The 71,145-nt window shown below is 36.3% G+C and overlaps 2 protein-coding genes across 2 annotated transcripts; one reads left to right on the forward strand and one right to left on the reverse strand.

Moving 5' to 3' along the window:
- The first annotated feature begins 17,062 nt into the window (after nucleotides 1-17,062).
- Nucleotides 17,063-19,176, forward strand: ddx28 (DEAD (Asp-Glu-Ala-Asp) box polypeptide 28). Its single transcript, XM_042760298.1, has one exon. It carries the CDS (start codon nucleotides 17,232-17,234, stop codon nucleotides 18,918-18,920), a length of 1,689 nt encoding a protein of 562 aa, XP_042616232.1. The 5' UTR covers nucleotides 17,063-17,231; the 3' UTR covers nucleotides 18,921-19,176.
- A 2,424-nt stretch (nucleotides 19,177-21,600) lies between these two features.
- LOC109096698 (galanin receptor type 1-like) lies at nucleotides 21,601-56,218 on the reverse strand. The gene is made up of 3 exons (XM_042760299.1): nucleotides 55,241-56,218; nucleotides 51,674-51,739; nucleotides 21,601-22,566 (listed from the first exon to the last, which is right to left on the reverse strand). Exons 1-3 carry the CDS (start codon nucleotides 55,898-55,900, stop codon nucleotides 22,249-22,251), a joined length of 1,044 nt encoding a protein of 347 aa, XP_042616233.1. The 5' UTR covers nucleotides 55,901-56,218; the 3' UTR covers nucleotides 21,601-22,248.
- Between the last annotated feature and the right edge of the window lie 14,927 nt (nucleotides 56,219-71,145).

Genomic DNA, 71,145 nt, shown 5'->3' on the forward strand with positions numbered 1-71,145 from the left:
GATTACATGTGGATTATTATTATGTTTTTATTAGCTTTTTGAACTCTTATTCTGACAGCACCCATTCACTGCAGAGGATTCACTGGTGAGCAAGTGATGTAATACTAAATGTCTCCAAATTTGATCTAATGAAGAAACATACTCATCTACAGCTTGGATGGACTGAGGGTAAGAAAAATGTAAGCAAATTTTCATTTTTGGGTGAATTATTCCTTTCCCCCAGTACTAGTTCTTACTTTTCAGCTGTACACAATATTTGCCAATAGGGGGGGTTAACATACCAAGAAAAATTAATTTTATCACCAGTCACTGTCATATGGTACAATAGAACAGAATGCCTTACTCTTCATAATATACAGATGACTCACAGGACTACTCAACTATCACTATGGTATAAAAGTGCTTAAATTGCCTTAGGTTCAATTTGCTGTCATGTCTCTCTCACACTGAGCACAATGGCCCACTTAAATGTGCCCCACAGTGATTTAATGAACAGCCGTTGCAGCTGTGACAGTCATTTCTGTGTCCAGATAGACTGAATGGAAGGACAGCAGTTTTAATGTAATGCTGAAACAATTAAACATCAATTAAAGACTATTTTGGCTGAATCACAGAGAACCAAAGATAATTTTATTAGGATAATTATTTAGGTAAGTATTCAATATATTATTTATTAGATTTATTAGGCAGATGTTGATGTTTTGCCCCTGGCCACTGTTTTTGATTGCTTGTTATTACTGAAATCATTTTTGACAGGAAATGAAAATACAATTAATCATTTATTATACAAATGAATGATTGTGACATAAGTAACGGGATGCGTTGATTTATTCATCATATCCAGTCTTAATAAATATAGGAAATGTACCAAAAAAATGAACATTTGTGAGATTTACCACAGTGAAGAACACAATGTAAGAAAAAATCTACTTCTGTAACCACTGAGAAACATCCCGTTTTGATTCTGTCAAATACTATATAATCTTAAGGAATATAATAATGCACTGCATGTTTGTTTGTTCTGTGTGTAAATGTGTGTTGACGAGCAACATGTACTGTAACTCAGTCATTAGTGTGTGTGTGTGTGTGTGTGTGTTGCACTGCATGGAGAGAATATCAATCAGATGGCTGATCGATACAACATTTGGGAGTGATGTCAGAGGATCAATACTAATCCTCCTCAACACACACACACACACACACACACACACACAGAGGCACACCAATGCTCTGCAGGCTCACTGTGTCACAGGCTTGCAGAGACACTCACTTTCAGTTTGCTTCATCTGACCCTGTCTTCACAAGCAGTGGTAAATGAGCCAGTTCTCCTTGTCACATATAATAACAGCAGGAGAATAGCTCTCACTAGAAGTTTATTTTATTTTATTATTATTATTTATATATTTTTTTCAGGCAAAAGAGAACAATACACAGGGCAGATAACATCAGCTAGGGGGGGAAACAGGCATTTGCTCATAGTGCATTATAAAGTTAACACTAAAACACGTCTTCATTTCTGTTTGTACCATTTTTAATATGAATATATCAAATATTTCAAGTATATATTTCAAGTATATTTTCTAAAAACAAATTCTAAAAATTGCCGGAAAATATATTTTTTTGGCTTTTCTTTTCTTCTTTTTTGCATATCTGAAATGCATAAGTTAAATCTTTGCCATATGGTGAAATATCGACAAGATTAAATATTTAATATAATAATAATATAATATAACTTAAGTACGGCCTCTTATGTATGTCAATACATTTATTAGAAATTTCAGTCCAAACTTCACTGCATTTTTAAAGCTAAATCTGTTCTCCAAATATATGTGCTCTGCCAGAAAGTGTGTTTTTGTAAATCTAAGCAGTGCCGCCCTCAGGGAGATCTGTAAACACCTCAGTGTCTTCTGAGACAGCAGGAGAAACGCTGTTTTGTCAAGGTGGTCATTAATTGTAAAAACTCTTAACATTTTGTGTATTTATGAAAATTCATGATAAGCTGCTTATGGAGTCAGTTTTTAAACATTTTTCTGTGGCTTTTCAGTGCACCTTGATACAGTAAATCCTGAAGGAAAATATTATTCATGCTTTTTCTTTTAAACCTAGAGATTTGACATCTTAAGTAGCTTAAACATTATCTAGCCCCGTCAATTACTACAATAAACTGCATATATCTGTGAATTCCCAGTCAGTCTCCTGTTAGTCTCCACCAGGCATTCACTCACTAATAATTCTGTACATGATGTACAATTTGATTTGTTCAAACCCTTTCCTGTAAAAATCATTCAGTGACAGAAAAATAGCTCCAATCCTGTGACCAACGCAGGTTCTATTGAACCATTTAAGAGCCAAGACAAGAAAAACAGATTTATTATGAGACTTCAACGCTTTACTAAGGCTATTAGGAAGAGAGAGAGGAAGAACACAGATAATGTCATGGTAACCAATGTATATCTAAAAGTCCTCCCCTAGTTTATTTCATAAAGACAAAGAATCAGGAGGAAATTAAGAGAGCAGGAGCGACAAAGTGCAGAGAGAGAGAGTCTGAGAATGCAGATATTGAGTCGGAGGAACAGACAATGCAGTTATGATGTGTTTTAAAATCTTTTTTCTTTAGTTATTCTGCTAGATTAGTCTGAAGAACATATTTTCTCCACAAAGAACCTTTTATGAAATGGAAAGGAAGAAAAAGAAAAAGTAAAGAAAGCAAACTCTTCCCAAGTAAATTAAGTAATAAATATCAAGTAAATGTAAATTCTAGTTAAAATACTCTAGAATATTTACTAATCTTACTAAAGATATAATAATAAGATTACTTTATTAATTTAATTAACAGTGTTATTTTGTGTTCTGCAAATATCTTAAATGCTGTTATTCTCAACATGGATTTAATCTGCTGTTTTAAGCTATATGGCAGGGGTCGGCAACCTTTAAGGCATGACGTGCCATTTGTAATTTTCCTTGTTAACCTCTGTGCCAACACCCAATCCCCCCCCCCCCCCCACCACCACACACCTTAATAAGTGCCACGTGACTTATTAATCGATACTGAATCGCTACATTATATTTCTCAGCAAGGAGGGGGTAATTTTTTATTTATTTATTTATTTATTTTTACATTTTTTAAAAAGTATAAAAAGTTTTTCAGTAACTAAACTGAGCTTCATTGTTTGTAGAGAGAGACAGACGCAGACAATTTACACATCTCTCTCGCTCTCAAAATGGCCAGGTTTGAGAAAAAAAATTGCATCACTGGATATAGCTATCGGTAATTTAAAATTTCTATCGTAAACGTATCGTTAAAAGTTGACTAATATCAAATGATTTGCAGTTTTATCTTACCTCGCTCCAGTGGCGTAGCCAGAATTGTATTTTTGGGCGGGCCTGGGCAAAAGTGAGCGGACAAGCCACCTTTTTCTTCTTTAGACACCTCACAACAAACAACTTTTAACACCAACTGAAAACACTGACTGAGCTCAAATGACATTCATAATCGGTCTGACAGTATGAATGAACCGGTTTCAAGTTGATGAAGACTGATGCACGGGCTTTCTTCCTTGTCAGTGCGAGTTTTTTAAAAAAAAATTTTTTTATGAAATTATGGATTTCTGCTTTTTTTTTTGTTTTTTTTGACAGGATTTTGCAAATTACAGTCCAAATGAATGGGTGAACTTCAACAGACACGCGAGAATTTACATGCGCGACATGCCCTAAACAGCCTGGATAACAATTGGCAAACACTGCTGTCCATCAAACTCATCAAGAATTATGCAAAAACACTTTTATTTATTTTAGTTATTTGAGATGTTATAGTTCTCTAATTGTGTTAAAATAGATGAAACAATAATTATTTAACAAATATATTTGTATAATAAACTGGGGGGCCTTTCATCAGAGTGGGCGGAGCTGTGTCCGTCAGGCCCTCCGCTGCCTACGCCCCTGCCTCGCTCTCGCACTGACGCTTCGCGCTCCCATGTTCGCGCTCCGCTTCTGTCAACAGTAAACCCCTCCTACTTTGATTTGATTGGCCATCTCAGTCATTTTGACATTGACGAGCGCTGTTAGACCGCTGAAGTGCCTAGTATGTGCAGCGGTCACGCGCGCATCCGTAGACTAGTGCAAGTTATTTCTCACACTTTAATAGTATTTATAGCTCGTAACAGGCTGTGTGACTATGAGAAGTTATTACCTCAAAATGTACGTCAGTATGCAGTGTTCCCTATTGCTCGCGTGCCACTGCGACTTAAAAAATAACATGCAATCGGTTTCCGCATTTTCCATAAATAAAGTGTACATGTTTTTAGTAGTTCAACCAGCATGGAATGCACTAAACATAAGTTTGAAATTCTCAACTGTATAATTTTGTAAAAAAAAAAAAAAACATCTAAAACTTAAAGAATGTCACAATAATAAGACTATCCTTTTAAAACATCTGTGTTCTCATAAGACCTCTTGATTAAACGGAGCTTAGCTGTCATAACTAGGGCTGGGTATCATTCAAAAAATTTAGATATCAATACCGATACCTTAACTTCAATACCAGTTCCTGAACATACCAATTTTATGAAATACATTTTAACAAGATTACATTACCTAAAAAAAAAAAAAAAAAAAAAAAAAAAAAAAACTTACATTACCTCAGTGGTTTTCAGACCTCTCCATGAAGTACCCCCAGCACTGCACATTTTGCATGTCTCCCTATATCTGACACACACACTTCAGGTCTTGCAGTCTCCACTAATGAGCTGATGAGTTAAATCAGGTGTGATAGATGAGGGAGACATACAAAATGGGGGTACTCCAGGACAGTTTTGAGAACCACTGCATTACCTCATAAAACAATTTTTTTTTTTCAGTTTGTTGAGGTTTTTACAGACTCAAATGCTCTGTCCACACGAATGCGGTTATTTTTAAAAACGCAGCTGTTTGGCCATTTGTCCACACGCAAACGCAGCACCCAGGTCACTGAAACTGAACATTTTTGAAAATGCCAGCCAGGACCTATTTTCTGACTGGCCAACATGGCTTTATGGTTAGATTATATCGCCGCCTGTTGTTTTGGCATGCTTTTGACTGTGCACCATAGCATGTGTTTGCATTTTCATGTAGACAGAGATTTTTTTTAAAACGGAAGAAGGAAAAACTCTGTTTATAAAAATACCTGTGTAAGACTCTGTAAGACTTTCTCCTGAGCGACTGCACAAAGGAACAAAATGTAACCAACACAATAAATCAGTGCAAATTGTTTTAATAAAGTAAAAATCTTTTTCAGTGCAAAATGAACAGTTTTAAGTCAGTATGTGAGGCTCAGTGCTGCATAAGGTCTTTAAATCACTCAGCAGTTCTTTTTCAAAAGAATGAGCATGTCCACTTTTTCAGGAGACAGACAAGCCCCCTCTTCACTGATAATGTCCACAGAAGTCAGACTAATGTCTCTAGGCTACTTTAACACTATTGTGTTTTTGAAATGCATAGCTTAGACAGAATCAACATTTCTGTCCATTTTCCACTGATTTACACAATCTGATGAGCATTAGCTGTTTCTAGCGCTGTCTGACAGTGTTTTCTCTTACGCAATCGCTGTTCTGACTCAGAGGAACCTCATTTGCTGCTCATATGTCAATCATATTACAAGTTCATAACCCGTTTCCAGAAAAACATTTACAGGGATGAAACATGAAGCTTATAAACGTGATTATTATATGTAGATTAATTGACGGTCAACTGTGTTATCAACATGTTCTATTGAACTCGCGTCACATGTTACTTTATATTTATAAATCTGTAGAGAAAGAATATAAAAACAAAAGTCAATCAAGGTCATGTACTAACTATTCCAAGGTCAGCAGTTTGCACAAGGCACAAAAATGGCCGAAATGTCAACTATGTTACCTGTCAACTGTGTTACCCATCACAGTTGTAACACAGTTGACAAGGATTGGTTGACAATGTTGGCAATTCAGTGTCAATTTATGCTCACACTGAGTGTTGTTGATAAAAAAAAATTAATAAATATTCACAAACTATTGTCATTACACAGAAATTACATAGGAATTGCCTAAAACCATGGAAAACAATGGATAAAACTAACTGATCTAATCACGGCCACACTTTCTATGAACTCTGTATCCACAACATTATATACATATTATATTCACATTTGTCAAGGGCTAAAAAGCATTCAGAATTCCTCATGACTGACATAAACCTATATAATATTATGGATTTGGCATGTATCTATTTCTGCTTAGTCATGATTGATAAAGGGTTATGATGTTATTGTATAAGTTCTTACAACTTAAAGTGTCATGATGCATTATAAAACTTAATAATAATATAATATATATCTATTAACGTTATAATATATATTATTGTAATGTGTGTCTGTTTAAAAATGCTTTATGGATACCAAGTTCATTCTTACCTGTCGACTGTGTTACTTTGTCAACTGTGTTATGTGCAGTTTTTATGTTATAAATATTTTAAATGTGAACTAATCTGTCAGAAAAAAAGATGGGGATATCTCTAGAGATGGATGACTTTGGTAAGGATGGTGAATAACACTAAATTCAGCATACTGTGGATTTATGTTAAAGAAAAGTATCATCCTTCATGATAGCATCCCACAGTACTCCCATTATAAAGACCCAAATTCATATTTTCAAATCAGTTAAAAATATAACCTTAAAAACTCTGGTGAATAGACTCAAAAACTTTCAAACAAATGTATAACTTCATTCATGTTTCATTTGACACAACATTTGTCCGTAACACAGTTGACAAAATAATGAATCAAATGTTATTTTCATTAACATATTTTAAAAGTCATTAGGGCTTAAGCTTGCCAAACAATTGATTTAGCACATTAAGGGCATATATTATTCAACCACCTAATTTATTTATTTACAGTGGGTACGGAAAGTATTCAGACCCCCTTAAATTTTTCACTCTTTGTTATATTGCAGCCATTTGCTAAAATCATTTAAGTTCTTTTTTTCCTCATTAATGTACACACAGCACCCCATATTGACAGAAAAACACAGAATTGTTGACATTTTTGCAGATTTATTAAAAAATAAAAACTGAAATATCACATGGTCCTAAGTATTCAGACCCTTGACACTCATATATTTAACTCAGGTGCTGTCCATTTCTTCTGATCATCCTTGAGATGGTTCTACACCTTCATTTGAGTCCAGTTGTGTTTGATTATACTGATTGGACTTGATTAGGAAAGCCCAACCCAGTCTCACGGCAGTTCGTGATTTGGTCACGTAATTTAATCTATTTATTCGTGGCAGGCACACGTTTATTTCGTTATTTTCGTGAATTGCAGCACGTTTTTTTTTTTTAAACTAATGCATTTCAAATTGGAGGCATCTTTCGTGCATCAGCACGATATTTTCTGATTAAAATGGCTGCAATATAACAAAGAGTGAAAATTTAAGGGGGTCTGAATACTTTCCGTACCCACTGTAAGTTGACATGAAATGTACCCTTAAATATAGAATGACTCTTAAGACTCTCACCAGAGTTGTACACTCACTCCCCCACCTACAATTCCTGCCGGACCTGAGACTCTCTAACCATTAGACTACAACTACCCCTAGTAGAACAGTAAAGAAGATTTGAACTGAAACTGTTGTCCTTGCTGATTAATAAAATGCAAGTCAGTGGCTTTATTTTTGAGAAAAAAAAAAAAAAAAAATATCAAGGAACACAAAATGAATACCTGCTGTTCCTGATGATATAAATGAAATGATCGGTCTGTGCAAGAAAATTAAATGAATGCAGAAAATGACACTTAAAAGAATTTATCTTGACTTTATCAAAGTAGATCCTCTCTAAAAAAAAAAAAAATTAAGTAATGACAGTTAAGTCACAAACATAGCACTTGTAACAAACACAACTAAATGACCAGTATGACCACAAAAAAAAAATAAAAAAAATAATAATAATAATAATTAAATGAATGAGTTACAGTAAATGGAAACATCAGGTATTAGGTATTATTTTATAACAGTTTTTAAGACTGTTAAAGTCTACTAATTAACTAATAATTAAATAAGTTTTAATGTTGTTTATACTCTGCTTGAGGAGGTGGGGGTGAGGGGTTCTGCTATAGATTCATCTGAAAAACACCTCAGAATGTACATCATTTCATACTGCCTGCAAATTACCGTAATTGTCATAAAAAGTACCCATACTATTTTCGTTGCAACTGTCTTGACTGTATTTCAATATCAATTTCAATTTCAATTTTATTTGTGTAGCGCATTTACATCAGCCACCAGGCTGACCAAAGTGCTTTACAGAAGAGAAAGAATTTTACCACATACACAGAAAACAGACCAGACAAAAATTTAAAACCACCCATTTAAAAATTTAACATCACAGTAGTCAATACACTAAGGAAAACAAATAGGTTTTTAACAAGGACTTAAAAATAGACAAGGAAGGGGCCATTCTTATCTATAAAAGCAGGGTATTCCAGAGTTGTGGCCCTGCCACCGCAAATGCATGCTCCCCTCTACGCTTTAGCCTAATGCGAGGGACCACCAACAAAGCCTGGTCACAGGATCGTGGCTTCTAGATGGAGTATAAAGATGAAGAAGTTCAGATAGATTGACAGGAGCTTTGTTATGTAGGGATTTATATACAAAGAGGAGAATTTATTCTATTCTCTGACAGATTGGCAACCAGTGTACGGATCTAAGAATTGGAGTGATGTGTTCATGTTTACGACACTTTAAAAGAAGTCTGGCTTCAGCTTTTTGGACAAGCTGAAGTCGTGCAATTTGGGATTAGATAATTTAACCTCCTCTAAAGATTGCAGAAGAGAAGTGATCGCAGTGGAGTTGTTTTTCTTGATAGATTTGAGTGTCATCTCTGAGAAATGAAAAGACACACCATGTTTTCGTAGAATAGAGCCCAGAGGTAGCATGTAAAGAGAAAATAGAGAGGGAGCTAAAATAGAGCCTTGTGGAAAGCCACAGGTCAGAGGAGCAGGGGAAGAGGAAAAATTACTTTCTGTCAGATAAGTATGACTGTAGTTTAGCACTCAGTTGTGTTTGAAAAGGATCATATGATGCTGCTAAAAAGAACATACTGTAATTTTGTGTATTTGGTGTAATGCAATGTGTTTATGCAGTTAAAGGTTCAAAAAACACATTATTTTCCATATAATGTACATTATTGTTTCTCCTCTATGCCCCGCCTTTCTGAAACGTGTACATTTTTACAAAGCTCATTGTTCTAAAAAAGCGAGGTGTGCTCTGATTGGCCAGCTATCCAGTGCGTTGTGATTGGGTGAATGCCTCAAGCTTGTGACGGAAATGTTATGCCTCTTAACATACTGTGATGCCATCTCCCAGGCCAGCAGCACGAGGCTCAGTCTAGCTGCTCTGCTCGTGCATGTCCCATCATTGGTTCTCTTGTAGCAGTTCAGTCAATGTACTGTTAGGAGTAACTGAATAACTCGGGATATTGGTTTAATCATTGGCAAATTATTTCAATATAAAAAAACGTACTTACAGGCTGTGAGTCAGACGCGCCAGACTGTCCTTGCAAAGTTTGAACTGCCAAACTTTATAGAAACAGCCGTTGTGCCACAGACGCATTGCAGGCTACTGGTTCAGGAAACAGTCCTCACCCTCCATAAAATGTGCAGCACACATCTTAATATTTGGGTTGAACTTTTCTGGAACAGTGTTGAAATACAACTTAACCACTGATTTCTAGCCGTGTCCTCTTTTGGAAGGCCAAACAAACCAATTTCACTTTCACAATGAAACATACAGCAACTCCACAAAGGTGGGGGCAATAAATATAAAATTTCTCTAGCAATTTTTGAAGGGGATACAAATAATGCAGCTCCTTGTAAGGACAAGTATACACAGCCTTACTAATATTAGTGCAGCAGGGAGACTGCCAAATTAGACAACTTCAAGCTTTTGTGGTTGCACCGAGACAGTGGTCATGTCCATTGTAGACATTACCATCCGTCAAGCAGGAAAACATTATTATTGCTAACATAGCGAACTCATTGGAAAAATACATTGGCATCATCTGTATAAAGAGAAATTCATCACTTCATCCAATGTTTAAGTGAATAAAATAGCCTTGATAGTCGAGTTCCACTGTTGATTTGTTCTCACTCACCAGACTGATGATCCCACTGATTAACATTTTAATTAGCAAAACTAAAGGTGTTTCAATGAAGAATTTAAATGCCATTGTCATTTCAATCATGTAGGAGATTAAAAGAGAGTGTTGTGACATTTATGAAGGATACAAAATGTACTTTTCAGCAGAGGAGATTTTTGTGCTCTTGTGTCTGCATATGTCAAGGTGAAGATTGATGTTTTTACAGAATTTCAAAGAACTGAAAGATCAAAACAGACAGACAAGACTTTTTCTGGATGAGTGTTAAATTGCATTTACTGTCATCATGGTTGAGCAAAGCTAATATCTGCAGGACCTTTGCTTTAGCCAGTACAAGGTCAGCCGCTCACTTTATTCATCCCTAACAGACTGAGGCTAATTTAGATTACTAATTCTAATATAATATTTCAATATACACGTCAAACAGGCTTAGAAACATTGCTCTGATACATGTAATCCTTTTACAGCCTAATCTGAAGACTATGCATAGAATATTTCTGCAAATGTTTCTCTCAAAGAAAAGGTTAACTTAATTTGAATCCATAGACAAACTATTCCAATCAGAAACCCCCTTTGATCATAATAAACCATTCATCTTTTAGGAATTACATGAATAAATAATTGAATATGGACTATAATGTCATTGATCTAAGCTTACATAAGATGATAAAAAAAAAATTGCATCATTATGAATTATAATATAACGATTTTCTCTGTCGTTCTCTATTGTGTCCTGAAACTTGGAATGACAATGAATAGTACAAAACACTATTTTTATGGGAAATAGAAATTAGAAAGACCTCTTTTACTGATATATAAATGCACTGACAAAAATTTCAGGGTAAAGTGCTGTTTTATGAAGTGCATTAACAACTGGGCCAGGCATCAGTTGAGTTCATCATGTGGAGAAAGCACACAAGTGGAAGCAACACCGGAAATAATACTCATTATATTCAGTTACTTGGGTTCTGTCACATGTAGCTTAAAGTACGTTGCCCTGGAGACAGAATGTCATGAATCCACCCACAACTAATTTTACAAAGCAATCACAAAAATCTGGCAAGCATGCAGTGCAATCACAAACAATAAAGGGCATTAGCCTTTCAGTGAGAAAAAAAAGATATATTCAGGCAGCTATCAGAGGCATGCCAGTCAGATTTTGATAAAAACCAAAATACAGACCTTGAAATCTCAACTAAATGTGATGTAGAAAAGTGAATGACTTACAGGGATGCACATCTGAGTCCAGTTTAAATCATGACTCAGAACCATCACCCCTTGCTTTCCCCCTTTTTACTTCCTACTTTTTTACTTCCACTGTGATAACCCTCCAGCATAAGGGCCTGATGAAATTTTATTGTCATATCTCCAGATAGTGCCATCCAAAGTTTTGAGTTCTATGGTGATGATTCTCCTCCAGCCCTCTTAGCTACAACTACTTCAAGTGTGCCAGAATAAAGAGCAATGATCTGTAAATGAAGAGTTGATGGCACTGCAGAAGAATCCATCATACTGTCTGGTACAAGCTATAAACGCATTAAAAAGTCTGTGTAACATTTAAACACATCTTTTGCAAAAATTGCAGTAAATATACTTGAATCTATTTGAATTATTAAAAAATAATTACTTATTTTTTCCCAGATATTTATATATTAGTAATTAAACATATTAAAAGAGTTATTTATTAAATGTTATTTGTATCTATTTATTTTTGTATTTATTTAGTTAGTTATTTTGTTAAATTCTAATTTAACAAGCTTTTGTTAAAAACTGTCTAAACAGAAATCAATAAACTATACTGATGTAAATGTTCTACTCTTCAGGATCCATACAAGACATACAAAAAATATTCCAATCAAAACCCTATCAGCTATTTTTCCACTTCCTAATTCCCTATTAAAGTCCTTTATCAATTCTTCGTCATTATGACAAATCACCAAAGCCTTTTACTCAGCCTTCTGATACAAGACATGGCAATACAGCAGCAACCAATGCTCTCCAGACAACAATGCAAATCCCTTTGATATATACGTCCCTGTATCTAAGCTCTGGGCTGAACAAGCTACATTATATCTGACATCAGTGCATTTGGCTGCAGCATAAAATGAAGGCTAGAAAGGGGTCAGGGATCTTATAATGAGAGCCACAACCAGAGCTAGTTTATGCTGAACATAAACTCTTTTCTGAGAGAGAGAATGGTTGTTGTGAGAGGTGCTAGAGGATTGTTAGTGTGAGGGGGCAGCATAAGCTGTGGTTCTTATTGAGCACACAATTTATCCTGTGTAACAGGCATTGTGTTGATGTAGCAGACATCATTACTGTGAGGCAGTCATTAAAGCTCAGTGTCTCATGGGGATGCTGTGTTTAAGCTGTAATTGCTATGAGCCTCAACACAAACAAACCTTTTCAGAGGCATTAGTATTAATCTGAGCAGTTTTTGCGGCTGTTTTATTGCTGTTCAACAATAAAAAAGACTTATGGCAAGGAGAAAAACACCTTTAAACAAATCAGACCGAGGGGCTTCAGTACACAGTGTAATTGATATTAGAGACTGACTCAGCATAATGGCAAGATGTTTGTCTACGGAAAACAAATGTGTTCATATAGGCTTAAGATAACAATACCTCTGTGAACAACATCATTTTGTCATTTAAATCACACATCATAATTGTTTTCTCTTTCATGCACCCCTCTAAAACCAATAATGTGTGCAATGTCCTCCGAAACACATTTTGTTCAGTGTAGTTTCCTTGATCTGATATCCAATGCCATTCTTTCTGCAACTACCCATAAATATATCATTATTTAGAAACTTAGAGAAATCCAAATACTGAGTCTCTGTTTAGTTGGATACAAGAATGGATTTTCATTTTATGCAGAAAATATAATTAATGCTGGTGGAGGTGGCACCGCTCTCGGAGACTGTGACCGTGTAATTAGCTTGAGTGTTGATAAAAACCCACAAGGGAAAGCAGATGGAAAGCAGAACGAGACAGAGGAGAGAAAAGTGGAAGTTCTCAGGACAAACCACAGTCAGGACTTAAGGACTCAGGAGACACATCTGATTTTAATCAGTGGCTGATTGAAAAACAAGACACTTGAATGAAAAGCAGCACAATGTTTGTAATTTCATGAAGAATACTGTGTTATTCAAAAAATACTCTGCCTAAAGATAATCTAAAATCATGTTAACCTGGGATAAAATTAATTTCAAAATGGGCACTTTTACCTGCATTGAAATACAACATGAAAATTCAGTTTAGCTGTGAGAATTCTGTAACAGAACAGGCCGTTTTGAATCATTTTTAGTTTTAACATCATATTTTCACTCAGGTTACCCGCATACAGCTATAACAGCCTGCCATCTGCAGGAAGATGGCCCTGAAATGCAATAAATATTCAATATGATATTTCAGACCTGACAAAATAACACTGCCATTACTGAGACAGATTGCTCAGGAATACAAAGAAGAATCTGATGTCTGGACCACAAATATAAGAAAATATACAGGAAATTTAGCTAACATTAGTTGTAAAAAATTACACCAAGCTGACATTTAAAGTTTGGGTATTGCATTTGTTTTTTTCCCATTGTTCTGATGTATTTTTAAAGAGACTGAGGCAGATGGAGCGTGTATTGAAATAACTGCATTGTAATAAGATTTCTGTGCTCTTTTTGCTTCTGGCTTTCAATTACTACTAAACACTGAAGTGAAACACCAGTTTATTGCAAAACTCGTGGCTGAAAGAAGCTGTTTTGTTTGTGCAGATACAATGCAAAGAAAAAAGGTGACACTGCTCTAACGATTATGTTTTTGACAGTGACAAATGCCAATGAACATTCTGAAATGAATGAATAAACCAACAAACAAACAGCTACATCTATTTAACTTCAAACTTCAATTCAAACTGAATTTTGAATAATGTGATCATTTGAGATTGCCATTTAATCTAGACCTTAACCTAAAAAATTCAACTAATTTCATTTAAAATACACTTTAACATATTTAACAACCAATGATCCAATGATAGGATTTACTAAGCAGCACAGTCAATAACTTGCTCTTTCAAAGTGCTTCTCTGACCTTCAGTAAACACTTAATAGGGATTCTTCTAACAAAAACAAAAAAGGCTACATAGCTATTGATTAAAATGACTCTCTATATCTCTCTCTCACACACACACACACACACACACACACACACACACACACACCACACACACACACAGAGAGAGAGAGAGAGAGAGAGAGAGAGAGAGAGAGAGAGAGAGACTTGTGAACACACTTGGCTTTCTAATACTCACACCAGGAGATGTTTATCTCCCTTTGCAGACACAGCTGAACATCTGTGATTATCTGAATGCATAGGCCAGTGGCAGCACACCTCTGTGGTTTCAGGCTGGAGCGGAGATAAATGAAAGTGATGGGCACAAAAGTAATCTTCAGGTAAACTGTTGATTACATTTTCTTTGAAATGAATATGCACCCTCCGAAAAAAAGGTATAAAGCTGTCACTGGGGCATGTTCTCTTTCAAATGGTATATACATACCATTTAGGTACAATTATGCAGGCTTTAGGTAATAATATGTACACTATCTTTCAATACCTATCACATCTTTCAGGGTTAATTAATTAAGGTAAGATGTACCTATTGTACACCAGTGACAGATTTTTTTTTGTGTATATTGCACAGGTAAACATTTCTACCTTTAACTATCAGTTGTGTCTGTGTTTGTGTTAGTCATAACGTCTCAGTCACTGGGAACACGGGTCTCAAACATGGATGTGTTTTAAAAAAGATAAATCAAAATTTTCATGTTATAATTGCTATTCAGAACCCTATATAAAATTTTATCAGATTATTAAATGAATCTGAAGTCTGAGAATAAAAAACAATAGTTTTGCACTGCTGCACCTGTATTTGAATCTTTCACAGCAACTCGTTCATGCCAACATAAAACCACTTTTATGTAGAGTGAGGTCTGAATCATTCAGGCTCATGAGCACATTCAAACAGCAAAATATCTTCCTTTGAAATGAAGAATGGAAACCTGTGACACAAGGCAGATATAGGCAGTTATACGTAGGTGTAGCTCCTTAAAAGAATCAGTGTGACTCCAGTGGTTTAACATCAGTTTTATTAAGCTACGTGAGTGCTCTTTTAAAAAAAAAACACTATAGACTTACTGTATTTATAAAACACAAATAGCATTCATTTGAATTTATCTAGATGGAAAAATAGCATTCCAGTAGTTTTGGAGGAAGTTGAATCTGCACAGTCTTTCCTTCTCTGTGAAACAGCTATGCACTGAACTTTACTGTTTGCAACTGGACACAACTGATTTACATATCCTGCGATTTTTCATCAGCTGAATGTTATGTTGACTCAAGTACTGCTGTACTGTGTTGCAAAGTCGAAGGTATTGACTCAACTTCACTGACATTTAGCGACAATGATAACAGAAATGCATATTGTGCCTTCATCATTTATTTTAAAAGTGAACCTTCCATGATGTCAAATGGCTTGTTTCTTAATAAAGAACTAGTTTGTTAAAACAACTGTTTGCATTTTGTCTTTATTTTTAACTTTATAGAATGAGCAGAATGTGATCCCAGACTAAAGTTGAATTTAACCTTATGGATTGTTTTGATGTAATCTGTTGTTTTCAGTGTAACTCTGCAAATTGTCAAATTATTTCCTGACAGTTACTATCAACTCTCCTAATTTAATCTGGGTGAAGTACAGTAGTGTCAACTCCTTACACTGGTTAAAATACATCTTAACATTGTTAAATTGTCACTCTTTACTCTGGTGTTGAAGAAAAATTTACTCCCTGTGGTGTGGTGTGAGTTGTTTTACAGTGTAAATATAACTCTGTGCTAGTGTTAAATCAGTAACACTTTTAAAAATATTGGGACAGTATGTTCACTCACACAGAGTTGATTTGAACTAAAAGAGCTGAATTAACACTGATGAATTTGTTGTGTAAAAGCATAATAATCTCTGCCATATAAAGACATATTTTAAAACCCTCACTATTCAATATTGGATAATTAAAAGATTCTGACATTTCAACACAATCAATAAATGCCCTAGAATAAAGAATTTAGTTAAACTCTCAAAAAAACTTCAATGCATTCACTATTTCTTAATCTTTCTAAATCCCAGTTCTAGATTGTACCAATTTAGATGATGTTTGAAATGTTGTAGCAACATCCTGTGTTATTGCTGCCATAAGCTGAATCTGTTAAATTAATAAATGTCATATATAGATGAAATATAAGAGTAGTATGCTATTCCTTACATTTATGCCATGGTGCTTTATTTATTTATTTTATTAATATTTGAAGTATAACAAGATATTACAAATTTACAGAACAAGTTGGCATACAACTTACACTCAGGGACATCAGTTTTTAAGAGGGGCTTAAAATTACACAGAATACAAAATAATAATAATAATAATAATTATTATTATTATAATTCTTTAAACCATCCATATTAATAAATATAGATTAATCATAGGGTTGAGAATAAATCATTATAATAAATTATATATATATATATATATATATATATATATATATATATATATATATATATACACACACACACACACACACACACACACACACAGATATATATATATATATTATATATATATATATATATATATATATATATATATATATATATATATATATATATATTTAAAATCTAACACGATTCCAACCTTTTTTTGACAAAGTTTAATACTAAAATACAGAACTAATACAGAAGACACTAGAATATTTACAAGCAAAAATAGAAAAAAAAATGCTCTGTATTATCTGGAGATGAGTTACAAATTTTACATAATATCATACCATGGGGCTTTAATTTTGGCGTGACGGGCTTTTAAACGTCATCATTATGCGCCCTGAGGAGCTGAAAGCATGGGTGCGTGAGCTCAGTGTTTTATCGCATGTGTCACTTGAAAACATTATTCTCAAATAAGTTTGCTTATTAAACACGACATCCGATATTCACTTTCGTGTGTACTGAGGAAGTGCATCGTATGTACAATGCAGTCAGTGAGGATCGGACGCTGTGCCTTTCTCACATCCAAACTCTCGCAGATAATGCGCAGTTCGTGTAGTTCGCAGTTCGGCTGGGGACAGATCGCGTGCCTTAGCGCGGGTGTACGCAGAATGACAACCGCTAGCTCACAGCCTGTGGTGATCCGCATCCCGAGGCGCATGCAAGAACATATAGAGAACATCAAACAGATGCAAAGCAAGAAGTTTGACAAGCTGCCAACAGTCAAGCCTGGAAGACTGTTGATCAAGAGCAAGAACCCGCAGCTAAACCAGTCTGTCGGCTATACACTTGGGAAATTTGAACAACCTGTTCTGACGTCCAAGGGATGGAAGAGTAACAAAGCGTTAGGGGATTACTTCTCCATAAACAGCATCCAAAGTGCTCCTCCATCTGTCCTCAAGCAGAAGCACGTGGGTGATGACAGTGCCTCCGCCCCCCAAAAGACATTTAATTGTTTTAATATTTGTCCAGAACTGGTCGAGACTTTACACAGTCAGAATATAATTCACCCCACCACAGTGCAGATGCAAACCATTCCCAAAATACTCAAAGGACGCAATATTCTCTGTGCTGCAGAGACAGGAAGCGGAAAAACACTCGCTTACCTCCTTCCCATCATCCACAGGCTGCAGGAGGAGCCCTTCACAGACTCAGAGAGAAACATTCGTGCTGTGGTCATCGTGCCATCACGGGAACTTGCAGAACAAGTGACATCTGTAGCTCGATCAGTCAGCAAACCGTTTGGACTCGTGGTCAAAGTCGCAGGAGGTGGGAGAGGTGTGGGAAACATCAAAGCGGCGTTCACTCACGGTCAGCCGGATGTTTTAGTGGCCACTCCCGGCGCCCTGCTGAAGGCCCTCTGGAAGCGCTTCATTAACTTGAACGAACTAAACTTCCTAGTCATCGATGAAGCCGACACTATGTTTGATGAAAGCTTTGCAGGCATGCTTGAGAATATTCTTTCGCATACGGAGGTGGCCTCCAGGCTCTCTGAGACGGTTGGGCTCGTCCGTAAAGCTCAGCTGGTCGTGGTGGGAGCCACATTTCCGGGTGGCGTAGGAGAGGTGCTCAGTAAGGTGACTGACCTGGCCAGCATGGTGACCGTTAAAAGCCGGATGTTACATCATCTCATGCCGCATGTAAAGCAGACGTTTCTCAGGGTCAAAGGTGCAGACAAGATTCTAGAGCTTCATCAGGCCCTGAAGAAGGCTGAAATGGAGCATAAAGGCGTTTTGGTGTTCTGTAACTCGGCTTCCACTGTGAACTGGCTGGGCTACTCACTGGAGGAAATGGGTGTTCGTCATATGAGGCTCCAGGGAGAGATGCCTGCGACTATGAGGGAAGGAATTTTCAGGAACTTTCAAAGAGGGAATGTTGATGTTCTGATATGCACTGACATAGCTTCAAGAGGTTTGGACACACAGAGAGTTGGACTTATCGTCAATTATGACTTCCCTGAGACCCACACAGATTACATCCACCGGGCAGGGCGCGTGGGGAGAGCCGGTGGCTCCGAGGGAGGGGAGGTGCTGAGCTTCGTTACTCACCTGTGGGATGTGGAACTTGTGCAGAGAATAGAGACAGCAGCCAGGAGGAGAACATCTTTACCAGGGATGGAATCAGAAATTCAGAAACCCAGCAATAAAACAGAAAGAGAGATGAAAGAAAAGTGACTAAATTAAGATCTACACTTTATCCTTACAAAACAATGACATGTTTATTGTATATTTGTTGTATTAAAACTTTAAAATAAACATTTAAAGAACAGTTTGTTCTAAAGCTTATGTTCAAATTTAGTTCACCCAAAAACAGTGTGTTTGTTTGTTGAATTTCTCTCTCAGCTAAAATAATTTACTCATAAAACTGTGGCATTCAATGCCAATGTGAATACCAATGTGATGTAATAAAAGAATAATATACACATGTGAATTACATATGCCAAATACGTATATATTTTTTTCTGAAATAATTTTTATTCTTCATATTACTTGCATGACTGGGTATTTAAAAATGTTATTGAATAAGTCTGAATGAAAAGTAATCGTAAAGTAAGATCTGGGGTTTTGAACATTCCGACACGAGCACGTGATTGGACAGAAAGTTATGCTCTGTTTTTCGTTAATCAAATATTAATTTGTGACAAATTACTCGATATGCGCTTTGCTGCTTACTCGATATGCGCTTTGAAGCTTTAGTGTCATATGTAACATCACTAACTTGTATTAGACATCTTATTAACTTAAAGGGCTAGTCCATCCAAAAAAGAAAATTGTGTTATCATTTAGGCTGTGTCTGAAATCACATACTCTGTGAGTTGATTCTTTGTTTGAACAAGTAGTTCATTATAAATGTCCTGAATATTATGAATGTAATCAGAACTTGCATTTGTCATGTTGTTATTGTCATGTGACCTATAGCATCAGGCGCAACGCTTCACTGCCATTCACAACTCCTCTCCCAGGGCCTCATGGGATATTAAAGTGCCCATCAGATGCTCACTTCAGACTCTTGCAGGAGGTAGCAAGCCATCTGGGTACCTTTCAGCCGTTTTATAAATAACATGATTTCGGACATACTCTATTTCATTTAGTATGTGATTTCTGACACAGCTTTGCTCACACTCATGACGTTCTAAACCTGTCTGATTTTCTGCCTTCTGCTGAACACATATTCTTAATTATTATTATGATTATTGCCTATATAATGAAAATCAGTCAGGTTCAGTGTTATTTCGGACACAGTTGTTTTGTTTGAAGTCTGCAGAAGAAAGAAAGTCATACAGGTTTGGAATTAAATGTTGCTTGGTGTATTTGTTGTATACACAAAGCTCTAACATTTAAGAACATTTTGGCCTGAAGCTTCTGTTTACATTTCTGTGTTCGACAGCTTAAACACAAATGCAGCTGACTGAATGTTGTTTTGTTAATTTGAAAATGTTTGCCACGAACCACTCACCGTTATGTGCGGGCTTATAGGCCATGCCATTTTGCAAGGTATTTGACACTGAACAATAAATCTTACAACAAACAGCCTAATTTAAAGAAGATGTAAGTGCTGCTAAGACTTGGTTGATGTGATGTTGGTTTATGTGTGCTGTTATTTCATGTGCTGGCAATGGCTATCTTTTGCTAAATGGGGATGAATGTTATAGAGAGGGCTTAAAGTGAGGCTGTATGCTTCACTACCAACTGTTTATTATTACCGCACAACAGGAGGGTTGCCATGACATAAATTTGAACTTTGCAGTGGTGTTATTGAGAAGAGGGTCATTCAAAACATTGATTAGAAAAGACATAAACAGGGAGCTGTGAGCTGATGGGCACATTTTAAAGAAAAAGAGACCTGGTCCCCTATTAAGTATGCTTGGATATTTTCTACAAGTCCATTTTGTGAGTTCTAGGCTTTATCTAATACATGAAGGACTTACCGTGGCCTCGAATTATTGACTTTGTAGAGTACAACACATTTTTAGCTTTGAAATGCAACAAAGACGTGATACTTTCAAGTGATTTATTACCTTCTAATCTAATTGTGATTTGAACAAAAAGCACTAGAGAAAAGTCACGTTTCTCCAAACTGACATTGCTTGAACAGGTTAACTTAGTTATGAAGGATTTGTCTGAGCATGATTTAGCATCACCAGATTCTGGATATTTTCCAAGATGTTCTACTCACCTGCCTGTTCTCCCAGTCTAGAACTGGAAAATAAATCTCATATCATGGTGCACTGCCAGACCTATAGTGCCGACACTATGTATTTTTTCTAGATATATTTAAATACACACATCATAGACTTAAAAAGAAGAAGAAAAAAAGTTAACATTGTGCAATTTGACTCAAGTCATTTCAAAGTTATGTGTGATCTGAGCATAAATTGTGTCATTTTTCAGGGTCACTTACAGCACTGTGTTGTTAATATTTGTATTACTATTATATCACATTATTGTGAGAGCTGCATTTTACTGGAGATGTATTTCACAAGGATTAAAGGCATGAGTGAATATCTTTGTGATGGTAGCATCTTCACCTGACAGGAAACTGACTCAGAAAATATCCCATACAGCCCGTTTCTCGTCACTTCAAAGGGAAGTTCCTAAGCTTTGAGACTCTCTTGGCTCGTTCTCAATTCTAAAAAGAATCTGTGTTTATAAGAGCTTCTGTCCTGGTATCTCACAGAGAGGCGTGAGTAATAGACTGGTGAGAGATGGACACACACACAGAGTTTCCATTGGTCTTTTGTTTAGGACTATCTCTGGTATGTCAAACAGTTAACCATAAGCAGTAGGATAAAGACAGCGACATCCTTTCTAAACAATAACCCACTCTTACTTACTCTTTAAGGGACCAGAAAACTTAAACATACATTTAATTTTTAATTGAATTAGACATTTTTATTATTTGAATTCTTAAAATGGTTAACCTTCATTAAGATTTTCTTTTTTTATAATGGATATATAACCATAAAACTGGACATAATACATGTAAACCAATGTCACTGAGTATATAATTACAGCATACAAGTAAGTATTGAAGTTTATGGCATGTTTAAACTGAGACTTAAAGTGTTTGTTTGAATATTACATAAACACTATGCAAAAAGGTGTTCAGACAGCACAGTTCCTTCACAAACACAGTCATGCTCTTTTAACATGATTCTCTGAAACATTAAAAATATAATTATAGTAATTATACAATTAAATCAATCTCTACATAGGTTTTAATTATATTCAATAACATTAAATACATTAAACAGTGAACAAAAAATGCAATAACATTTCAATGACAAACACTACTTACACTTAAATAGTTATAGGCAAATGCCTTTAATAAACATGGATAAAGATATATATGGTTTTTACTTCTCAAGGTAACTTAATTTTTACTGTCCTTGTTAGTCAAACCTTCTTCGTCTAACCCATGACGCCACGCCATGAAGCAGAAACAACAAAACAAAACAAAAGACAAGTTTTAAACTACTGATATCTCTAAAAAAGTTTTAATTCACAGGTTAGTGGTGGAATGTGTCGTGGAGAAGTTCTCCGTGCGAATACGCACCACCTTCTCCACAGGCGGAGGGGAGTAAAAAAAACGGCACGTGAAGACCTGCTTGCAGGCTTTTCTGAAGTTTTCGGAGAGGAAGGCATAAAGAATGGGGTTGACACAGGAGTTTGCATAGGCCAGGCAGTGAGCGATGATGCGAAACACAAAAGAAGCATGATTCAGTGGGAACTTGCCAAATTCTACCCACATAGCGATAATGTGGTGGGGCATCCAGCAGATGAGGAACGCAGTGACAACCAGCAACACCGTCTGAGCGGTCTAGAAAACACAGGAAGAGAGAGAAGACAAAGGGTGGTTAATCATACCTCAGATGACCTGATTTTATTACTTCATTTTTCTCAGGTATACAGAAACAATGAACTTTCCTTAAATAATTAACAGAGTGTTTAAATGTGTTAGCACTTGTGAAAGTTATTCTGTAAAAAGTGCTGGTCTCTATTAACCACTTCTCAAGCACCCCCCCCCCATTTCGGCATGGGGACATACTGTAAACAACATACCCAGAAAGGAAAAGGTTGCTGCTCATGAATCTTCCTGACTAGATACATAATCGACATATACTGTATTTACAAAGTTGACACTTGAAAGTTTACTGTCCAAGACTCAGAATTACTCAGACTGTTATGAATATGGAGATATATAAGCTCAAACATAAAAACTAAAATAAAAAAAATATTAAGAACACATTTTTAAATATATAAAAAAGTATGTGAATGTGGTAAATGGTTTTAGAAACACAGTGAAGCTGAAGCCACAAATGTGCTCATGCTTCATTTCAAATCTGATGTCGTTATATAAAAAACTATGCATTTTATGAAACATTTTCAAGACCATGTCATGTGTGTTTTTATAGAAGGCTAATAAAATAATATATTGCCCCTTGTAAGCTCCTCTGTATACTATTGTCTGATTTCTGGCAGAGCAAACTGCCCCATTCACTTGACAAACTTTTCTCACCTCTGCCAGGTATGAGATGTTATCCTTGTTATTCTTTTATCATTATTCTTTTGTTTTTGTTCAGCCATTATTAGCCTTTATTCTGGCATTACATGGCTTCAATCCACATCGCTTTGAATCCAATATATATTTGCCCACCTATTATAAAATGTCTTTCTAAATAAAAAAACAAAACATTTTCTAGCGACCTTATGTGAATTCTTTTGACAAAATACATAAAATGAAATACAATGCACCTGTTCAGCATTAGAGCTAACATTAGCATCAAGCTACATATTACAATTTGTGACAAATTACTATCAATTTTATATCAGACTGTTTACTCAAAACTCACTTTAAACCACCACTGAGTGTTTGCAATAACCTCTGTCTGTGATCTCATTTAGATTTTGGTCATTCAATGTTGAAATATGCTATTCATTGCCTTTTATAAGCAGCTAATCGCTGCACCTGCTTAGCATTTCTCATGTAAACATTTTTTATTGTTATGAAAATACCCCAAATCACATGAAAAATCACATACAAATCATATAATTTGAAATATGAAGTAAAAGTGTAAATATATCTATCAGGGCTGTCCTTAGCTGACGTGGGGGGAGGTAGGGAGTGCAATAAATGCATTAATGTTCATTAATGTTCAATAATTTAATGTACACATTTTTAGAAATTAGTCTGATTCAAAGGGGAATCAGAAGGCTGAATCCTGACCAGACGAGAGGAGGAGCTGGGGATAGAGGAGAGTAATTAGCTATTGAGCCAACACAAAGTTGCTGATAAACTGAAGGAGTTATATACATGGAATTCTGTAATAGGCGTCGTATCCCTATTGGTAGATGTGAGAGTCAGCTGATGTGAGCTTGACTGACGTGACCTGACAGAACTAATGCTACACTCGATTTCTAACCCAATGACCCAATGGGTATGTTGCCAATACCTGATAAGCTTAAGCAACAACACGTTCTTAATATAGCGTTCCAGATAGCCTTAAGACAAACATGTTCCCAGTACACCATAGCCCTAAGAACAAGCATGTTCTCAATAATAAGAAGATAGCTTTGGAACAAGCGTATTCCCAGTACACCATAGCCTTAAGAACAAGCATGCCCCCAATATAACCATAGCCTTAAAGCCTTAAGAACAAGCATGTTCCCAGAATAACTTTTGAATCTGATTCTGCTCGCGTCGTGATCGTTATTTCTGGTCTATCATTGCAAAGCTGACCGAATCTGCTGTTTACTGCTATAAAAATAAAGGCGACCAGACTTGATAGATTAAAGCACAGCATGTTGCAGCAACAAGCATTGTTGCCAATTACAACAGATAATAACGCACATTGCCAATATGATCGCATAAGCCTAGCATGAGCATTTTACTGAAAATAAATAAATAAACCTAAACCACATGGATAGCCTTAGCAACAAGCATGTTGCCAATAAACTGAAAGCATTAAATGGAACTTAGCTTAGCTTTGTGAAGACATTTAGAGATGAATGGAGAGTGAAACATATCCAGCTGTGACGTGGATGCTTGATCATGCGGGGAGTGCGCATCCAATCTTAACTTGTTCTTGAGTCAGTCACATTAGTATAACTTATGGAGTCCATGTCAATAATGCAGCAATGCGAGAAGCAATGCTAACTCAGTCAAATCACGCAGATGCAGTGAACTCACATGTTCGAGTTATCAAACTTGAATGAACCTGAGGTGAAGTCCATGGGGTGAATGAATTTCTCTCACTAAATTCCTGATTGTACGATTCCTTGTGCAGTAAGATGATGGGGTTTTGCCTGCCGAATTTCCCATTTAATTAGCTAATAGCTATTGAGCCAACATGAAGCTGCTGATAAACTGAAGGAGTTATATATGGAATGCTGTGATAGGCATCATATCCCTGTTGTTAGATATGGATCAGCTGAGGGTCAGCTGATGCGAGCTTGACTGATGTGTCCTGCCAGAATTGTCCTGCCAAACACGCTTGATTTCTGTCTATAAACACGCAGCACATTCATAGGGCACAGGGCGTGCCTCTCTAACAAAGAATCAGAGGCTGTTTTGGGGGTGCAGAATGCCTGTATCACCTGGGCTCTGAACGGCATTGAGAGCACTTCAGGTGTGAGGAAAACACGGGAACTAGGCCCGCACGGCATGCTACAGAAGGGCAGCACTGCATCAGAGGTAAATTGGCACCTGACATCACCTATATAGCAGCTGAGCCCGCCAATCAGCATGAATGAATGCTCGAATGCCATTGGCTATTGCGGAGCAATAGATTGATTTAATCAGGCTTCAACATCTCAAAGGAAAAGGGTTTCCCCATACGTAATGTCGATAGACCGACTCAATAAGACAAATGCAGTGCAATATGCAATATTATATTCAAAATATCATACATTACAGATTTATTATTTTGCACTCCTGACAAAAATTAAGAAATGACTGTCACTGCAACTGAGTTTTATCAAAACAGTGGCCAAATATCGAAGCTGGAGTCTTTAATCTTTCTGATGATACATAGTTTGTCCAGGTCAAGTAAGAGTGTGATGCTTTAATGTGCTGTGAATGTGAAACACAGTCTGAGGCCGCCGGCAATCTTTGTGTGTTAAGAGGTTAATAGATGACAAAATTTGAAACTCAACAGAGCATATGATTCTGAACGGTAATAAAGCCTTTGGCATTACGGTAACTGGGATGAGGGTCACTGTAAGTAGGCTGGGAATAAAAGGCTGGACAGGTCATTATAGAAGGCCACAGCATAAGAATGGAGACTGCTCAGATGACAGATGGGTTTGGTCTCGTTTGCACTGAATTGTTGTCCATAACGGTGTTGAAAAAGTGGAGACCAAAGTGGGAAAAGTAGAAAATTTTCTTCTTCATTTCTCAACCTTTCTCAACATGATACAAAGCAGATGACACCAAGTGATCCTTTCTGTGGGCTTGATAATGCATAGCTCATCCTGTCACAGATGAAGCGACGCATCCTTTGAGTGGGTAGATGAAGACCCCCACCAGAAGATGAATGATGAGAGGATAATGAACTCAAATATGACACTAAAATTAGCAGTAATGTGTAGAGGTACGAAATACATCTCCTAATGGATGTTATGTAGTCGCTCTGTTTAAAATCAATAAAATAAAGGGTGCCTGGCAATATGAATAATTCTGACTGCTGAGCTCACTGTTTTCAGAGAGGATGGAAAAAGGATGCCAATTTCCTGAAGATTACATTCACTTCCACAACTTTGTGCAGCAGGTTGTTTTCACCACACAGGGAAAGTAGACATTACCTTGCCCCAATATTTGAACTCATTAGCAGTGGGCACCGGCCAAGTAGACAGCATCTGCCTAGCAGACGTCACAGCCCACACATCGTGATTTGCTTAAGGTTAAGTACTGCTTGTAACAGAATACTTCTGAGTAATCAACATTAGAAGAGTTAGGATAGCTGCATTCAAATATAGACTATATATATATAATACAATTTTTTTGGCAGATTAGAGTTAACCCTGTCCCTAACCCTTAGTGTTAGAACATCAAAATAAAACAAGTACATACACAGTATAATGGTTTAAAAAGACCTGGATACTTGAAACTGAGTGTGGGCGAGTGATGGAGAGAGAGAGACCCCACTATGATTAGTCACAGGATGAGAGTCTAGCAGAGTGCAAGAAATTTTCTGGTAGATTGGCGCCTTTCTCCCTTGGCCCTAGAGATGCACTTCAGCCCTTAATATCCTTTAGAGCTTGAAAACATGGTAGAATGATTTAATATCACAAAAGTTTAACACTACTTATAGTTTCTTGGCTCTACCATGTGAAAGCTGTGACCATTGTTTGATACCTATATATATTTGAGATTGCTTGATTGTTATTGTGCAATGTTAAACACAAATCAACAAAGTCCGGATGAACTACTGGTAATGATGTAGAGTGACTGGCATATTTAACTGGTGAGATAAAGAGATAAACATAAACATTTCCAAGCAAGAACCACAGAACAAATAATGATGTTTGGAAGCCATGTTCCTTCTCTACATCTTTCCCTATATATTTACTAAGAACCTCAGGAACAGGTAGGTGATAAGACAAATGTATAACTGTTTGGTGGAGCAAAACAGGTACACCATGGCTGCTTCTCACATAAACAACAAAAAAGCTACTTCCCTCTTGGCTTCAATATACTGAAGACAGGCATGGTTTTCTTCGAAAACACAGCTGGAGATATAACAGGACGGGATTGGATTCAAGTAAATAAACAAGTGAGAAACCAACTGTTTAATTTCTCCTTTGATGGTCATTTCATCTTCCTTTAATGTCTCCCTTCAGTCCTCATCATTCACAGTCCGTTTAATCTGAGGTGTGCACCACTGAGTCATTCAAAATACTGTATGTCAGTGTGGTCCACTGTTGTTTTCCAGCCCAATGACTTTCAACGATTGGTCAATTATCTTCTTTAGTGTTGCTCAGAAGAGAAAGTCATACAGGTTTGGAGTGACATAAAGGTAAGTAAATAATGACAGATTTTTCTTTTTGGAGTGAACTATGCCTTTATGAAAGCAGATATAGTCAATTTCATGTTAACAATGTTTATCAGCAAGCGACACATAATTAATTCCTATATTACGTGAAAATCAAAATTATTTGAGTTTCTACAGGGTGTCTCTTTTTCTGATTCAAGAACGACAACATGCTTCTTAAAAATAAATAAATAAATTACAAAGCAGTCAGTACTTTAACATTATAGGGAAACTGATGCACAGCCACTTAAACCTGCAACCACTGTTTTTCAGAAATCAAAACATTCTCATCGACAGGCATAACAGCCATAATGATGCCAACTGATGAAATAGAAGCTGGAGGCACTAGGGTCATCGCAATTAAACATCTTCAAAATTATAACAAACGTTTCATTTTTCTGACTGTGAAATTCAGCAGAAGGACGGGCTCCATGGGAAAGCCTCCAAATCATATCTGTGTCCACACATCAAACAATAAGCAAAATCTATACACACACTGAGAGGCATTTTTCTTCCTTGCATTTGATGACTGTCCACTGTTTCACAAACACACAAAAAAACCCTGATATTATGAGTGAATGTGTAAATTTATGATGGTGTGAATGGACTGCAAAAAATAATGGGGGGCTAATAGCGGCTCTCAGACTGATTCAAACATGATTACTGTTATTTTCCCTCTCCCACCATCCACAGAACCAACAGTCTGAACCCTGGGCGAAGGAAAACAAGTTATTTATACAGCACAGTTTGTGAAGGTAACAGTTTGCAGCCTGTTACTATGGACTGAAAGGGTTTGTCAGTGGTCAGACACCCGTTGCGGCATCTACTTTCTGCAATTATCTTTCCATTCCCTTCTCCTTGTTCTCACCTTTGGTCTTCTTTTTTCCTCTCACTAGTCTGTTTTACTTTCTCACAAATAATTCTCTATCTCTTCCCATTTACTCAAATAATCACTTTTCTGTCTTCTTTATTTCCATCACATTTTAGTGTTAACCTTGTATGCTACACAGAGACGATAAGAAGATAAGTCTATCTGCATAAGCTGCATCAGGATTGTAATCCACTGCTTACATGAAAATGAGAAAAAACTTTGTCCTTCTAACTGGAGAATTAAGCTTTTGTCAATAATAAAGTGAAATGGAAATTGCTGGAGTGAACAATATCGAACTGCTAACAACTTACAAATAAGTAGAAGATGACTTTCAGATGTATTGTCGGGGCACTGTCTAAACTGATGACAAATAGACTGAAAATGGGAAATCATTAAGAGAAGATTTATGTTCCCAGGTTAGTTTTGGCTGTGAAAAGTATGTTTAATCATAATCTGTCAAGGCTTGATCATGATCTAGTTAATAAACTAGCGCATTAGATCGTAGTTAGAATCAATGAAAACTGTCTTTTGATAGATTAAAAATTCATTAGCTATAGAGGTTTGTAGTATGATGTAAGATGCTCCTTTATGTTTAGCTAATTAAGCAAATTTTTAAAGAAAATATGTATTTAAGGAATTTAATAGAGGTACTTTTTTCTCTTACTCAAGTGAATTTATGATGACAAAATGAATCCTTGGCCTCAAATACTGCTTTTCTTCAGCTGCTGCCTTTGCAAAAATAGAGAGAGAGAGAGAAAAAAAAGACATGGCTCCTCATACACACCCAATAACAACAAACCAACCCCAGAGACACAGACATTCCTTTTTGAAGGAAAGACGTTAAAAGGAAAGACTAAACATAAAAAATGTTTTCCTTTGATTCTGAGACTGGAGTATTGGATTTATTACATTATTGAAATTATGAAATCATTAGGATGAAGTCAAAGATTTATTGTACCCATTACACATATTTAAAAATATATTTTTCTTGTGTAAAAAGAAGAGGCAAAATATTTCATACAAAAATATAATTTAATTATTATTTTATGTTAAAATAACAACTATTACTATGTTACTTCTATCTGAATAATAATAATAATTATTATTATTTTTTTTACCAGTACTTTTACTTGAGTAAAGTTTTAAGTAAAGTGATTCAAATTTTAGAACTGTCTGTCCTACTCAATACCAACTTCTGACTGGCAAATTGAGATTTAATGCTAGAACTAAAAGAAACAGATACAGAACAACAGTTAAAGCATTCAGGTACAAGTTCTTATGTTAGTGCTATGACCTTGATACAATTAGATCCTTTCAGCTCTGTGCAGAATGAGGAAGAAAGATAGCAGAGGTGGAAAGAGTACGAAAATATTCTACTCAAGTAAAAGTACCATTACATTAATGAAATTTTACTTAAGCACAAGTAAAAGAACCAGTCTAAAAATCTTCTCAAGTAAAAGTAAAAAGTATCTCATTTAAAATTTACTCAGAGTAAAAATTACATTTTAACAGTGGGAGGGAGGCAAAAAATGGATAGGCCAAGAGCGATAATTAAACACATCTGATCCAGCTAATCTAATCATTATTTAATAACTACATGATATGTGTGCTGGAGCAGGGTTAGAACTAAACTCTGCAGGGCTACGGCCCTCCAGGAAATTGAGTTTGACACCCCTGGGATAGGCCTATTAATCTCAAACTAGTTGTTTTTAATTAAAGGAATCAGTTATTTAGAATAAAAAATTAAATCGTATCAACAAAATTAAAATTTTCAATGCAGAGGAAACACTGAAGCTTCATCGGAAGTGAGATTTCGATATATATTTACATACTGTTTAATGCAGGACATGAATGCATTTAACCTGCAGTTACAAATGCAGAAATGTTTTGATATATAAGACATAAAATGTTAAATACTCATTTGAAATAAAAATATTAATAATAATAATAATAATAAAATCAGAAGATACTTCAAATGTGAAATTAAAACAGCCAGTAGGTGTCAGAAAGTCACTGTTAATAAGTGAGTCATTGTGATTGAACGGATTCATTCAGGAACGAAACACCGTCATTGCGGAGAGATGCCATACTGTGCTATGGTGGTTGTGTTCGGAATTATTTTTGTTGTCAAAATAGAGCAAAAACAGGCAATATGGTGTCTAAAATGCAAGTCTCTTAATTAACTTCTTGTTGTAAAAAAAATATGTATGTAATCATAATGATTTTTTAAGGAAAAAAAGTCACTCTTTGTGTGATATTGATTTACTATATGAAATGCTATAAATATATGCATTTTCTGCCCCGTATCTTCAATTTTGTGATCATTCTAAATGCATTTCAACAGACTGAATCACAGTGAAAGAACGCACTCTAAATGCGCTCGTGCACTAGTCTGATCTACTAGACTTCAGGGCACTCTGTATGAGTGTTTTGTTTGGTTTTTCTGACAAAATACTGATAATGTCAAATCGCACATCGTTAAAAAACAATTATGACAGACGATATATATATATAATTATCGCAGACGATATATATGACACACCCTGCACCGCTGTCTTTTTGGCTAATTTGTGCAAAACCTTTTGCTAAACTGTCAAAGATTAATTTTAACCACCAATACAACGATCCAAGTATTTTCCTTACCTCTACATGCTTGCAAAGGGTTGATGTCAAGATTTCATAAGCTGCTAGTTTGGTCTTTCTAGGCAAGCACAGATTACACTGCTTAATAGAGCTTAAATATGGCCAGGGCTTCACTTCATTTCCTTCGAGTTCAACTTCAGCAGAATACTACGGGGTTTTGTTTTCAGCGGTGTCTGCACCATAACGCCTGTTTTGTTCGTCTGCATCTTTATTAGTTTCCAGGGAGCGATTTTTATTTATTTTTTTACTCAGTAATTGATCTGTTTTGAAATGTAGCGAAGTACAATACTTCAAACAAAATATACTTAAGTAAAAGTAAAATTACAGATTTTAAAAACTGCTTTAAAAAGTAGAAGTACACAAAAAAGCTTCACAACTACAGTAACGTTAGTTAATTTAATTTATAATTTTAGATTTTTGAAAGTTATTTGTAGTGTTGTTGTAACAGTGTGCATTCTTGTGTTTAAAAAAGCTAGATGGAGCAGAACAGAACAAATCGTAGGTGTCTTTAAAAGCAGAACTTTTTTAACATCAGAGTCTTGTCACATGTATTAATCTTTAATCTTGCTTCAAAAATAATTACAACAACAATACCAATCACAGTTTCTGTGACTTCTTTCTACCGGCTGTTGTTTACCTATTATTTTTAGTCACCTTCATTCCAGACCATTAATCATTAAATGCTCCGTTAACACCTCAGGTATCATGAAGGTCACAGGCTCGGCGGTGCATTAATTTAACAGAGCTGTGAGCTCACTAAGAACCAGCTCACTCACAGATCCTTTCAGATTCATTTTCGAGTTAGTTTTGAATTAGATGTGTCTGAAGACAGATTTTTGCAGACAGATAGGTGAGTATTATCAGCCAATCGCAGCAGCATGTGCAGCGATCAACAGCAAACTTTAGGACACTGCCTCCCTCTGAACTTATACCCATTGGTAGCTTGTGTTGCAAGCATGAATCAGTGCATGGTGGTCATTAAATATGCAAATGATTAAGCTCACTGCTGACAAAAGTTTTTAAAAGTAAAACTTTAAGTTAGTGTTTTGATACGCTGTTTATCCTCTAGAGGCACCGCACATCTCTGGCTGCCCACTGCTCCAGGTGTGTGTTCACGGTGTGTGTGTGTTCACTGCTGTGTGTGTGCACTTTGGATGGGTTAAATGCAGAGCACGAATTCTGAGTATGGGTCATCATACTTGGCTGTATGTCACGTCACTTTCTTTTTTTCTTTCACTTTCTCTATTTCAATTACAAGTCAGCCATAGTTAGTTTTGGCAGCAAGATCAATGCATTGATCTCAAAGGAAATGGAAACCTTGCTGTGGTGTGCAACACACTTGTAATGGGTATCCCTTTGATGTGGCTACTAGCTCAGACTCTTGTCTACTGAGGAGCAACTGTCCCTTATGTCTGCTTTACATTATACACACACTAACACATCTTTCACTTTCTTATTCTTAAAGAGAGCATATGATGCTATTTTCAAAGCTCATTATTTTGTGTATATTTTGTGTTTGGTAGTGTTTGTTTGCTTTAATGTTCAAAAAATGCATTATTTTTCACATACTGTTCACTATTGCAAATCCAGTCTTTCTAAAACGTGTCGACTTCTACAAAGCCCCTCCTTCGAGAAACACAGTGTGCTCTGATTGGCCAGCTGACCCAGTGCGTTGTGATTGGCCGAACATCTCAAGCATGTGTCGGAAATGCAACACACCTTACCATAATCGTGAGCTTTAGCTTCTAATGCAATTATAAGAACAGTTATGTATTCAGTTTCACTATATCACAACCAGCGTGTCCTGCTTCAGCTCTACTTGAGCGTCCAATGTGAAGCAGAACATGTAGTGAATCATGTTTGTCTTATTTTGCCACCAGTTATAAGCAGAAAACAGAGTATACTACATTCCCTTACCAAAAAGTGGTATACTTCAAGTTCATTTTATTAAGTATACTCAAGTAAAGTTCAAGCATCCTAGTGTTCAAGTCGTGGCCTAGTGGTTAGAGAGTTTTACTCCTAACCCTAAGGTTGTGGGTTTGAGTCTCGGGCCAGCAATACCATGACTGAGGTGCCCTTGAGCAAGGCACTGAACCCCCAACTGCTCCCCGGGCACCGCAGCATAAATGGCTGCCTACTGCTCCGGGGGTGTGTTCACGGTGTGTGTGTTCACTGCTGTGTGTGTGGGTTAAATGCAGAGGACGAATTCTGAGTATGGGTCACCATACTTGGCTGTATGTCACGTCACTTTCTTTTTCGTAAGGGTTTGTAAACATAAACCCTTCTCTGTCTGCACTTGTGCTCATAAGAATGACAAGCAATATGTGTTACTCTACACTTCACCAAACTCTGCATTTGAACAGTTAATAGCAAATTATAAAACTTACTTATGGGCTCTGATTCAGAAGTGCCAGATTGTCCTAGCAGAATTGCGCCTTTTTTTTTAGAAACAGCCTTTCTGCACAGCCAGCCTGGTACTCTCTCAAGTTCAGAAAACTTTCCTCTGTAAAATTTGTTGCACACACTCGAACATTTGGGTTGTACTGTTCTGGAACAGTGTTGTAAACAAATGTTAACCACTGACTCCTAATTGTATCTTTTGCTTTTGCATAGAAACACAAAGCATCTCTACAGCATGACAGCAATAACACTACTGTGACTCCTGAAACCACGCCTTCTAACTTTGCATATCCATTTGGGTGGTATTATGCAAATATTTCCACATAGTGACGTAGATATGTGAGGGAGAATTCAATCGAGGCATTTTTGGCTGGTCTGGATCAGCTTTCTTTTTTACATAGAAACATTCCTTTTGTGGGAGGTTTTGAGCTTTGTAACTTTGCAGAACTTATACATGCACAAACAGCTACAAAACACACTAAAGTAAAACGAAAACATGTAAACGCATCATATGAACCCTTTAATCTTTTGTCACAGTCAAAACAATTATATCTATAGCTTTACAAAGTAGTTTATCTCTTGGTATGACTGTGTGATATTAATGATGTGAACAGTGTGTACAACAATGACAGTATTCAACTGATAAGCAATGTATGAAACTAAGAATTGTGAACACAAAGCACAGTGGAAGCTGAACTAACTCATTATAAAGATTCTATTTTACAAGTCTACAATCAATACAGTGTTTATTTAATCATTTTCCTGCCCAACAAAATGCAGTCGAGAAGAGCCACTGACAGTAGCGTGAACCAGGAACAGTGTCTTGAATTGAATTCTAGCGAATTCCAGCTGAAACGTAAGCGAAACCATATTAGTGTCCCTACAATGTAAAGCAGCCCTTATCATGCTTTACTTCAGGGATGGTCCTCACACAGTAATGTGTTTCATTAGAGTTATGCCAAACAATATTATTGAGCACAGAGGGAAAAAGTTCAAATTTTGACTTGAAAAGACTTGCAAAATTCCTGCAGAATGATTTAATGATTTAACTATATAACGTGTCCAGGCCCTTACACAATAAACCATAATAATTTATGAGATCATATTTTCATAATCCTTTACAGGAGATAAAGATAAACATATTTGGAGTCCTATCTATGACGGAAGGGATCAAGCATGAGACTTGACTTTAGATCTAAATTCTTCCCTTGGAGAACTTAATAAAGATCACACAATGTCCAATACTTAAAGAGAGAGAACAGAAATAGAGTAAGAGGACTGAGGTAAACGTCTATTTATATACTTGTATGTTATGTTTTGTTTACCATATAGTAAGTCCCAGGGTCCTGAATACTCCATATACTATCTAAGCATTTATAAATGAACAGTTCAGAGTCTTGGTTCAATACAAGTTAACCTCTATCAACAGCATTTGCGACAGGCTGTAAATGACCACAGATTTTGATTTTGACTGGTCACGCAGTTTGTTAAAAACAAACAAAAATCACATTTAAAGTAATGCACTTACAATGGTAGCAAAGGGCAATGCATTCCAGAGGGTTGAAAAGCAGACACATGAAGCTGATATTTCTGTTAAAGCACTTATATTGATTCTGCTGTACAAACATGTGTCGTTTGAACTGTAAAATTGCTAAATCAAGCTTTTAACTCTGGGACTATTTATATGGACATGGCAAAATTGAAGGATTAGATTGCACAAACAAACAACGTTAGTAAATGATTTTTATCATGATCTGTGAAATAAAATATTTATTGTAAATTAAAGACATTTTTAGTTTTAACAAAGTGAAGGACAAGACAAAATGATTTTCTGTGGCCAAAGCTAATTTATTTGCTGGATTACAAATGATCTGATAATGGACAATACACATTTTTTTTCACCGAATTTGAAACATTACTGAAATGTCTTCATTTAATTAATTACCTGTATCAAACCTATATCAGTCTACCACTAAACATGACTGCAACACATACAGTAGCCTCTTGTGCCCTTATTATCCTTGCCGTCACATTCCTTTTATTTTTACATTCTATCGACAAGTTTAAAGCTGAACGGATGGCAGCACAAGACAAAGAAATGTTTGGCACCAACTACACAGGTGAATGAAAAGAGAAAAGTGGCATGGGTTGACACGATCAAAGGAGAGGTCTTAATCTTACTTGATCAACTCATCAGTCTGAAAACGGGATTGATGAAAATGTATTGACCTATCCTATAACATTATTTCTTAAAAACACGAGATGCAGCACAATAGTAACTGCAGAGCCCCAACGCTGATGAATGGGAAACAAGTCAGGATCTCAAGCATGAGAAGCTGAAAAAGCTGTGACATGGTGCAATGGTCAAAGGCATATTCATGCACGATTTACCAGTAAAGTCTGTATGTACTGTATGAAAGGTGCTATGCTTTACATCATTCAGATTAATTGTCACACAGACCGACTATAAAGGAGCCCTGTGGAAAATAGCAACTAAACAGAAAAATAGCATTAATAAGTCGAAAAAGTTTTTCCACTTTTATAAATCAGACAGTGAAAATGTGCTGTCTTTTGTCTGAAACATTTAGTTTAACATTATATAAGCAGGATTGTAATCAAAGCGGAACATGAAGGATATGCTGATTTTTAATCCTTCAAGTATTAGGAATATTTTTATTAGTCAACCAGGTTCCCATAATCAGCTTTAGACAGTGAAACATTCAATCAAGAATAGACAAAAACCTCTAATGACAGTAAGCATTTTAGATAGAAGCTGTACTGTATGTAGCTGTAGCTGTAAACCAGTCACCTGAAGTGACAGAGGAAAAAGAGCAGGGCCTGGATTAGATACAAGTGAACATGACTATTGAGCATCTGTTCTGCTTTGAGAGCTTCAGAGTGGTTTGCCCATCAGAGATTTTGTTATCTTTAACAGAGGAGCGGATGTGTTTATATTAAAGCTTTTTTCCCCCCTGAATTACTCTCGCTGTAACATGTAAACATGTACACTCTCTCTCTTTCTCAATAGCTCTGCAGTATTTAAACTTTAGCTGTTCTTTCTCAGTCTCTCACCCACCTTTATCACTTTCACTGAGCCAGGACCAGTAATCATATACTAAGCTTTATTCACAATGTGCATTGTAGTCTAATATAGTTTAGATTTATTTTAGACTGGGTGATCTATGATACCATTCTACTGTTTATTAGATATTGTAACTCTGTTAACATCATTATATTTTGCAACTTTTATTCTGACAGGGACGAGAGATGCTTGTTAATTTATCAGCTCTTGTGTCACAGACTGTTTATGAGGGTAGAATAATGACCAGAGCCATCACCTGGGTGGGAGGCAGCAGCAACATTGTTCCAGGCATATACTGTAAAAGAGGCCCCACTTCACAGAAAAGTCATCTTTTTGGATGCTTTAGCATGTTGTTTAGCTTTTAAAACAACAATTTGTCTTTGCCAGTGACCACAGGAGACAATTTGTTTTAAAAACAGAGATTTTATCACGTAAAGTACATATGTTTAATTTATGGAAGACATAAGGCGTTTTTTCCAAATTGTCCAGACTTGGAAAACGAGATTCTGACTCCTTCAGTGTTCCTAAGGTAATATTCATCCTTTAACAAATTCTCCCAGTTTTATCTGTAATGCCAATAGAATATCCATCCACCTGTCCATCCTTACTCTCATGGGTTGTTTTCATTAAAGCAAAACAATGTTGTTAAAACTACTAGAATGAAACACAAAAATCAACATCAGATAATCTTCTTTCAAACAGCAAATATGACCTCAGCTTTCCTGGCATTGAAGAAAAGTGAATGAAGAAAAGTATTCACTCCATCTACAGTAAAAACACTGTCAAAAGAAACACTTGGCCAAATACCTGGAACCAGACTTTTAAATATTACTTGATTCTATACAGATAATGGAATAAAGCAATCATAATGCACAATATCCTTCATAATGACATTTTCTCCTAACTCTTTTTTTTACATGCATGACATTTGGCTCTGTCACCCAAATCATAATTAAAATCTTACTTTCCAGCACTTTATCACAGGTAGGCAAAGAAATTTCTAATTTTAATAGAACGTTTGACGGACACCTGACATAGGTTTATTATTCTGACGTGCTGGTGGCCAGATTAAAATAATCTATTCTTTTTGTGATTAAAATAAAAGAATTACATTGAATAGTTGTGCAACTTTTATCAGAAAATAAAGAAAACATTCAGTGAAGAGATTGTTCCAAGTTATAGCACCATTTACAAGAGCATATGTGAATCTTGTGGCTCTTTCTTTTTTCTCTCTCTCTGTGAAAGATTTTCCAGTGCAGTCAGATTGTACTAGCTGCTGTGATTATGCCCACCAAAATCACAGAGAGTTCACCACACGAGACAAGAGATAGCCCAGTATGCAGAGCTTACAAGACAACAGAATGGAAGAATATAACAATGGGCCAAGAATCTCTAAAAATTGCTTTCAAAATGTGCTTGCTATGGGGAAATCCCAAGTCAATCCATGCCTTTCTGTTTGCAAACCTTCAATAAATCCTCACTCAGGCCAATTCTATCCAGCCTTACAGGGTCCAAACAAAATCTGTGCAGAATTTTATATTGACTATTACTCATAACAGACAGCATCCCCTTGTCCATTTCACAATCACTGCTGCATGATGAAACTGAGGCCAATACTAATTATGATGCTTGACAGAGATACAGCAGGCAGACACAGCATAACAAAATAACTTATAAAAATACACAGCATAGATCTATAGCATAGATAATTGATTATTCTCATAATATCAAATTTGTATTTAATCTAAAACTAACATTTAGGACATTACCAGAAGTCTTTTTTTATCCTTATACACAAAATACACGCCCAATGGTATGAATTCCACTAATCCAGTATAGCCTACTGCTTTTTTAGCCAACAGAAAGTTTAAAATTATGCCAAAGATATGCTTAGTGCTGCTGTTGTGAAATTCCCATAAGTTTTTGGATTCTGCACCCAGTCTTTACTGGATGGAGACATAATGGGACTTTAAGTATTGACCTGCTCTCCGGCCATTGTGAAAGAACTTCATTTGAACCAAACTGCCAGGTTAGAACCCTGTCTATTGTTAGCCAAAAAGAGACCCTTGTCATTTGCGCACCGGTGCTGGGAAATGTTTGCCATTTCAAAAGTTAAATTGCACAGTCTCACACAAAGGGTTCAAGGCAAATGGTGGAAAGGGAGAGGGAGGGCATCAATGCATAATATGTTGATATAAGACTGAGATCTCATCTTGCTACAGAGCATCACTCCACCAAACCCTTGTATATTTTCTGTATGCAAATTAATTTCCCATTCCACAGCAGCACAGTGAGACAGGGCACTAGGTCCAATGCAACAATCCAGAATATAATAATTCACAGGAGACTTTGATAAAAAGATATCTATACAGGAATATGATTTATTATAGTGTGAATAGAAGTAAGGTTGAAGGGACTATGCCAGCATTCTTATTATGGTTTTATATTCACATGTTACTAAAATTGTCAAAATATAACCATATGCAGGGCTTTAGACAAAAAATCAATTAAGGAGCCATTAGGTCCTATGAGAAACAAAATCAGGCGCCAAATATTTTTTTTAAGTGCCACAGAATAAACATGTTTTCCTCTAAAACTTTGATGCATATCATCTCAGTTTATTACATCAACATAACAAAAGATGTGACCGCAAATCAATCAGGAAAAAGGCATTAAATGCAAAAAATAATAACATGTTTTAAATCATAACATGTAAATTTATATAAATCTCAGCAAAAATATCACTCGAAAATTAATATTTTCGGTCGCAATTTGTATAGTTTTAGGCAAAGTTTTGAGTCGTGATTTGGTTTTTTTTGTGTTAATTTTTTTGTATATTCTGTGTGCCTTCAGTTAATTGTTAATAACCATATTATTTTATTTGTCCAGGGTTCTTGAGACAACACCCTAAAAACAGTTACAAATGGCAATCACATAGGAGGGAAAGGATCCTGATTTCCATTACAAAGCTGTACATGGTGCAGTGAATACCTATGAATTAATTAAAAATACCTTAGACAAGCTCCTTATCAATTAATGATGGCATTTTTCTGCACATATATTAGTCTCAGTTATTAACTGTGGAAACTTAGCTTTACAGTTATGAAAAAGAAAAGGAATGCGAAAAAGTATGTGAACCCTAACCCCAACCTTTAACTGGAATTCTACCTAACCTAATCTTAAAATATAACCACAAAACTAGACAAACACAGCTGGCATAAACAAACAAACATTTAATAAACATGTTCATGTTAATAGTGAACGTATGGTGTAGACATTCACAGTACAATGGAAAATGGAAAAAGAATGGGAACCTTGGATTCCATAACTGGTTGTGCTTTTTTCAGAAACATGACACCACCAAACATTTTCTACAATCAGACCTGCACAACAGTCAGAGATAATTTTGGACCATCTTTCAAAACAAAATAGTTTCACTTCAGCAATATTCTTGGGACATCTGGTGTAAATCACTCTCAGAGTCAAAATTAGGAGTGGGCCACTCTACAAGGTGTATTTTCTTTTGTTGAAGATATTCTGTTATAGATACTACTGGTACTTACTGCAGCTTTAGGATATTGTTCTGTTAAATCACCCAACTCCTGTTGAACTTTAACTGGTAAACAGATGGGTGCACATTCTCTTGAAAAATGTCCTGATAAACCTAGGAATTCATTTTTCCACTGATGATACAGCAAGCTGTCCAGACCGAGGCACACACTGTGTTGTGCATGTGTGTGTGTGTTTCCCTAAACAACTCAACTTGGTTTCATCTGTCGACAGGATATTTTTCCACTACCGCTGTGGAACAACCAGGCATGGTTTTGCAAACTTCGAATGTGCAAAAAGTTTTTTTTTTTTGGAAACCAATGCCTCCATGGTGTCCCATAAACACCATTACTGAGTATTCTAATCTGCAGTCTTAAAGTCAACTTTGTAGGGGTCCAGACAAAATTTTGCCCCAGTGCCATTCACTTTGTGGACAAAAAAACAAAAAAAAAAAACAGACATTTTTAAAAATATTCCACAGAAGAAAGTAAACTGAGTGTATGATCCCTTTAATCTTAGATATTGTGAGATCTCTTTTATTTGAGGGATGGTTTGTATAAGGCAATGCCTCTTGTGAATAGCACACTCAATCTTTTATAGAGCAAGGCAGCTCTGACCAACACCTCCAAATGATTGCACTCCAGACTACTTGACTCTTGACTTCAGTTTTTGATGAAATTATTAATCTAGGGCAGGGGTGTCCAAATCTCTAAACTCTGCAGGTTGTTGGCCCCGCAGGAGCAAGATTGGACATTTACTCACTTTTTTCACACCAATTTTTTACACAGTGTGCTTAATGGAAAAAAAAAAAAAATTGTCGGATATTTAAGCAGACTGGATTTGTCTATTGTTGTTACCATTGACACTTAGTGGAATATCAGATAAACTCTTTAAACCAATATATGCAGAAATTTGAAATGTAATATAATAATAAGTCCACAATTTCCAGCGCTTTGTTGAATCTATGCCATGAAAAATTAAGGCCGTTCTGAAGGCATAATGGGGTCCAACCTGGTATTAGCAAGGTGTACCTAAGAAAGTGGCCAGTGAAGGTATATACACTGTATATCATAAATGTAAACATTGTAATTATATTTACATTCCTATGGTAATCCCCATTCACTCCTATCACTGTCCACATTTTCATTAGCTTTGGAATAGATACTAACATTCGCTGGAGGTAAGATTTTTGAATAAAATGTTTACCACTTCAATGAGAGGTATTCTAAATTAACTACACTGCATCTACACTAGAAACTACACTAGAATATTGTGATGGTAATGGAAAGGTTGATTAAACAACAATGCATACTGTATGCTTTAAAATGAGGTATATAGTACAAGAAGAAAGCAGAGATCTCTAATATGAACTGAGGAGAGTCAAGACAGTCAAAATGCTGCAAACAGTAGGCCAGCAGCCTGGGGAAATGTGTGTTAAAGTCTCATATATTTCCACTAGGACGGAACCCTACACTGTTTTTCATGTTGAGCTACTGCTTCAGTCTAGCTAGAGCTAGAGCTAAAGAAAACAGGCTAGTGCAGAAACACAGATTTTCAACGTTTTTCAAGATGATAAAGTGTGACAAGTACAGTTATATGAAAGTTGACATACTGTAGGAGCAGTTCAAAACACCCTCAGGTCAAAAGTTCAGCTGAGACAGACAGATCGGTGTTTCCCATACAAAGATTTATTTGTGGCAGCCCGCCACAATATCAATATTGACCACCACAGATAGATTTTGTTTTTCCCCGCTAATTTTTTATTTTACTATTTAAAATGAGTAAAATCTTACATCAGTATAGAGCTGAAATCGATGCATTGACTGGCTAAGCACGTTGCTCTCACATGACAGCTAACAAATTACAACACAGGGGTGTTTCTCAATATGCGTTCCTCTGTGTATTTTTTCACAGTATCTATAGTACCAGCTGTGCTTTCTCTCTCTCTTCTCTCTGACAGCAAGTTCACTTCATGCACCCCGCAGTGTAATGAGAACATTTATAAACATGTTGTCCAACAAAATACACCCTAATCCTAACTCACTTCATAATGTCAGTCGAGTGTTTGAAATAACTTCCCTTTGTGATCTGATGTGGCTTATCATAAGAAATAAATAGACTTTATTCTTCTATTGCCACGGTCGTGTGTTTATTGTCTTCATGTTCGGTCAGTTACAGCGTTTCTATCTTCTTTTTACTGAGCTTTATATGTCCATTTAAGGGATTTCCTGGAATACTCTATTACATCTGTGAGGCATATTTGGAGGTTCTGTGTGAGGGCCCCCTCCGGCTTTTAGTATGAATGAAACAGGCATTTAGACGAGTGTACTCTAATACTCACACCACCCTATTTTAGGTAAAAATAGGAAAAATAATACTTCTATCTAAAGAAATTTTAAGTAAACATACGCAAATCCATACATATTTCTCCAGTGTTTTACCTTGTTTTCATTAATGGAAAAATATACCTCATTATCATGTTCTAGCCTTGTTATATTTATCTTTAAATGAAAATGTCAAATTTTAAGCCCTTAAAGTTGTGCCAGTTTTTCCCTGTGGTATCAAAAAGCAATATTTTTAATATTAATTTCCCCAGGGGAAGTGCCACCACACATAGAGTGTAAGTCTGTGGGAAACACTGCAGGTGTATGGCAGGAGCAGGTTAGCAGGAGCCACAGGAGCTATAGTCAATAGGAATGTCAATTTCTCCTATCCAAAAAATTCCGGATAAACAATTCCTGGTTAAATCTGACTCTACATGTCACCTGGATATAATAGAGAAGCAGACATAAGCAAGATAAGTTGGCACAATTTCCATTTCATGCTTATTTTAATATAGAACTCAACTGATGTGTGGTCACAGGTATGCTCATCCAGTCAGATCTGAAAGCCAGTATTGCATTTTATAATATAGAAGTTAACAGACTGAATAGAAAGGTTGTGAAAGTCATTATGGAGAGATAATAATTTATCCTTTGCTCTGACGTTCTTAAAGATTTCATTCTCTTTGCAGTTTTTAGAATAAGTATCCACATCATGTCCCACATAAATCCACATAGCCTAATTATTTAGCTAACAGTATGTATTTGACATTTTTGTCTAGCTTGTACAAATTTTAATGTATAAAACCCAGCGTTAGGTGGGCTATGACTGCACTCTATGTCTTACACAATTTTGGTGGGCTAAATTAAAATGATTTTTACTGACAATTACAGTTAATACTAGCCATTATGTGGTGTGCCATTAGGACAATGCGAATAGAGATTTAATTATACTTACATATTCTTTAATTTAACAGAGACTACATCTAATTAGTCCTGACAAGCACCATCTTTTCTATGTGCACATGAAGAAATCATCATGGTCTTATTCCTGACAGTGTTAAAGGACAGAGTTAGTATGCAACATAACGTAACTATAATTTGAAAAAGAAACTGCACATTAATGTCTGAAATGGGCAAGCAAAGTAACATAACTTTGTGTTTTGCTCACACTTTTTCACCAACCCACAAAATTTCCAAACCTACAGATGTAGCACAAAATGCTCCAAAAATAGTGTACTTATAACGAAATGTCAGTCAAGTGTATATTGTACTGTATGCATCCTCACATCTAAGATGAAACTGTCAACTTCCAAACCACTCTCTTTTGAGAAGATTACCCTTATCAAAATGCGGGCACACGCCCTGATGTTCGCTAGTCCTCTGAAATTGGGATTGAGAAAAGAAACCCTGCTGAGTCCTCAGTGTGCTATTGCTGTCAGATGTGACCAGCCCCAAGTTGAATGTGAAGAGCTCTTTTGTTCCCACTCTGTTAGAGAGTCTTATAATATTCTCTACAACTCATGTTGGAATAAGCCAGCTGCCCTCTTACCTACTCAAAACAGCTTGATTGCAGTAGAGGATGTCACACCTGATTGCTTTTGCTGAAATTTTGCAAATGTGGTTTGAGGGCTCACACTTTACCTAGCATTTCTCATATCAATTGCCCCATTTTTTTTTTTTAATGATTAACACAATCAGTCGACAATGCATGATGCTTGTGACTCTGTTTCAGCAGGTGAACGTCGTCAGCAACACTAAGTCAAATCCCTACTGAGGCCACGAACACTAGCATGCAGTTCGCCCTTGTTGTTGTTGTTGTTGCTGTTACATGATGTAGCAGTGTCTGACTAGGGTCGAGATGTGGGGTGATGACATCATCGTTTCACAACGAGTTAACAGCCCTATCAGCTCCCTTCCCAACCTCTGGGAACAATGAATAGTTTGGGGTTTGTCAATGACAACTGGTGACACAGGTTCTCATGGGCTCAGGAGTGATCAATGAAATTCTCACCACCAATTAACCCTTGAGAACCAACAAGCACTATTTCCAACAAATTGTTTTCAATTAATTTAGTTTTCTCTCTTACATGTCTCTCTTTCTTCAGATGCAAAAGCACATACATTAGCAAAAACAGAGACTGTTTCCCATGGTGACCATTTACATTCACTGGGTCATAGAAACAGTCGCGCACCAGCCCTTGTTTTTCAAATGATGTAAATTAGGTGATACTATATTAATGGAAAATCTCTAGCTTTAACTGGGGTTGTTTTCTAGATATACTTGGATATTCTCCCTTTCTGACTGTAATGACCATGTGACCAGCTGAAAAGCTTGTAATTACCATTAGCGCTTGAATACTACTCAAGTTCAATTTAGCGATTGTGCCAAAGTAGGACAAGCAGTGGAAAAAAATATTTTATTAGTAACAGAATAGCAAAGACAAAATAATTTAATAGAAATAACAACTGCAACAGACTTTGCATATGTGCATGAGAATATGTGTCACATATAAATATCTAAACCACTGAGCCATTATTTGGAACCTCAATAAAACGTAAGAGGAAACACAAGAAAAAAACTGCTTTCAGTGAAAGATATAGAAGAAGTATACAATATAAACAATGCTCATTTGGTGAAAGAAACACATTATATTTTAAAGGATCATTATTGCTGCTTGCCCACTTCAGACATTAATGTGCAATTTATTTTTCAAATTATAATTGGTTTGCAAGGATTAATTTTAAATCTAGATTACATCAGGGTTTATCTAATAATTCTGTTGCACCAAACCTTAAACCTTATTCAAAAATAAGCAGGTTTACATTTAATCCATCACTTTGATCCTGGATTTAAGTTATATTAAAAAGGGCACCTATCATGCAAAATCCACTTTTACAAGGTGTTTGGACAGAAATGTGTGTTGGAATTGTGTGTACATAGTTCATTCGTATTATTGTTTCTTCTGCTGTAGTCTCTCCTTGTTCTGGGTCTGAGTCCGGTTCGTACATTTACGGCTGAAAACCGGTCCTCAAACTTTTGCTTCTCTTCTGTTTATTGCCATACGCAAAGCAGAGACGTATAGGCTCCGCCCCCTTCTGGAGTCGTTAGGGATGTTGCAGCTCATTCTCATGTAAGGGAACACACCCCTGAAACAGCACTTTTTGACCTGCCCCAAATATTTAACATTTCAACATGTTATAATAAACGATCTATAAGGTATTTTGAGCTGAAACTTCACAGGCACATTCAGGAATGCCATAAGATTAATATTACATCTTGTAAAAAGGGGCATAATAGGGGCCTTTTAAGATTAACTTTACTCCTGTTGCACCATAACTTTAAATTCAGATTTAAATCTTGATTATGGATTAACTGTTGTACGTCTCTTAAACAGCGTTGATTTGTTTCTGAATTAATCCGTGTTTTGAACAAATCGTGTGAACCAATGAATCAGTGGCCCATTCATTAGCCAGCAGTTGCTGATCACGTATGTTGCAGGTAACTGACTGTTCGCACCAACAGGAGGGGGAGGGGATCATGTTAGTCTCTATGCTGCACTCAACCTGAGGGATTCCGACACTTTCCATGTTTGACGAGACATAGAAAAAGCTCATACATAAGGAAGGAAAGGTATAAGAGAAAATTTTAGTGGTTTTGAAACAGTGACATTTTCAAATTGTGGTATACCTTGAAACCAGTAATGGGAGCATGCATACTGCAGAGCATGCTGGTAACTACAGAAATGTACAGTCCAGTCTGATTTGTCAGTGTAAACTGAACAACACTGTAAAATCGTATAAGTTGAATTTACTTAAAAAAACTTGAAGAAACTGGTTGCCCTAAAAAATTTGAGCAATGTGAACTTAAATATAATATAACTTGAAGTTATTACACCTAGTATATTTAAGTTCAATGCACTAATTTCGACAAGTTAAACCTATATCAGTTGTTTTATTTTTTCAATTTGTTAAACTAGAAAATTAAAAAAGCAAACAAATAAAGCAACATTCATACAATTTTCAGTTTTATTTCAATTTAATTCCAAATGTTAAATTGAAAACAACAAAACATTATTTTTTTCAAGTCCTGAAACCATTTCCCCATAAAACACAATTAAAAAACACTACTTTAATAAAATTAACTTATTGTTAAAGGAACACTCCACTATTTTTGAAAATAGGCTCATTTTCCAACTCCCCTAGAGTTAAACAGTTGAGTTTTACCGTTTTCGAATCCATTCAGCCAGTCTCCGGGTCTGGCGGTTGCATTTTTAACTTAGCTTAGCATAGATCATTGGATCTGATACATCGTGTACTAAAACCGATGGAAAATGAAAAGTTGCGATTTTCTAGGCCCATATGGTTAGGTACTATACTTTCAGTTCCTAGCCATATGGGCCAAGAAAATCACAACTTTTCATTTTCCATCGGTTTTAGTGCACAATGTAACTATAGAAGAGTCAAGTTTTAAAAAGGGAAAATATCGAAACTCTTCGGTCATTTTTGAACGAGATGCTAACGGTCTAATCTGATTCAATGATCTATGCTAAGCTAAGCTAAAAGTGCTACCGCCAGACCCGGAGATCGGCTGAATGGATTCAAAAACGGTAAAACTCAACTGTTTAACTCTAAGGGAGTTGGAAAATGAGCCTATTTTCAAAAATAGGGGAGTGTTCCTTTAAGCAGTCTATCTCAGAATCACAGCAAACTGCATAAAAACGAAATGGTTTGTTTACACTCTGAGTTCACAATATTGGTAGTATTGAATTTTGGGTGCCAGCTCACCTTTTCTGAGGTTGAGCATTACCTGCTGAATAAAAAATAAAGTGGTTTTCATACACTTAGCGTAGTCCAGGTGCAGGGCAAAAATTAGTCCTAAAAAAAAAGAAAGAAAATTTTGAACAGTTCCTCCATTACTAAACTTTCTTCCAAGACAATTCCCACAATGTGGACTTTTTTTTTATCAATGCTGAGGGTTCTTACTGGAGTCTGTCTTGTCAGCTGCATCCTAACAGAGGAAGAAACAGATCAAGTCAATCAGATAATGCTGTTGTCAAATACTCAAGGTCATATGCTGTGTTCACACCATGTCATAATTAATGTTATTATGAGATGACAACATGTGATGCTCTATTTGGAGCTGTTTATGTCCTTGGACCGGTTATTATGTGTTTCTATGGCAACACTGTCAACACCTAAATGAATCTGCAGCAGTCAGATACAGTGGTACGTGATACAAGTAGGAGGACTCAGAAAATTCCCAGTTTACAGGTTGTAATTACGAGTTCTACAAGGACATGAATGCTTTTTGTTGGAATCTTGTAATTATGGTAATTAGGCCTACAACATGGCATGCATGCACCTATATGTACCTGGTTTACTGTAAAAAGAGCTGACCTCTTAAGTACCATCTGGCTGATGTCAGGATTGTTGTTGACAACTTTTCTGTGAAGAGCAAACATTAAAGATACATTCTTTATAAGGGCATCTGACTTTATGGTTCACATTTAATTGTGCAGTGTGCCAGTCAATAAAGTGATCCTCCTCAGAACAGGTCTCAGTTAACCCACATGACACACTGATGATCTAGAGTTTTGGAGTGAAGGTGGGATAAGTGTAATTTTTTTGTGCAGAAAGCAATTTCAATGTATTGTACATGCCTGATGTCAGCAAGGAAATTGTTCCATTCTTGTATAACTTCTAACCATGTTTGAGCATATAGGCCCAGTTTTACAGACAGGACTTAGCTTAAGGCCTTTGTCAAATAGCTTTTATAAAAATGCCTTAAAACATTACTGGTGTGCACCTTGAGACAACACAATGGCACTGACACTGACATATTTTAAAATATGTCAGTGCAAGGTATTTTCAGTTAAGAAAACTCGAACATGCATTTTAGTCTGGGACTAGCCTAAAGCATTGTCTGTGAAACCGGGGGATGATGTTTAAATAGCTGTGCTCTCTTTTCACAGTTATGAGGGCCATACTTACATGTCCAAATCATCTCTTCCATTTCCTCTTCCTTCCAAAACAAGACAGTCTCATTAGTCTGTCGTTAAGAGGGCTATGAACCTAGATAAAACAGGAGTACTTTCATCCGTTTTTGTATTTAAACAATTAATTACCTTAAACTTACTCTTTTAAACAATAGCCATATCGAAATTCAACACGGTCGTTAAATTATTGCACTCACCATATTAGCAGCGCCATTGTCTCTCCTCCTCTGTAGCGCGGTTGCTGTGTGTAAGTGCTGTGTAAGTAAAAATAACTTTACACTCCTCACAAACAACAGTTTCTCGAGGGAAAAAGAAATCATAGGAAGGAAAAGGTGAAAAATGTCCGTCGAACTCGCCGGTCAGTGCGTCAAGCTCGGAGATGTCCACTGAAACTAGCTAGCTAACGGATGAGAAATGTCTCGTCGTTTAGACAAACAACAATTTTCGCCGATCACAAACAGTCTCTTGAAAGAAACATACAAACAATAAAAGGTAAATGGTAGAAAGAAATGTCCATAGAACTAGCTAATACAAATTTGCCAACTTCTCAACAGCGACGTTACTAACCACGTAGCACCGGTGTGGGGGAGGCATGGTCAGGAGATAAACTTCATAAACGAGTTGATTTAACTTAAATTCATTCACAGGTCCAAATATGTCTACAAATTAGTAGAATCTATTTATATTTTATAAGTAATGCAGTTAAATGTAAATATTTAAGTATATTGTAAATAAAATAAATTAAATACAAAATCCGGGCTTACAGTGAAGCAACAAAAATAATTTTTGAATGCAACCTCCTCGAAGTACAGTTTTTCCTGAATATTCAAAATAGATTGTAATACAGTCAAATTTGCAGTGTAAAAAAAAAATAACAGCACTGAGTTTGAATTTTATGTGATTTTATCTTGCTGCATTTTCCACAAACTAACATACAGTAGCTCTATTGTGTCATCATTTCAGTTCACAGTTCTTCAGACTGAACATTTTTTTCCTTATAATGGATGATGCAAGGCAGCTATCACTCCGTTTTCTTTTCATCTTCTATAAGATCTGTATTGACTGACATGAAATTCGTGTTCTGAAACAACACTTTCCCCACAATACCCATGAATTACTGCATCAACTGCTATGAAAACATCCAAGGTTAGAGACTTGTTGCTATAGATACAGATCTCAAGTTTGCAGATGTGCTCTAACACTGATCTTTCTCACATTAAAAGTCAAATTCACCTCAGCATAAAAGTCTTCAGGTCTAGTGCATTTTGTGTGCGAGATCCCCAGATCCCAAAAAGGGTTAGGATTATTACTTTCAACAAGTAAAATCATCATTACAATTCCCTTCTGACTCCAGCCGTCCCATAACATACCCCTCATACTGCTCCAGGTTTAGCGCAAAAGAGTGCCTTGGTTGCCATTGGTTACAAGAGACCACTCTGGAGCTTATTGGCTATTATGGAGCATTTACTTAAGTGAGGTGCTAAAACCAGAGATGCAATGGTTTCTGACATACACTGTTTATTTAAAACTGATAATTTTATGCATTTAAAATATCTGATTTAAAAGTCAATATGTTTGAAATGCTGTGAACTATTAAGGCTCTTGAAGCATGTGAAATGTTTCTTTCTGATACACATGAAAATTAACTTTGATAGTATTTAAATATTGTCAGCCAGGAATCTTCATTGAAGGCTTACCACATTATACAGTATGTGGGCAGTTAAGTCACACTTGACAATACATGAATGTCACTGCATTAGATTTAAAAAAAAATCTAACTAAATGGCACTTATTGGAAAGAAAAGATAGCACAAGCAAAACATGTCACAAAATGTTTTGATTGTACATCTTGTTTCAAATGATATAACAATAGATCCAGCTTTTCAAACTATTATTAGGCATCTGAAGGATAGGGGTCAGTGGCCGATTAAGCATTTTTTAACTGATCAATATCGGATATCCTAAGCCTGATCCTTATTTTACATCAGCTGTTGTGCAGTAGGTAGCGTATGCACCTTCCAGTAGGTTTGCCAACTGTAATTTATTTACTGTTTACTTTTATCTGCCGTCAGATAATCTGAGATGTTGTTGTCATAACACATTGATATGGGTTGCGTCTTGCTTCGGACTTGACTGACAGACTGCATTCACAAGCTTCATGCTTTCTAACCTTATCTCCAATTGTTTCCCCTTTATGTTGCAAATATTCTGCTGATTTCATTTACATTTGAGCACTTGTGTCTGAGAAACTCTCTGCACATCCCTTTAGAAACTGATTTTAAAAACTTTATAACTGTACTTATGTATGGTGTACTTGAAGTGTGCGCCAAGCACTTGGAAAATACAAGTATCAGATTGGGACTCAGTATTGGCAGGTACTCGATATTCAATGTCTCAGATCAGATCGGGGGCACAAACAACCTGACACCTCTAATTATTATTATTAAGTCATTTACTGGTTGTCAAACATAGCAGAACATGTACAGTAGTTTCTCAAAATAACTGCAGAATTGACATGTTGTTACTCTTTGCTATACATGTGAAAAACAGTAATAACCAGCTGCAGAGCTACATGACACAGCAGTTTGAGGACAGCAGCACCAGGCCAGCAGTCTCAGACTGGTGAGGGTTGGTTTGGTGGTTGGGTGGGGTCGAGCATTCTTTAGGGTAGAGCTTATAGTTATAGTAAAGTGTAAGCTTAGAGGTTGGGGTGGGATACGCACTCATCAGCACCTCCCCAATGTCCGGTCTGACACTGCTGGCCTGGTGCTGCTGTCCTCAGACTGCCATGATGTGTGGTTCTACAGTAAGATATATCTTGTGAAAAGCACCAGCGTGGTTTGGTATTTTGTTATCCATGCAATAAAATCCATAGATTTTTAAGTGTGGTTAAAGGTAATTTCACTCCAGCATGCCATCCTATCTGGCAAAATCATACAAAATCTAGTTTTACAGAAAATACTATGAATAAAGTCATCAAGACAAGAAATACAACATATATTTAAGAAATAAAATACATTTTTTTCTTACCTTTCGCTTCGAACGTTCAGACTTCTTGGACATATTTTTCATTTTTTTATGAAGATGATACAATACCTGAAATTCAAAGAAAATGACACATCAATGCCTAGAGGTGTATTCCATTACTCATCCACCATTAAACAAAAGGTTACATTAAGTGAAATATCCCTTTAATGTTCATAAAACAACAATACACAAAGAGCAAATCACTCATTGCTCTTGAACGAAATACAGTTGCTTTAATACGAATCAATGTACTGTATAATTCATACAGTGACATGTATGTAGTGTTTTATTTAAATATTTGTTCATTCCATTTCTTGAATGCTGCTGCTAAATACACGTACTGTAGCTGAAAAATAAAGCACTTTTTGTTTGTATTTGTATATTATGTGTATTTGTAATATGCAACTTTGTTCTTATTTTTTAATAACAACAATAAAATTATTTATAAAATAATTATCTTCGCCCATTTTGGCCTAAATGTCAAATATTTTATATTTTGTTAGCTTGTAAAGCTTTGTTTTTAAAATAGGGAAATTAGTTTGGATGTACTTCTCAGACAACTTGCAAAAAAAAGTAAAACCAACATGACAAAGAATCTTAAAAATCTCGAATAGTGATATTCCTGAAAAAACAAAACAAATTGTGATATGATATTTTTGCCATATTACCCACCCCTAGGTTACATATTAAATGCAAAAGGAATGAAACAAGCAATGAGTGATGGCAATGTGTGGCTAGTGTTTTGATTTATAATCATAAAAAATAATGCAAAAGCCTTTTTCTTCAAAATAAGTGTTGTAGCATAACCAGCAGGAGAGCACTGATGTGTGAACTGAATTTGGTGGCAGTGTGTTACAGTGAAGTTATTGAATATGTTTCATAAAAAAATCATATAAAAAATTGTGCAAAAGCATTTTTTCTTCAAACTAAGTGTTGCATGATAACCAGCAGGAGAGCACTGATGTGTGAACTGAATTTGGTGGCAGTGTGTTACAGTGAAGTTATTGAATATGTTTCATAAAAGAAATCATACAAATTATGCAAAAGCATTTTCCTTCAAACTAAGTGTTGCAGCAAAACCAGCAGGACAGCACTAATGCATGAACTGAATTTGGTGGCAGTGTGTTACAGTGAAGTTATTGAATATGTTTCATTAAAAAATCATAAAAAATTATGCAAAATCCTTTTTTCTTCAAAATAATTATTATAATGTGTTATGTGTTGTATTATAACCAGCAGGATAATGTTTTTGCACTTTGCAGACAGTGCCTTCGGACTTCTCTCTTAGCTATTTGATCAATGTATTTTGTCCAGTGCTAAGGAAGGCTTGTTTTGAACCAGCATAAAGTTGGTGTTAGACTCGTCTCTAAAGTTACATACAACTTTGGTATACACATTTCTTCAATAGTATTTGAAGAGAATGAATTACAGTCATAAAACCAACTGTAAAGTGTTCATCTAGGTGGCAGCCATAATAAAATAAACGTTCAAATCATCTGCAAAATTGCTATTTTCACTGCTGTAATTGGGCTCATACACAAAATATGCCACAATTTAAAGCTCAATAACATTTGAAGAGAATAACTAACAGACATAAAACCAACTGTAAAGTGTTCATCGATAGATGTCAGCTATAAGCTATAAAATCATTTGTAAACACTGACAACAATCTGTAGGCAAATTGGCATAGGATGAATGACTGAATTATTTTTTTTTATTAATGTTTTATTTTTCATTTATTAATTCTCTCAAACTATTACTTATGTTATAGCATATCCAACAGTTCTGTATGAGTTATATAATATACATTATCTGTTTTATCCATATGACTGTAATTCATTCTCTACAAATGCTATTGAAGTTAGAAACGTGTAAACCGATGTTGTATGTATGGTGGATTAGTGTAAAGTGGGACACTAACTATTAATGTGGGACACCTAAGGTTCAGTGCATTTATCTCTTCTTTTACAACATCAAAGTGAACGTGATTGGTGTTGAATTCAAACAGGGGTGTCAAGCTATTGAAATCACTTGACTTTCTGGAAATTGTGTCATAAATGTGGCAATGAAACTCATCCAACACAAAGTACCTCTTGTGAAGTTTACTCAAAGGTCAGTGACATAGGATTTAGACAAAATTAATGTCAAGGATATAAATCTGTTATAAATTAAACAATGTTCTAAACTGTTATCAAATTATATTTGTGATGTTTTTGTACATCAAATTTTGCAGTAATATTGTTAAAATCTATTAAGAATATTTCTTATTTGAAGATCTTTGTCGTCTCACTTTAGAAAAGTATGTTATAAAAGTGGGAGAGCATGGTTTGAGTAAAAGGGACAGAAAACATTAGACAATGAGATCCTAGACAATGATGAGTCCATGACTGGCAAGGACTGCTTATTTCTGTTACGAAGTGCTATGAAGTCATAACATTTGCTTAACACATGCTTTCAAAAATACATGTTCCATATTCTTACCATGTGCAAGTATAGAAGTTTAATAACAGTTTTAAAGACATTCTATGTTCTAAAGTTTAAATCTTTTTAAAAATTGTTTATGGTTTTGTTTATTGGACTTTATAAGTCCAATTTGTATTACATGGTTATTATTGTTGCTGCCAGAAATTTGAAATGTTTGTAATAAATTATTTTAAATGCTCTATGAATTCTGTGTTATATAGTTGTATTTAACATTCCACATGAACACGTGAACATATATAGGCTACTAGTTTTTTAGACAAACTGATGAAGAGAGCAAACACACTGTAGGCCTACTAAATTAACCAAAAATGGTTATGCATAGTTAACCAGGAGTGTTAAATGTGAAGTTTGCTTTGTAAAAATTCAACTATTTCTAACCCAAAACATAGTGTCCCAGATTTGAGCACCACCTGCCCCACATTAGAAAATCCACATTCTTAAAACATTTGGTACAAAGGAGATGTACCATTTCCTCTATAAGCACCATATCTGGAAAATTTCTTCTGATTTAACAACGGAACATCTTAGAGATTTCATAATGATATATGATTTTGATTCATTGTTTTGACTTCATATTGAAATATAATACACACTATGAATATGTTGCCAGCTTTACTAAAGTTAGATCGAGGGCACAAAAAAACATGATTGGGACATCCCCAATTATTATAAAATCATTTAGACACTTATTGGTTGTCAAGCGTACTAGAACATGCACAGTAGATTCTTACAATAACTGCAGCTTGGCAACATCGATTGTTTGTCGTAATTCCATGATTACAGCATCTAAAACTTACTTCTACAAAATGAGGGCACTCCAATTTAACTACAAATACTGTTTTGCTAGAAGCAAACCGAGGAGCAGGCATTCATTGATTATGAAGAGTCTGGAAAAGATTACTAAATGCTCAGTGACGGTTCTGTGAGCTTTAGGCAACTGTTCTAGTCGACTTTGCCCAAATCTCCGAATCCAGACAAGAGGAATTCTTAACTCTCCGTGTGGGCGCATGGCCACCTGTTGCATCCTTGACGTGCTATGCTTACCTAATAAAACACGAATGTGTTTGCCTTAATGTCAATGCTTACCTTGGCATAACAGCATGTGATCAAAACCAGCGGTAACAGATACCCTATCACGAGAATAGTCACTTTATAAGTCTGCTTGGCCACTCTTTCGGTCCAAATCTCCCAGCAGAACGTGCTATTGGGAGCCTCGGGGAAATCCGTCAAAATCCGGTGCTGCGCAGCAGCAGGGACTCCAAAGATGAAGGAAAGCATCCAAATGACACAGACGGCTATGAGCGCATTCCTCCGGTTACGAATACACGGGGACTTTTTGGAGAGCACCACGGCAATGTACCTGTCCACCGACATGGCCACGAGCGTGAAAATGCTCACCAGCATGCTGACCGTGTGAAAATAGTGCACAAATTTACAAAGAAAAGCCCCGAAGATCCACTCGGGGAGAGAGTATATGGTGGCATGAAACGGGACGCAAAACAGGAGGAAAGATAAATCTGCTATACTGAGATTTAGGATGAAAATGTTAGTGGTACTTCTCGAGCGCCTCGACTTTATTTTCCCAATGACAACCATCACTAGAGTGTTTCCAATGATTCCCAAGAAAAATATACATCCAAATATGACGGGCACAATCACTACCACCGGACTGAAAGTGTCGGTCGTGTGGTTCGTGTCCATACGCTCCTCTGTCCAAATTTCCGTTTCATTTCGGGAAAACCCCATGTTTAGCCTACAAGGATTCAATAAGTCCGATGCAAACAAAAAAACATAAATCCGTTCAGAAGCACAGAACAATCAGTCCCCAGTTTGGTTTCTCATTTTCTCAAATTAGCGCGGGCTGATAAACCTTTGGCTCATTTGTGAAGTACTCCGGCAGGCTGGGAAATGCAAACGCACATCATAGGGTATTACACTGGCGCGTATTCTTTCACGGCAAGAAGCTGGAACACCGACACACGCTCAATGCGTAAAGTTTCCTCCCGGAAGCGCTTAAAACGCCCCGTGATTTGGTCGTGATCGGTTCAGTGTTATAATAGTAGAGAAGTTTAATTAGCCTAATAAATATCTTTACTTGTCATAAAGATAACTATGTCGTTGGGTCAAAGAGCACAAACATGTTTGTATTTGTCATTATGATCTTGGCTTCATCTTGAAAAACGCCTGAGGACCTTTACACTTGTTCTCACATTATCTTAAGGTGTCATAATACAGATAACCTACAGTACGACACGCAGACTCAGTGTTTGTAGACTGCATTTAATCATCTACTACTGCTGAAATACACAACTCACAAAACAATATTTTTTCATACGTTTTCATGTATTACTAGCAGTGTTGGGGAGTAACTAGTTACATGGCGTTACAGTTAGGCTACTAAGAAAAAATGTGTAATTAAATTATTGTTAGGCTACTTATTAAACTGTTACCGATTACAAAGGGGCTTACATTTGAATATTTACACACATCCACATACAGATTTAATTGATTTCTTTCCCAAATTGCAATGACTATTCTGAGACATAAGGCCCTATAATTTTGTACGTATAATCCCAAAGTAGCTCAGTACACTTGAATCAAAACGCGATATGGACAAGTTTCTGTGAATATTAAGACGCGAAAAGACAATATATGAATCCTGCACCTTCTGCGTGTCTGTGGAAATCAACACGGACTGGCCATCGGGAGAACCGGGACAATTCCCGCTGGCCTGGCAGCCGATTTGACCCGCTATTTTAATATTATTATTGTATAAGTGCATGCCAAATGTACCATAGCGATTATTTCCGAGTCCGCTATTCGATAATTAAATCTCTAATAAATCATGAATCGGTTAGTTGTGACTGGCAATGCTTCGGCTTGCGCGCTCTCCGCGCCTCCGGTTTGGATGAGAGTAATCAATGCGAGAGATTGAAGTGGACTGTGGAAGCGCACAGCTGGAGCAGAGAAGCAAAACTACTGTTCAGGGTTTCAAGTGCAGGTCAGCTTCATCTGTAAATATGCTATTGTAGTTTTGTCTTTGTTTACTTAGTTAAGCAGCAGCAGCCCATTGCTCATCATCACTCAAAATATAAGTATAAAGGACATCATTATTATCTATTGTAATGTTACAGTAGTAATTTAGCAGAAAAATAATCACATTTTATAATAGATTTAGGGGGAGCTAGGGCAGACAACAACACAACCCTTACGAAAATGAACATGATTTTACTATAAATCCAAAGACAATGGTTACTATTGTTAAACCATGGTAACCACAAATTTAAAATTAATTTACAAATTAATTTATTTAAAAATAAATACAAATCGTTATCCATTTGCCAAAAAAAAAAAAAAAAAAAAAAAAAAAAAATAATAAAAAAAAAATAAAACATGGTTCCTGTACTTTTACTTAAATAAAAGCATGGTTAATTTCTGTAAGGGAAAAAAAACTCATGTTCATTATTAGGATTTTTGTATAAAGATATTGTAGTGATGTACTAATTTTGACATGTAGGCAATTTAGAAAGTATAGTTTTGTTAAATCTTGAGTATTAAAGTCATGAGGGAGATAGATATCAGGGCAAAATAAAGAGACTGAAAAGAAAAATGGAGGTGAAGGTGCAGTTCGGGAGAGAACTTTTAATTATTTTGCATGTCCCCAACCTAAAGATTTAATTTTTTTTTTTTTTTATGTCAGGTCCATACAAAAAAATAGGGTTGTCCATGCTTCAGAATTTGTTTGTATGAGATTTCCCGGTCTTAAATTATTTCCCAGTTCGGCCCTCGTGGAAATTAATGGCGCAGACTTGCGGTTTCATTTACTACACGTAGGCCTACTGATGCTAGCAGTGTTTTCAGCCTCTGCCGATTAAATATATGAGTACATGAACACATAAGCATAATCTCTAGAACTCTCTAGAGTCACTTCATGAGCATTTGACTTATTTTGAGAAAACTATCGTCATATCATATAAAAAAAAGACACCAATGTTTCAGGAGTTTAGTACACAGAATAGTACTTATGCTTATTAGATAACCGTATTTGAGCTGATGTATATGCTTTAATTTATAATTTTTTTTTAATTAACTATTTTTTTTTTCCCAAACCATTGTTAGATGCAGTGTTTCCTGTAGTTATGCAAAGATTTGGTTACAAAAACAGTATCAGTAAACAATTTCTTAGGATTTTGAAATCTGCATTGAACTTCAGATCAATCTCAAAGTAAAAGACAGTACTAAAGTCTGACTTTGTGGTGGATGTGTTCAAATTTGATCATCTTAATTCAAGTGATGAAGGATTTTGAAAGTCTGACAGTGTTGAGCACTACTGTAAGGTTAACCCTGCATGGTGTAAATGGTTGAAAATTATTAACAGTTGAAAAATAAACATTCATTAGAAATTTTGAAAATAAATAAAAAAGTAATCAAAAGTAATCAGTTACATTACTTTAATAAAGTAATTGAAAAAGTTACACTACTATTACATTTTAAATAGGGTAACTTGTAATCTGTAACCTATTACATTTCCAAAGTAACCTTCCCAACACTGATTACTAGTACTCTCATAACCCAGTTCTTCATAAGAACCTGCTAACACAAGCAGCATTCCCACCCACACAAATAACCTTAATAAAATGACGCAAGAGTGTTCAATGAACTCAATAAAAGAAGAATATCCTTAAACAGTTTCCTGCATTTCATAGCAGCTGTTACTGTGACATGTAAAATAGTTATTGTTATGCAAAATGCTAGTTAGCTTGAGATTTTAAAGCAACACAGAAAGAGCATGGAGAAGTTGCAGGTACGGTAGACTGACACCATAAAGTCTGTTTCACATTTTAGCTTATTCTGCCCAAGAACTGTCTACATTAACAGTAAAGCTGCTTCGAGCCTTCAGAATTACTGTGGACTCCGTGATATTTAGTTGCTTTATTGGTTAAATGTAATTTCGCTATGTAAATTTGAAAAGTGAAAGTCGTGACATTTGCCAAGTATGGTAACCCATACTTGGAACTGGTGCTCTGCATTTAATCCATCCAAGTGCACACACACAGCAGTGAGAAGTGAACACACCGTGAACACACACCTGGAGCGGTGGGCAGCTATATCCAGCGCCCGGGAAGCAACTGGGGGTTCAGTGCCTTGCTCAAGGGCACTTCAGCCATGGGTATTGAGGGTGGAAGAGAGCGCTGTTCATTCACTCCCTCCCACCTACAACTCCTGCCAGCACTGAGATCACCGAGATCAATTTGCAGGTTAGAGATCAAACAAAATCTTTGCATACAACTTAATTTTCAGCCTACCATATTCATTTGTATGTGTATAAACCAAATGATGTGACCAAAGCGCAAGAAACTGACTGACCAACAACAGTGGCCTGCTATGAATGCTATTTTTCCAAATTGAATTAAATACTTGTAAACAGTATGGCAGTAATATGAAAAGGGGGTGGATATTTTAATACTTTATGTTTTGGCCTCCAAAAGTCAGTGAGCTGAGAATGACTTCACTTGTAATTCCATCGACCTGGAAACAAATTATTTAGAGACATTTAATAGATTCCAGTGCGTTTAATGTCTGCAGCATTAATGGTGTTCAGGCAATATATTGACTTCAGCTTCCTCACAGCAACTGAGAGTACAGTAGCCTCAATGATGTCCAATGACAGCATCATCAAGCTTAGAGGTACAACTCTTTCTGGAATTCAACATAAGGTCAGGAGAATTTTGCTCAACCTCCACCATTCATTTTTTACATTCAGTCTTTCAGCTTTAATTCCGTAAATATCATGAAGTTGGTTCAAATAGAGTGACATTTTCAATCTTAGACTGTCAGGAGGTCTTGGGTAAGGCTAGCAATTTTCCAATTATTACACTGTGCTCAGCTCTTCTAAGCTTGGTAAGAGCACTGTCATAGTCAAAATACTTTATAATATAACATTTAACTCCCATTACAAAAGGAGTACTTAAACCTTATTCCAATAATAAACAATAAGATCATTCATTTTTAACTTCACTGTATTGTGAGCTTTTTAGATTCCAGTAGGATGGTGTGAAATTCTAATTATTATATAAATTGGCTTGTGGTTAGTTAGTAGTATGGGTTAGTTACACAAGGTAAATGTGAAAGAAAAAAAAATGATTAAAAAAATTAAGAAGAAAAATAAATAAGTAAATGTGCTAATGGAAAATAATAAATAAATATAATATTAAAATAAATAAATAATGAAAAATAAGACCTGATGTCAAAAGGCTGAATGCAGAAAACTTTTCACTTTAAGCAAAACTGCAAATGTTGGGTAAAGGTAACAGACTTTTCTCTAAAGACTAAATTGATAGATTAATCCATGAACAGATGCCCCATAATAATTGCAAAAGCAACATGGCAATGAATATTAATCTTACATAAGTTCAAAATATAGAAAATTGGAAAAGATGTGGGAGGATCATTCAAAGTGGAAAAACATTACCCTCAATGAATGCTGGTTCTATGACATAATAAGTACTCTTTCCTGCACCTTTCAGACTTTTAGCAGTAGGCATGTGAGCTGCTCTTTTCTATACAATAAAAGTGGATACTGATTTTGAGTGTCAAGCTCCAAAACTAACAAAAGCACCACAGACATATACAAAGTAAAAGAAAATCTGCCAACAAAAACACAGCATGCATAAGAACACCTTCAATACTGTTTAAAAAGCACAGCAGGCTGCACCTTATGAAGTTGTTGAGAGAATGTGGAAGAGAGTGTGCAGAGCTGTAATCTGTGCACAGGTGATGCATTGTCACAAAAATGAAAAAAGTAATTGTTAATCAGGTCCTCCAATTTAATTATCTAGTCTCTTTTTATTTGCAGGTTTGGTATAGTGGGAAAGCCAAAAGTAAACACAGATAAATACAGGTCCTTCTCAAAAAATTAGCATATTGTGAAAAAGTTCATTATTTTCCATAATGTAATGATAAAAATTAAACTTTCATATATTTTAGATTCATTGCACACCAACTGAAATATTTCAGGTCTTTTATTGTTTTATTACTGATGATTTTGGCATACAGCTCATGAAAACCCAAAATTCCTCAATCTCAAAAAATTAGCATATCATGAAAGGTTCTCTAAACGAGCTATTAACCTAATCATCTGAATCAACTAATTAACTCTAAACACCTGCAAAAGATTCCTGAGGCTTTTAAAAACTCCCAGCCTGGTTCATACTCAAAACAGCAATCATGGGTAAGACTGCCGACCTGACTGCTGTCCAGAAGGCCATCATTGACACCCTCAAGAGAGGGTAAGACACAGAAAGAAATTTCTGAACGAATAGGCTGGTTCCCAGAGTGCTGCAAGGCACCTCAGTGGGAAGTCTGTGGGAAGAAAAAAGTGTGGCAAAAAACGCTGCACAACGAGAAGAGGTGAACGGACCCTGAGGAAGATTGTGGAGAAGGACCGATTCACAGACCTTGGGGGACCTGCGGAAGCAGTGGGCTGAGTCTGGAGTAGAAATATCTATAGCCACCGAGCACAGGCGTGTGCTTTTGTACCAGAAACAGCGGCAGAAGCGCCTGACCTGGGCTACAGAGTAGCAGCACTGGACTGTTGCTCAGTGGTCCAAAGTACTTTTCGGATGAAAGCAAATTTGCATGTCATTCGGGAAATCAAGGTGCCAGAGTCTGTAGGAAGACTGGGGAGAAGGAAATGCCAAAATGCCTGAAGTCCAGTGTCAAGTACCCACAGTCAGTGATGGTCTGGGGTGCCATGTCAGCTGCTGGTGTTGGGCCCACTGTGTTGGTTATCAAGGGCTAGGGTCAATTGCAGCTAGCTATCAGGAGATTTTGGAGCACTTCATGCTTCCATCTGCTGAAAAGCTTTATGGAGATGAAGATTTCGTTTTTCAGCACGACCTGGCAACCTGCTCACAGTGCCAAAACCCCTGGTAAATGGTTTACTGACCATGGTATTACTGTGCTCAATTGGCCTGCCAACTCTCCTGACCTTAACCCCATAGAGAATCTGTGGGGATATTGTGAAGAGAAAGTTGAGAGACGCAAGACCCAACACTCTGGATGAGCTTAAGGCCGCTATCGAAGCATCCTAGGGCCTCCATAACACCTCAGCAGTGCCACAGGCCGATTGCCTCCATGCCACGCCGCATTGAAGCAGTCCATTTTCTGCAAAAGGATTCCCTTACGCCGACCAAGTATTGAGTGCATTAAACTGAACATAATATTTGAAACAAGGTTGACTTATTTTTTTTGTATTAAAAACACTTTCTTTATTGGTCGGATGAAAATATGCTAATTTTTTGAGATAGGAATTTTGGGGTTTTCATGAGCTGTATGCCAAAATCATTAGTATTAAAACAATAAAAGACCTGAAATATTTCATTTGGTGTGCAATGAATCTAAAATATATGAAAGTTTTATTTTTATCATTACATTATAGAAAATAATGAACTTTTTCACAATATGCTACTTTTTTGAGAAGGACCTGTTTACTAAATTCTTGATCATAATGAATAGCAGCCTGGTTAGTAGTGAAGCCCTGATTATTGAGTGCTCCCAAACCTCCTGTAACAAGCAGTCCACTGAAGGCGAGTTTAAGTACCCAAGTGCAGCTTTATTTCAAAAGTAATCAAAAATACAAACATAATCCAAATAGAGACTTGACTTGGCATGAACAGAATTGAACAGACTTGACTTGGCATGAACAGACTTAACTCACCAACAGCAGGTTACAACACCAATACTCAACATTATATCAAACAATACAGATCATATGACAAGAACCAATCAATGAAAGACAGGACACGTGACTAAGACAACCAATCAGAACATGTCACAATAAACAAAGGAACCAATAGCAGGAATACACAAGAGGGTCTGGCTGCAGATTGCACTTGCACTCTCAGACTTGCATTCTCAGACTTGCACTCTCAGACACTTGCGCTTCCGCTAGCGACATCACTTGCAGTCTTTATTTTATATTTTGTTCTATTTAATTATTATTTTTTGTTTGAATCTCTCAACATTTTACAACAGCACCCAGGTGTTGAAGACAAGAAAAACTAAACTAAATTACAAAGTCGCTTGCAATCGCCACTTGCACTCTCAGCTACCTATGACGTCACTTGCAGTCGACACAAATCATGCGTGTTGCCAATGGAGACAAGACACTGTGGTGATTAAACAATTAAAACTAATTTAGTACCGTAAAAGTACAGCGTCCTGGAAGTAAAAGACAAGACCCGCAAATCCACGGCCACAAAACAGCAGAATATGAATGCAGTGCGCAAAGTCTCTCGCTAAGCGTCTTCCTCCCATAGAAAAAACAAACACTTAATATGCTATTAAGATGCTATTAAAATATCAAATTCAATACAATTTATTAATATAATGAATAATTTATAAAACATGGCAAAACATGTGCAAAACATGGCATAATGTGCCATAATAATAGACTAATATGATAAAGACCAAACTCAATATGCTCCTCTTCATTATTCTAAAAGTGAAATAAAATAAAATAAAATAAAATAAAATATGCATAACTAATATGTACAGGCAAGCGGGTGAGCCCAGAATACATGCAACACGCAAAGTTTCGCGTTAAGCGTTTTTCCATATAGAATAACTGTCTACAACTCTTTTATATCATTGTCTTTGTCCATTAAGCTAATGTTACATTACGTGTTTTATTTATAATGATTGGAAAATGTTTAATGTTAAAGGCATAACGCATTGATGCTTTTAATATCACTTAATGCATTTCATAATGCATATATACAGACATATATTTGTTGGTCTGTATATACTTTAAGTCAACAGAAAAGACATATAGGCTCCTGAATTGTCTTTATAGTCCATTATTATGCCACATTAAGCGTTTTGCTGTACTGGAGGACAAGTGAAAGTTTGCACATTGTGTTTATGGCCATCTGCTTGCCTTGTAGTAAATTAAATAATAACTATATATTGAATTTGATCTTTTAATTTCACTTTATGTAGGCCTATCTTAATACATTAAGCCATATTAAGTGTTTGTTTTTTTCTACAGGAGGAAATGAAACACTTAACGAGATACTTTGTGAATCGCGTTCATATTCTGCTGTTCTGTGGCCGTGGATTTGCGGGTCTTGTCTTTTACTTCCAGGACGCTGTACTTTTACGGTACTAAATTAGTTTTAATCGTTTAATCACCACAGCATCTTGTCTCCATTGGCAACACGCATGATTTGTGTCGACTGCAAGTGACGTCGCAGGTAGCTGAGAGTGCAAGTGGCAATTGTAAGCGACTTCGTAATTTAGTTTCTTTTTTCTTGTCTTCAACACCTGGCTACTGTTGTAAAATGTTGAGCGATTCAAATAAAAAGTAATCAACAAACAGAACAAAATAAAAAATAAAAAAAAAGACTGTTAGTGATGTCACTAGCGGAAGCGCAAGTGTCTGAGAATGCAAGTCTGAGAATGCAAGTGCAAGTCTGCAGCCAGACCCTTCTCGGAATACAAGAGAGCAAAGGAACCACATGACTAAACAGGAAAAATAACTAAACTCCAAAATAAAAGACGTGAACAAGGAACCAAAATAAACAAAGAACAAAACCCAAAACCCCCCGTTACATATCCCCCTCTAAGGGCAGCTCCAGATGCCTTAACAAAACCTAACGAGTCCAGGAGGGTGGTAGAGCGAAGGGGGAACAGGGGGAGGGATGGAGAGCCAGGCCCATGCAGGGGAACAGGATCAGAACAGTGGTAGGCCTGGGCCATGGAACAGAGGCAGACAGTAAAACAGTGGAGCAGAAGTCTGCCAGGTCAGATCCACAGGACCATGGAGCCCTGGCGGAGCTTGCAGGCAGGGAGCCATGGTGGAGCAGAGGACCACAAGGTCAGCAGAGCATACAGGAGCAAATATTCCCACAGTAGAACAGATGACCACCACACCAAAGCAGGTATCCACCAAGGCGGATCAGGCGGGACTGGAACAGAGAGCACAGAGGCATTAACAACGGCCCCTGTGGCCATAACAAGACAGGCAGAGAGTTCATGGATGGCCTCCATGGTCATGACAGGGCAGACTGTGAGTTCATGAACAGCCTCCGTGGCCATGGCAGAACAGGCAGAGAGTTCAGAAGTGGACGCTGCTGCCTTAGGACAGGAGAGGCCTCTAGAGTGCAGTGTGCAGCCCAAACACTCAGGATGGCTACCGCCATAACAGGAAGTACCGAGGATAGGGGAACAGTCTCTGTGATAGCCAGTGCTGAGGCCCTGAGGATGCAAGCTGCTCACACTGACATCAATGGTGGGTCCATCAGACTGGTAATCAGTCCTGGCCCAAGCTCCGCATCCGCAGGAGCTTCGGTATTATAGCCCCCTTAGGAGAAACTTGCATAATATCCATGGCATTATGAGGCTCAGTCATAGCAGCCATGGCGTGGCGAGACTCAGGCATGGTGGGCATCTTGGCCGTTGGCTCAGGCGTGGCAGCCATGATGGGATGAGGCTCTGGAGTGGCAGCCATGATGTGATGAGGCTCTGGCATGGCAGCATCTTGGTTGATGACTCAGGTGTAGTGGCCATCTTGGCCAGGGACTCAGGCGGGGCTGCCATTTTGCAAAGAGACTCATGAGTGGACATGATGTGAAGAGGCTTTGGCATAGCAGACATAATGTGAGCTGGCCCTGGAGTAGCAGACATGTTGTTAGACATTTAGTCATTTAGATTTAGTCATTTTGCAGATGCTTTTATCCACAGCGACTTACAGTTGGGGGATACATGAAGCGATTCTTCTTAAAGAGGCAAACAGACACAGGAAGTGCTTGTAATACCAAGTTTTAGACATTGTTCAAATAAGTACAAGCTGTTATAGGCCCAGGAGTAGCTGGCTTTGGCGTAGCAGGCATGATGTGAGCAGGCTTTGGCTTGGCAGAAATGACATAAGTAGGGTCTGGCTTAACTTGCATGGTGGCTACTGCAGGATTGTGGGGTCCCTGGAGATACATTTGGGATCCACTCAGTGCATTCCTAATAAAACTTTCATAGAGGTTTAAGCAACCCAGCAATCCAAAGTTTTGACTGCATATGTTAAAATGAATTTAAAAATTTGGGGATGCATTAGGGTGCAATGTTTTTAAGAGTAAAACAAACTGAAGAATAAAATACGTAAATAAAGTTATGTCCTTTTCTACTAAAAGAAATGCAAAACCTGACTGAAATATGGCAAATATAATTGTAAATTATAAATTTGCTAGATAATAGCACTGGAAGTAATTAACCCTGAAATCAGTGTTTTCTGTGCTTACTAATGAATGGCAACGTTGTACATTTTTCAATGTAAAAACCCAATGAAATGTCACTCAGCTATTTTTATGATTCTGTACTATTTCTATAATTTTATAATTCATTTTAAATATCACTCACCAATTGTGCATACTGAATGCTTGAGGCTATCAGATTTCTTTCAGAAACATTCATGTTGCATTCAAGTGGTGAAACAGTTGATTCAGAATCATAGTATGATTGCTAGAGTTTGATTGAGGTAGGAAATTAATATGCAACTTGTGCTTCAGGGATGATTTTTCTAATTCCCAGCCCTTGTTTAATTTTTTATTTAATTTAATTTTTTATATTTTTGCAGTGGTTGTTGAAAGCTTGCAACCTTGTTCTGGCACTTTGTTCTTCTCACCAGAAAATGTGTGGCAGAATTCCCATAAAAGAGACCAGTGAAGAGTCAAATCAGACTTTGATGGATCGGAGGAGACTCACACAGTGATGTTTTTTCAGAACTGGACCAAGATCTTACTGGTTTACAAGATGGCTCACTTGTGGCATTCTTTTTTCCATTGTGTTAATGTGCTATGTGCTGTGGTAAAGGGACTGGTTATGGTAGTCCCAAGGAACTTGAGTAACTCAATCATACCTGCAGCTGCACCTATTTCCAAGAAAAGGCGGGTTCATTTTCAAGAGGCAGAAAGAGCAACACTGAGGCACTCAAGTGCTCACAGTTATGGGGTTTGACAGGTTGTATCCCAGGTGTTTGTTATCCACTAGCTCAAAGATGGTGTTATTTTTTACTTCTGTCAGAGCTAAAGTTCACAAACAGCATTCAGATGAATGTGCCAAGGTAGTCCAGGAGTAACAGAGAGAGGCCCATGTTCACTGCATCTTCTAGAGGCAAGTAGTAGATGCTCAAGCAATGGGACTTGACACCACACGTGAATAGGGTAAAATTGGAACTAATAGATATCAGCATACTTGCCCAGTTGATTAATCAAAGTACATTAAGACAGCTGTTTTGTATTACAAGTTTTCTTAAATAAGGCAAATGATATATGAACAAACCCCTCTGTAAAAACCTTCATAATACAGATAGAAAAAAACCTAAATCGTTTGGTGTATGTAAGTGCTATAGAAATTGAGATTTCTGCAAGAGGGAAAAACTTTAAAGATATGTATTGTAATCAAAATATACAAATTCAAGTAGATAAACAGTAATAAAATAAACATTTAAATGTTTATTTTTTGGGATTTTTTTTTTTGGAAGTTTATTTTATTAAGTACAGTATACTTAAGTAAAGTTCAATTATATTTTTAAGTATACTTTATGTAGCAAGTATACAAATATCTGTGTTTTAGTAGTATACATGTAAGTGTACTGTTTCAATACTCCTTGGGACTACAATGGCCCACTTTCTAGTATATAAAAGTATACTTTAAAGTATACTTTAAGTATAACAGTAGCAAACTTTGAGTACACAACTAGTTTACCTCTGTGTTTGTACTGCAACTATACTAAAAGTGAACTTATAGGTATACTGATAGTTTACTAATTAAATACTTTGTACACTTTGAAGTATAGACTCAGTTAACTACTAGTTTAACAGTTTTATACTGCAAGTATACTCATAAGTTTTCTTTAAGTGAACTTTACATCATACTTTAAGTATACTACTATGTTCGTATTTAGGTTTTAATTTGTATATATTTTGTTATATGAATATCTGTACTTACAAAACATACAAAGAAAGAACAGGGTATCTGCTTGTAAACAAAAACATTTTATTCTATCTTCATGCATTCTTTTTGTAAACACTTTAATGTGGGTAAGTTTCATAAAAAATAAAGAAATAACATTTTGAACAAAAAGCTGAAAAATGAATTGGATTCAGAATGATAATCAAAACGTAGATGGAATCGATCAACACCCCAAAGCTTGATTGTTATTATTACCTCTTCATTGGTCGACACTTTATTCCATAACATTACAGTTTTGATGCTGTTTCATGTCAGATGATCATGTTACATGTGTTAGTATCTGTTGTTTCTTTTTCTTCTTCACTTGTGTTTTTTTGGAAATTCTTTACAGAAGATTTTTACTAGCACCCTCTACCGTATAACAATGAAAACACGGATTCTAGGAGCACAAGTATACTGTAGGTCAAATATATTTAGACTTTCTGTAAGTATAATCAAGTATACTTAAATGTCATTTTAGGTATATTTCTGACGAGTACATAAAGCCCATTTCTGAGAAGTACATAAAAGTAAACTAAAAGCATACTTTCCTATTTTTAGTTTAAAAGAAGTATACTAATAGCACACTTGAATAAACTTCTTTTTCGTAAGGGAAGTTCAAATGTATATTTCTTACAATACTGATCTTAAACACGTTTTTTTTTTAGGAATAAGTGCTAACATGCAATATCTAAAAACACAACAGTAACATTTATACATTTTGCAGTTCAATTCAAGCGTATTATTTTGCAAATCATCTTAACTATTGCAATACAATTTAAATCCTTTTACTTATATTCAAGGTACATTTTTCTCACTTAATGCAATCCCTGGGATTCAAAGCCATGATGTTGCTGTTGTTAACGCAGTGCTCTACTGTTGATTGCTTAGAGCATTATTGCATGAAACACTGAGCATTAGGCAGTTAAATTTAAAGTGATTTTGAGTAACATTTTCCTCACCTGTTATTTGATATTTTTTGTTTTCTCCCAGCACAGTGTTTTTTTATTGTTCATGTTTTTTGTTTTGCAGTTGTGGTTAGATGTATGGTATGAATAAATAAAATATTTAAAAACACATGTAAAATAATAACAAACAACGCGGTCATTGATCGAAAAATAATAAGCGTGAATCAAAAATGTAAACACATTTAAAATTATATTGCACAAAACTGAAACATGAATTTAAAATTTTCCAAATCGCAAACAAAATCAGGTTTCCTGCTCATATGTTATTTTTTTGTGTGCTTATGGTCTTTTCACGTTCAATAAACATTGAAGAAAGTCAAGGACAGGAAATGTGTTCGGAGCGGTGTGAGATGAGTTGGGTCAGAGGGCTAGAAATCAGCTGGAACATGTTTCTCCATGGCCAGTGGGGTGGGTGAAGCTCTTTTAGTTCAGTATTATTTTAAAAGCTTTTGGCTGTTTTATTTCAATGTGCTTGGTTAGAAATTCTTTGTGGAAGGAGTATGATGAATGATCTGAATATGCTTGGTTCAAGGTTTCTAAATGTTTTCCCCGGACTTCCACAACATTCTCCTGGAACTCTTCCTGTCATGTACTTAATCTTTCTTTTTATTGGTGTACTTGTTTTAAAAAGCCTCTTCTCTAATCCCAATGGGTTTGTCTTAACTCTCTGGTACACACAATTTGTTTGTTTGTATACTGTGATCGGAATCAGAAACTAAATTGTTTTGCTACAAGTTGTCAGTTGGTCTATGTTCATCCCTGTCATAATTCCTGGCCAATGTTCTGATAAGGTTAAGAGCTGTCTACAGATGAGTGATGTTGCCATGCTCCTCATTTTGAGGGTTGTTGAAGTAGAACATTGCTGAGGTTATGCAACCACACAATGTGTACCATTTATTATACATTTTTTTTTAAACAATATACATATAATGGTGTGCAATATGCATACACTAATACTAGACTGACCCTAATGACATTTAATGTTGGATTTTTGTAGCCTAGTGTTTTTCCATCAGGATCAGGAAATTTTAATTCTGCTTTGGCTGAAATGAGAGAGATTGCTGCAAAAAACATGCTAAGGCTAAATAAAGAGCTGTTCAAAGGATATTCATTAAATATTTTTCAATAAGGCTCAGAAAGCTTTTGGAAATTGCATGGTAAATTAATGTTTGTAGATTAAATCTTTAAGCAAATTTAATTCACCTCAAGAACATGTGAATAATAAGAAAGTAGTGAAGGAAATAATTTACAGGAATGGAAAAAGAAGGCTGTGGGACTGTGGGATTTTCAGAAGTCAAAAGTGAGGTTGATATAATCAGGTTTGAGGAGAGAAAGAGTGTGAGCAAGCAGTGCAAGTCTTGAACAAATGGAGAGACTGTACGGAATGCACTTACATAGTCAGCCATGTTTTATGCAAAGTATTATCTGTGCTTACGCACCTGTTGTGAATCCGGCGAACATTTTGCAAGTTATTAGTACACAAGTTTATCATAAACATGAATTTCAGTGTCATCATTGTACATGCAAGCACAACTATTTAATAGAGTACTAACTCAGTCAAAGTCAAAAGGGCAATCTAGATGCTGTTCTTTCAGAATCTGATTGTAGCTTAACAAAGAAACAGGTAGAAAATGTGGTATATTGACAGACAGTGGTGTTGGGTGAAAGTTTAAGATGGGTCTCAGTTCTCAACATTGGAGGAGTTTTCAAAGCCCCACACACTCAAAAACTCATCCACTCGTTCACTCTGTAGGTAGAAGCAGTATCAAAGAATAGCACACTTCATGTGTCTCAGGTGGGCTGCTACTCTCATGTCCTGCTGACTTTGACTTTGGCAGTTTTGATATTCTCTTTCCAACTGTGGGCAGATAAAACACATGAAAGCTATCTGGTTCATTTGAGGAATGAGTGTCTTAGGTTCACACATTATTTCCGAGGGAGGACACAACCCGAGACAGAAAAGAAGAGGTAAAAGAAAAAGAGTGATGCAAAGAAATGACTAAGACTATTATGGAGCTG

This window comes from Cyprinus carpio, chromosome A7, assembly GCF_018340385.1.
Source record: "Cyprinus carpio isolate SPL01 chromosome A7, ASM1834038v1, whole genome shotgun sequence".
Classification (NCBI taxonomy): domain Eukaryota; kingdom Metazoa; phylum Chordata; class Actinopteri; order Cypriniformes; family Cyprinidae; genus Cyprinus; species Cyprinus carpio.

What these genes read in the sequence shown, in the direction of transcription:
- LOC109096698 (XM_042760299.1), bottom strand. Translation starts at nt 55,900, where the DNA reads ATGGGGTTTTCCCGAAATGAAACGGAAATTTGGACAGAGGAGCGTATG. An exon ending in TCACATGCTGTTATGCCAAG is followed by an intron (nt 51,740 to 55,240) that starts GTAAGCATTGAC and finishes TTTGAATTTCAG; the next exon opens with GTATTGTATCATCTTCATAA. An exon ending in CTGAACGTTCGAAGCGAAAG is followed by an intron (nt 22,567 to 51,673) that starts GTAAGAAAAAAA and finishes TGTGTTTTCTAG; the next exon opens with ACCGCTCAGACGGTGTTGCT.
- ddx28 (XM_042760298.1), top strand. Translation starts at nt 17,232, where the DNA reads ATGCAGTCAGTGAGGATCGGACGCTGTGCCTTTCTCACATCCAAACTC.